General features: G+C 45.4%; 1 protein-coding gene and 1 long non-coding RNA gene across 2 annotated transcripts; both read left to right on the top strand.

The window, feature by feature from the left end:
- Positions 1–19,346: 19,346 nt before the first annotated feature.
- On the top strand, positions 19,347–48,002 carry LOC149445353 (uncharacterized). Its single transcript, XM_089653896.1, has 6 exons — positions 19,347–19,565; positions 24,732–27,961; positions 31,176–31,229; positions 38,002–38,283; positions 42,745–42,964; positions 46,712–48,002. The coding sequence occupies exons 1-6, from the start codon at positions 19,516–19,518 to the stop codon at positions 46,863–46,865; spliced, it is 3,990 nt and encodes a 1,329-aa protein (XP_089510022.1). The 5' UTR covers positions 19,347–19,515; the 3' UTR covers positions 46,866–48,002.
- Positions 48,003–50,765: 2,763 nt separating this feature from the next.
- On the top strand, positions 50,766–55,850 carry LOC149445352 (uncharacterized). Its single transcript, XR_016306411.1, has 2 exons — positions 50,766–53,084; positions 53,265–55,850. It is a non-coding gene; the product is annotated as an uncharacterized LOC149445352 (long non-coding RNA).
- The last annotated feature ends 16,239 nt before the right edge of the window (positions 55,851–72,089 follow it).

The raw sequence follows: 72,089 nt of genomic DNA, 5'->3' as shown, positions 1-72,089 counted from the left end.
ATAATGGGAGCCTTGCTGGTGATTCATATTTTTAGATACACATTTCGTCTGTGAGAATGTTTTTATCTTTCACTCCTTACAATAAACCTTGGATAATGCGCTGGGTGTGTGCGCCTCCTGTTCTTTCTTTATTTAATAAAGCCTACATACCTTGGCAGATAAGGGGTTAATGTTGGCGTTCAGTCCTAGAACTAAAACGATCTGATGGTGGATTGCGTTTAATGTAATTGGGGGGGGGGGGAGTCGTCAGATTTAAAGTCGAAGAAAAGACTAAAATATGAAAGGTTTAAAGCCCCCCCCCCCCCACTGCTGATACAGTGGGGCAAAAAAGTATTTAGTCAGCCACCAATTGTGCAAGTTCCCCCACTTACAAAGATGAGAGAGGCCTGTAACTGGCATCATAGGGAGACCTCAACTATGAGAGACAAAATGAGAAAACAAATCCAGACAATCACATTGGCTGATCTGGAAAGAATTTATTTGCAAATTATGGTGGAAAATAAGTATTTGGTCACCTACAAACAAGCAAGATTTCTGGCTCTCACAGCCCTGTACCTTCTTCTTGAAGAGGCTCCTCTGTTCTGCACTCATTACCTGTATCAATGGCACCTGTTTGAACTTGTTATCAGTATAAAAGACACCTGTCCACAACCTCAAACAGTCACACTCCAAACTCCACTATGGTGAAGACCAAAGAGCTGTCGAAGGACACCGGAAACAAAATTGTAGACCTGCACCAGGCTGGGAAGACTGAATCTGCAATAGGCAAGCAGCTTGGTGTGAACAAATCAACTGTGGGAGCAATAATTAGAAAATGGAAGACATACAAGACCACTGATAATCTCCCTCGATCTGGGGCTCCACGCAAGATCTCACCCCGTGGGGTCAAAATGATCACAAGAATGGTGAGCAAAAATCCCAGGACCACACGGGGGGGACCTAATGAATGACCTGCAGAGAGCTGGGACCAACGTAACAAAGGCTACCATCAGTAACACACTACGCCACCAGGGACTCAGATCCTGCAGTGCCAGACGTGTCCCCCTGCTTAAGCCAGTACAGGTCCGGGCCCGTCTGAAGTTTGCTAGAGAGCATTTGGATGATCCAGAAGAGGATTGGGAGAATGTCATATGGTCAGATGAAACCAAAATAGAACTGTTTGGTAGAAACACAACTCGTCGTGTTTGGAGGAGAGAGAATGCTGAGTTGCATCCAAAGAACACCATACCTACTGTGAAGCATGGGGGTGGCAACATCATGCTTTAGGGCTGTTTCTCCTCAAAGGGACCAGGACGACTGATCCGTGTACAGGACAGAATGAATGGGGCCATGTATCATGAGATTTTGAGTGCAAACCTCCTTCCATCAGCAAGGGCATTGAAGATGAAACGTGGCTGGGTCTTCCAACATGACAATGATCCCAAACATACCGCCCGGGCAACGAAGGAGTGGCTTCGTAAGAAGCATTTCAAGGTCCTGGAGTGGCCTAGCCAGTCTCCAGATCTCAACCCCATAGAAAACCTTTGGAGGGAGTTGAAAGTCCGTGTTGCCCAGCGACAGCCCCAAAACATCACTGCTCTAGAGGAGATCTGCATGGAGGATGGGCCAACATACCAGCAACAGCGTGTGCCAACCTTGTGAAGACTTCCAGGAAACGTCTGACCTCTGTCATTGCCAACAAAGGATATATAACAAAGTATTGACATGAACTTTTCATATTCACCAAATACTTATTTTCCACCATAATTTGCAAATAAATTCTTTCCAGATCAGCCAATGTGATTGTCTGGATTTGTTTTCTCATTTTGTCTCTCATAGTTGAGGTCTCCCTATGATGCCAATTACAGGCCTCTCTCATCTTTGTAAGTGGGAGAACTTGCACAATTGGTGGGGACTAAGTACTTTTCTGCCCCACTGTAGATCTGTTCTCTGTTTGTGTTACATCATTTAAGCGGCTACGTGATCTCACACAACTCTGCTGGGGGGAGGTGGGTTCCTCCTTCCCTCGGCCTTAGGGAGCCTCTCGGTGACACATACTGGAGGGTGTCACACAATCAAGTGACTGCTTCTAAGACAAAAGCAGGCATGTAAGTGGACACTTGGGATACTTATTCCAGACAGCATGCAGCAATTTATAAGCGGGCTTTAAACTTCGTTGACTTTTCCTTTTTCTTCGACTTTACTTCCCCTGTGTCCCCAGATGTGCATTCCAGTACTGCACAAGACACGGGCGGAGTGATCTCCTGCCGACAGTAGAGTGTCAGCAGGGCGGCCCAGGAGAGAAGAGCACCACGGGAGCAGGTACTGGGGTAAGTGATACCACTGACACCAATCCTGGGGGTCGTTTGCTGCACTGACACCAACCCTGGGGGTTTTTGCTGCACCTATACTAATTCTGAGGGTATGATGCTGTACTGACACAAATTCTGGGGGTATGATGCTGTACTGACACAAATTCTGGGAGTAGTATGCTGCCCTGACACCAATCTTGGCTGTATCATGCTGCCCTGACACCAATCCTGGGGGATTTTGCTGTACTGGCCCCAATCCTAGGGATATTATGCTGCACTGACAACAAACCTGAAGGGGGGATTTGCTGCAGCTATACCAAGCCCGGGGGTATGTTGCTGTACTGACACCAATCCTGGGGGTATGTTGCTGTACTGACACCAATCCTGGGGGTATGTTGCTGTACTGACACCAATCCTGGGGGTATGTTGCTGTACTGACACCAATCCTGGGGGTATGTTGCTGTACTGACACCAATCCTGTGGTATTATTCTGCACTGACACCAACCCTGGGAGGAGGGATTTGCTGCACCTATACCAATCCTGGGGTTTTTTGCTGTACTGACACAAATCCTGGGGGTATTATGCTGCCGTGACCCCAATCCTGGGGGTATTATGCTGCCGTGACCCCAATCCTGGGGGTATTATGCTGCCGTGACCCCAATCCTGGCAGTATTATGATGCCCTGACCCCAATCCTGGGGGTATTATGCTGCCCTAACCCAATCCTTGGGGTATTATGCTGCCCTGACCCCAATCCTGGGGGTATTATGCTGCCCTAACCCAATCCTGGGGGTATTATGCTGCCGTGACCCCAATCCTGGGGGTATTATGCTGCCATGACCCCAATCTTGGGGGTATTATGCTGCCGTGACCCCAATCCTGGGGGTATTATGCTGCCCTAACCTCAATCCTGGGGATATTATGCTGCCCTAACCCCAATCCTGGGGATATTATGCTGCCCTAACCTCAATCCTGGGGATATTATGCTGCCCTAACCCCAATCCTGGGGATATTATGCTGCCCTAACCCCATTCCTGGGGGTATTATGCTGCACTGACCCCTATTCCTGGGGGGTATGATGCTGCAGTGACCCCGATCCTGGGGGTATGTTGCTGTACTGACCCCAATCCTGGGGGTATTATGCTGCCCTGACACCAATCTGGGGGGTATTATGCTGCAGTGACTCCAATCCTGGGGATATGTTGCTGTACTGACCCCAATCCCGGGGGGGGGGGGGGGAGGGGGGGGCATTTGCTGCACCTATACCAATTCTGTGGTATTATGCTGCTCTGACACCAACCCTGGGAGGAGGAATTTGCTGCACCAATGCCAGTTCTTGGGGTATCATGCTGTACTGAACACCAAACCTGCTTTTTTTTTTTTTTTTTCTTTTTCACCAATGTCAAACTTGTGGGTTTCTTTTGTTGCATCCTGGGATATGAGGGTGACATCATCCCGCCACTGACCAATCAAATGGCTAAAAAACCTGACGCCTGGAAACGCCCATTTTAAAAAGGCACATATACATATATATATATACACCTTAGATTGTACGCCCCTTGAGGGTTAGGGATACGTTTTTGCATTTTTTTTGCAATATATTTTGACATATATTGAATACGGCCAAAATTGTAGCATTTCAAATATATTTTTCTTCCATGTGGGATGGCTTGGACAAGGTGGGTGATAGCAAATATATTATTGTGAAATAAATGATGATGTTACGTTTCATATCAGTCCTGAATTTCTGGTTGAACATCTATAAATATTTCTAACACTATCAACGTCTATTAATGTCCATATACACCTGGAAAATAATACGCCGAGACCTCCTGCACAGGGCTGCATTGACTTACACAGGATCCTACTGGCAGCTCAGCCCAGTCCTGAATTGCTGAAGTCCTGACTCCATACAGTAGAACAACAAACTACAAATACCAGCAAAACAAATAGCAACAAAATCCAAAACGAAAATATATAAAGAAACCAAAACTACATACAGCTGCCCCAAAAAAACACGACAAAAACAAGTCACATCTACAAATAACCAAATCTCCTACTTATTGTTATTCACTGTTTTTAGCTTCTTCTTTTTCTCGTCCATCTACTACTGTTGGGTAAAACCAAAAGAATTCAACTCATAAAAAAAAAGAAGTTCTTAGATGAACCTATTTCATTCCCAGATCATAGATCACTAAAAAGATACCTAAAAAGTATATACTGTACTCGCATTTTTCGCTACATAAGACGCACCTAGAGATTAGAGGAGGAAAACAAAACAAAATATTCTGAGCCAAAGGACTGCAGACACAGTACAGGAGATGACCAGAGACTGCAGACATAGTACAGAGCAGGGGCGGACTGACAACACATGGGGCCCCCGGGCAATATGGGATCATGGGGCCCCCGTGTCCTTGCCCAAACTCAAAAAAGCCTATGAAAAAGGTACCAGGGGCATCTCATGGGGCCCCCTACTGACCCCTGGCCCACGGGCAGTGCCCGAGTTTCCAAATGGTCAGTTTGCCCCTGGGTACAGAGGATGACCAGAGACTGCGGACACAGTACAGAGGATGACCAGAGACTGCAGACACAGTACAGGAGATGACCAGAGACTGCGGACACAGTACAGGAGATGACCAGAGACTGCGGACACAGTACAGGGGATGACTAGAGACTGCAGACACAGTACAGGAGATGACCAGAGACTGCGGACATAGTACAGGAGATGACCAGAGACTGGGGACATAGTGCAGGGGATGACCAGAGACTGCGGACACAGTACAGGGGATGACTAGAGACTGCAGACACAGTACAGGAGATGACCAGAGACTGCGGACATAGTACAGGAGATGACCAGAGACTGGGGACATAGTGCAGGGGATGACCAGAGACTGCGGACATAGTACAGGAGATGACCAGAGACTGGGGACATAGTACAGGAGATGACCAGAGACTGCGGACATAGTACAGAGCAGGGGCGGACTGACAACTCATGGGGCCCCCGGGCAATAGGGGATCATGGGGCCCCTGTGTCCTTGCCCAAACTCAAAAAAGCCTATGAAAAAAGGTACCAGGGGCATCTCATGGGGCCCCCTACTGACCCCTGGCCCCCTACAGTGCCCGAGTTTCCAAATAATCAGTCCGCCCCTGGTAGGAGAGGATTTGTGCAGGCGGGGATTTGGGGAGAGAGAGGATTTGTGCTTGGAGGGGGAAATTCAAGGGGATTTGTGCTGGAAGGGGGAGATTTGAAGTGGGGGGTAATTTGGGGAAAGTTCTAGGAAGAGTGAATTTTTTTGGGGTGGGGAGAAGATTTGTGCAGGGGGGGAATTTGGGGAGAGAGAGGATTTGAGCTGGGGGGGGTTCATCGGGGGGGGCAGATTTGTCCTAGGAGGAGGGGGAATTTATGCTTAGAGGGGAAGCATGCAGTGCTCATTTTTGTTATCACGAAAAAAAAAGGGGGGGGCACAGCTTGGTATGTTCGCCCAGGGCTCTAGATGACCTTGTCCCGGCACTGCTTGCATATACTGAATTTTAGTAGTGGCCCCTCAGCGGACATCGGGGGCCACGTGTGGGGATCCCCTACCCCCATATGTCATAAACTGATAACCACGACATTGAAAGTTCAGCTTTTCTTCTTCCCAGCCCACCATGCGGAGGCCGCGTGCCGCCAAAGGTCAGATGACAGGTCAGATTTGAACGGGAGAACATTTGTGGTCTGACAGATTTCCGGCCGTGTCGGTGCCGCGATTGAACAAAGCTCATCAGCAGCTGCCAGGCGCCAACTGTCACAATGTAGCAATCAGCAACAATGGAAGAGCCGACCATTCTATAATCCTAGCAACCTGAGCTATAGGAATCACCAACCTGGAATTTGTTTTCCTTCTGGGGGACAAAACGTTTCTTCGGCAGACAAATCCTCTGCAGTCAGATAATAAACAGGAAGTTCTGCAATACGAGATTTCATCAGACTTGCATCACTGGGAGTCATTTCTTTCAGTTTCTATCTTTCATTTCGAATGTAATTACAGCCAATAGATGCCGAGCGACACCACCGAATGACACTCACCTCCCTGCTGTGCTAGAGCAGGGCAGCTAACATGCAACCCACTGCCTGACACCCTCTAAAATGTTGTGCTAGCCTGAGAACACCACCAGAGCTCCACCATGCTGGCTCACCCTCCCGTGGTTCATACTCTAGGACAGTGGTCTTCAAACTGAGACCCCGAGGGTGTGGGCCTTTGCTTGCCTTTATCCGGGACTATTCCTCTTACTGACACCAACATTGGGCCACTGTTTCTGACACTAATGATGGGGCACTATTCTTCCCACTGATACCAATGATGGGGCACTATTCCTCCCACTGATACCAATGATGGGGCACTATTCCTCACACTGATACCAATGATGGGGCACTATTCCTCCCACTGACACCAATGATGGGGCACTATTCCTCCCACCGATACCAACGATGGGGCACTATTCCTCCCACTGACACCAATGATGGGGCACTATTCCTCCCACTGATACCAATGATGGGGCACTATTCCTCACACTGACACCAATGATGGGGCACTATTCCTCCCACTGATACCAATGATGGGGGCGCTATTCCTCCCACTGATACCAATGATGGGGCACTATTCCTTTCACTGACACCAATGATGGGGCACTATTCCTTTCACTGACACCAATGATGGGGCACTATTCCTCCCACTGACACAAATGATGGGGCACTATTTCTTTCAGTGACAACAACAATGGGACTATTCCCCCCATTGACGGGACACTATTCCGCCCACTGACACCAATGATGGGGCACTATTCCTTCCACTGACACCAATGATGGGGCACTATTCCTCCCACTGATACAAATGATGGGGCACTATTCCTCCCACTGACACCAATGATGGGGCACTATTCCTCCCACTGACACCAATGATGGGGCACTATTCCTCCCACTGACACCAATGATGGGGCACTATTCCTCCCACTGACACCAATGATGGGGCACTATTCCTCCCACTGACACCAATGATGGGGCACTATTCCTCCCACCGACACCAATGATGGGGCACTATTCCTCCCACTGACACCAATGATGGGGCACTATTCCTCCCACTGATACCAATGATGGGGCACTATTCCTCCCACTGATACCAATGATGGGACACTATTCCTCCCACTGATACCAATGATGGGACACTATTCCTCCCACTGACACCAATGATGGGGCACTATTCCTCCCACTGATACCAATGATGGGGCACTATTCCTCCCACTGACACCAATGATGGGGCACTATTCCTCCCACTGATACCAATGATGGGGCACTATTCCTTTCACTGACACAAATGATGGGGCACTATTCCTCCCACTGACACCAATGATGGGGCACTATTCCTCCCACTGATACCAATGATGGGGCACTATTCCTCCCACTGATACCAATGATGGGGGCGCTATTCCTCCCACTGATACCAATGATGGGGCAGTATTCCTTTCACTGACACCAATGATGGGGCACTATTCCTCCCACCGACACCAATGATGGGGCACTATTCCTCCCACTGACACCAATGATGGGGCACTATTCCTCCCACCGATACCAACGATGGGGCACTATTCCTCCCACTGACACCAATGATGGGGCACTATTCCTCCCACTGATACCAATGATGGGGCACTATTCCTCACACTGACACCAATGATGGGGCACTATTCCTCCCACTGATACCAATGATGGGGGCGCTATTCCTCCCACTGACACCAATGATGGGGCACTATTCCTTTCACTGACACCAATGATGGGGCACTATTCCTTTCACTGACACCAATGATGGGGCACTATTCCTCCCACTGACACAAATGATGGGGCACTATTTCTTTCAGTGACAACAACAATGGGACTATTCCCCCCATTGACGGGACACTATTCCGCCCACTGACACCAATGATGGGGCACTATTCCTTCCACTGACACCAATGATGGGGCACTATTCCTCCCACTGATACAAATGATGGGGCACTATTCCTCCCACTGACACCAATGATGGGGCACTATTCCTCCCACTGACACCAATGATGGGGCACTATTCCTCCACTGATACCAATGATGGGGCACTATTCCTCCTACTGACACCAATGATGGGGCACTATTCCTCCCACTGACACCAATGATGGGGCACTATTCCTCCCACTGACACCAATGATGGGGCACTATTCCTCCACTGATACCAATGATGGGGCACTATTCCTCCTACTGACACCAATGATGGGGCACTATTCCTCCCACTGACACCAATGATGGGGCACTATTCCTCCCACCGACACCAATGATGGGGCACTATTCCTCCTACTGACACCAATGATGGGGCACTATTCCTCCCACTGACACCAATGATGGGGCACTATTCCTCCCACTGACACCAATGATGGGGCACTATTCCTCCCACTGACGCCAATGATGGGGCACTATTCCTCCCACTGACACCAATGATGGGGCACTATTCCTCCCACTGACACCAATGATGGGGCACTATTCCTCCCACTGACACCAATCATGGGGCACTATTCCTCCCACTGACTCCTTTCATTAGGGCATGTTTTTTTTCCTGGTAGTTAACTTATTTAAGCTGAAAATCCAGTTTGGCTTTAAGGTTCTCTTTTTAAACCATCAGGTGGATCTTTAGCATTCTTTTTTATTTATCTCCAGATATTTGCCTCTTTGTTGTAAAAAAAATGGTTGTTTATAGAGATCAATAGCTGAAGCTTAAAAGTACACATACACAAGTCAATGGATGACTGCAGCAGCCCATTCCTTTCTAGCCCTGATGAAGGGGGAGGTTTTTCTGGCCTCCGAAACATGTTGTTTTTTTTTTTCAATTTTTTTTGTTGTTTTGTTTTTCTAGAGTAGATCAACAAATTAACCACTTGCCGCCCTGCCACTGTAGAAATACGGCGGCAGGGCAGCAAGGGCAGGCAAAACCACGTTTTAAAACGTGTGTTTTGTAAACAGATAGGGGGCGCGCGCAAGGCGCGCCGCTGCCCTATCTGTCCCGCCGATCACCGCCGCGGATGTCAGTCACCGGGTCCTTACCGGCTGTTTCCCGGCGATCGGCGGCAGACAGTGACAGACAGCACAGCTGCAGTAGCTGTGCTGTCTGTCACTTCCCTGACAGCTCAAGGACGAGCTGATTGAGAAAGAACAGTTTCTCTCTCCCGATCAGCTGTGTTCCCTGCAGTACACCCCCCCCCCAGTAAAACACTCCCCCTCACACAGATAACCCTTCCCTGCAAAATAAAGTTAACCCCTTCCTCCCCAGTGCCATTAGTACAGTGTCAGTGTTTTTTTTTTTTTGCACTGATCACTGTATTAGTGTTTTTGGGGATGTCAGTGACCCCAAGTCAGTACCCCCCAATGTCAGAATGTCCGCCGCAGTCCCGCCATAATTCGCTGGTCGCCGCCATTATTAGTATAAAAAAATTTGTAAACGCTATAACTTTCACGTAAACCAATTAATTTACACGTATTGGGTTTTTTTTTAGCAAAGACATGTCGCAGAATGCATTTTGGCAGAAATTTATGACTAAATTTGATTTTTGCATTTTTTTTTACTGGACATGTTTTATAGCAAAAAGTCCAAAATATTGTTTTTTTTTCCTCAAAATTGTCAGCCTTTTTTTTTATAGCGCAAAAAATAAAAACCGCACAGGCGATCAAATACCACCGAAAGAAAGCTCAATTTGTGGGGAAAAAAAGGATGTAAATTTCATTTATGTACCGTATTGCATGACCGTGCAATTGTCCGTTAAACTAGCCCAGCGCTGTATAGCAGAAAAATGGCGTAAATTGCAGTATCTATACCATAGTTTGTAGACGCTATAACTTCACACAAAGCAATCAATATACACTTATTGGGATTTTTTTGACCAAAAACATGGAGCAGAATACATTTTGGCTTAACCATTAGCCGCCCGGCCAATGGCTGTTTGGCGGCTTGAAAAGCGCTGCAGCTTTCCAGGTGCAAGCCATTTGGCGTGCTCCCGCACATGCGCGGTTTGCGCGATTGCAGAGCGACGCAGCAGTGCGATCTGTCACCGCCCGTGCACCTCGGACACGGCCGATGACAGATCCGAGTACCGGCTCCCGTTGCCGGTACCATGTGACCTGCTGTGACCAATCACAGCAGGTCACATGACAGTTGTATACAATGGATGGCTTCATTCATGATGCCATCCATTGTATACTAGTGCCTAGCTGTGAATGGTCACAGCTAATCACATGCACATGTCATGTGATTAGCTGTGACCAAATCACAGCTAAGCACAAAAAAAAAAAAAAGCTGAATGAATCGATTTCATTCAGGTAAATGCTTGCTAATAGCAAAGTAATTCTTTGCTATAAGCAAATTGTGTAAAAAAAAAAAAAATACTGATCACTTCCCCAAAGTAGTACAGTGTTACTATGGTAACATTGTACTATTTTGGTCATAGTAAAATATGAAAATAAATCTTAAAAAAAATAAAAAAAAATGTAATAAAAAATTAAATATAATAAAAAAATAAAAAAAAATAAAAAAAAAATATATATATTTTTTTTTTCATACTGTCACCAGTCAGTGTCCCTGTTCACCGCCATGCCAGTTATATGATGACGCTGTACTGCACTGGTGACAGTATGTAAAAAAAAAAAATAGTGAAAATAATTTTTTTAATTTTTTAATTTTCCGAAAAATTATGACAAAAAAATACAACTTCAAAAAACTCGCCATTCCTCTTATGAAGTACGTCGGACTGTCTACTCTGCAAAAAGGGGTCATTTGGGGGATATCTGTACTATTCTGACATTCTTGGACCTCAAGATATTAGATTGGCTGTCAGTACTTCAGGATTGATCAATATTCAGATCTATACCATAGTTTGTGAACTCTATAACTTTCCTACAGACTAAATAATACATCCTAATTTGGGTTATTTTCACCAAAGACATGTAGCAGAATACATCTCGGCCTAAATTTATGAAGAACAATTATTTATTTGTAAACTATAACAGAAACAAAGAAAAATGTGTTTTTTTTTCAAAATTTTTGGTCTTTTTTTGTTAATTTAGCAAAAAATAAAAACCCCGGCGGTGATTAAATACCACCAAAAGAAAGCTCTAGTTGTGTGAAGAAAATGATCAAATTTTAGTTTGGGTACAATGTTGTATGACCGCGCAATTGTCATTCAAAGTGTGAGAGCGCTGAAACCTGAAAACTGGCCTGGGCAGGAAGGGGGAAAATTGCCCGGTATTGAAACGGTTAAATTTATAACCAACTTTGAGTTTACTATATATTTTTTATAGCTGAAAGTAAAAAATATTGTTTTTCTTCAAAATTTTTGGCCTTTTTTTGTTTATAGCGTGAAAAATAAAAAGCGCACAGATGATCAAATACCACCGAAAGAAAGCTCTATTTGTGTGGAAAAAAGGACGTAAATTTTGTTTGGGTGCAGCATTGCATGACCGCGCAATTATCAGTTGAATTAGTGCAGCGCCGAGTAGCAAAAAGAGGCGTGGTCAGGAAGGGGGGTAAATCCTCAGGAGGGGGAGGGGTTAATGTGGACTCTTCCATCCTTTGGGCTGCTGCTCCTTCCAATAGGGCACGCTTTTTTTTTTCTGGCAACCTGCTGGGTACCCACTGGAGGGTAGCCCTGTCTGGTTTGATCAACCTAACCTGAGTCAGTGAGTTCTACAAATGATTTTGTCCTCTCACTACTTCGTATGACCTCACATCAACGTCTCAGCGCCTCTTGGACGCTTTTTTGTTATTGGACCAACAAAGACCATGTTCCCCACTGATTGGTGAGAACTCTGACACAACAGGGGTGTGTGCCAGACCTTAGCAGAGAGACCACTGCTTCCCCGCAAAGAGCAAGGGTGCTTGACTGCAGCATGTTGGCCAGGGACAGGAACAGGCATGTTGGCCAGGGACAGGGACAAGCATGTTGGCCAGGGACAGGGATAGGCATGTTGGCCAGGGACAGGGAAAGGGACAAGCATGTTGGCCAGGGACAGGGACAAGCATGTTGGCCAGGGACAGGGACAAGCATGTTGGCCAGGGACAGGGATAGGCATGTTGGCCAGGGACAGGGAAAGGGACAAGCATGTTGGCCAGGGACAGGGATAGGCATGTTGGCCAGGGACAGGGAAAGGGACAAGCATGTTGGCCAGGGACAGAGACTGGCATGTTAGCCAGGGACAGGGAAAGGGACAAGCAAGTTTGCCAGGGACAGGGATAGGCATGTTGGCCAGGGACAGAGACTGGCATGTTAGCCAGGGACAGGCATGTTAGCCAGGAACAGGGACAAGCATGTTGGCCAGGGACAGGCATGTTGGACAGGCTTGTTGGACAGGGACAGGCTTGTTGGACAGGGACAGGCTTCATGGATAGGGACAGGGACTCTTTGTAAGCCAGCAGTTGGATCTTGAGCATTTATTTTTATTTATCTTCAGGTAATTGCCCTTAAAAAATGGTTGTTTATAGAGATCAATAGCTGAAGCTTAAATATACCCATACACAAATCAACGGATTATTGCAGTGACCCGTCACTTACCAGGTGGCTCAGTCTCAGGTTTCAATGAGAGACAGCCTGCCAGAAAGGAGGTGATCCATGTGTTATCCCTTGAGCTCTGGAATCCATTGTCATGAATTAACCACTTGTCATTTTTTGCCATCATTGGTATCAGTGGGAGGAATAGTGCCCCATTATTGGTGTCAGTGGGAGGAATAGTGCCCCATCATTGGTGTCAGTGGGAGGAATAGTGCCCCATCATTGGTATCAGTTGGAGGAATAGTGCCCCTTCATTGGTGTCAGTGGGAGGAATAGTGCCCCATCGTTGGTGTCAGTGGGAGGAATAGTGCCCCATGATTGGTGTCAGTAGGAGGAATAGGGCCCCATCATTGGTGTCAGCAGTAGGAATAGTGCCCCATCATTGGTGTCAGTGGGAGGAATAGTGTCCCATCATTGGTGTCAGTGGGAGGAATAGTGCCCCATCATTCGTATCAGTGGGAGGAATAGTGCCCCATCATTGGTGTCAGTGGGAGGAATAGTGCCCCATTGTTGGTGTCAGTGGGAGGAATAGTGCCCCATCGTTGGTGTCAGTGGGAGGAATAGTGCCCCATCATTGGTGTCAGTGGGAGGAATAGTGTCCCAAGGGTCACATCTGGCCCTTAGTCCGCAGTTTGGAGACCCATTCCCTAAAGGCTCTGGTTGGCAGTGAAAAAAAAAGTAAAAATCCTCTGCCATCTGCTGCTTTACTACCCACTTAAAGCGATCCACCGCGGTCTGTCTGAAAGAGCCCAATGACCGCTGACACTGCATCTGGTGAGGACTCCAGGTCTGTCATTCTGGTCATCACTTTGCCACTGGGAGAGTCTCTGACCTTCAACAAGCAGCCAGCCAGTGAAGTCTGAAAAACTCTGACCTCCCATCCAGCATTCCCCAGGGCAGTGACTCTCCCTTTAGGATGACAGATCTTGACTTCCCACCTTTAGATATACATCAGCCCCAACAGCTCCTCACAAGTTACCCTTTCATTGCTCACCAACATCTACAAATGAATCTCTTTCACAATGTTTCATATGTTACTTACATTTGGAGCTCCTCTGATCCCGTGCTTCTCATCGCAGAAGGTGAAACTTCTTTTTTTGTTTCCTGTTTTCTGTGAAAAGAAACTGCTGACACTAAACAAATGAACAAACCAGAAGTTCCAGTTGCATTACTTATGTAAAGTTCAAAGCTGAAGCAACCAGTAGCTGGGCGCCTTTCCATCACCAGCCATGGCAGACTGACCTTCAAGGGTTGGGATTGGTGTTCAGGCCGAGACGCTGATTCGACTTCCAACCGTTGACTGCAGCAGGATACCAGCCATGCGACTGTGAACGCCCTGATGGATATTTACTGAACAGATTACACTGAGAGCCCTGGAAATAAACTGACGGGGCTGTTCAGTCAGTTCGGCATGTTTAAAGATGCCACGTATACATGTTAAAGCCAAACATCTGGCAGATGAAAAGGATAAAATGAATGCATTGCTACATGTATATTTTAGATCCAACGTTCAGCTCCAGAGATGTCTCAAGAAAAAAAAAAACAAGGAAAAGTAAACATAAATTTTTAAATCTACTTCCCTAGAGCCCAGGTCATTCCGCACCAGCCCCCAACCTGTGACTGGAGAGTGAAAGGAGAAGCAGCTCAGTGATGAGCTCATCTCACTCTCACCAGCCCCCAGCTATTTAGGCGCTGGGATCGGTGTTCAGGCATAGCTACTGATTTTGATGCCAACTGACAATAGTTTCAGAGTTACAACCTGTAGATTGTGAAAGCTCTATTGGAAATTTGGGGATATATAGTCAGTTTGGCATGTTGCCCTCCGCCCTATAGCAGAAATACTGCTACAGGGCGGCAGGGCTGCGCAAAATCATGTATATACACGTGATTTGCATTTCCAGGTAGGGGGCGCACACGCGCGCCTCCCTACCCGCGCTGCTATTGGTGGCTAGAGATGTCAATCACCGGGTCCTGGATGACCCTTCCCGGCCGTCACTCAGCAATCGTAGGGGAAATCTGACAGGGGAGAGACCTGTGTGTAAACAACACAGGTCTCTCTCATGTCAGCAAGGACATGCTGCTGTGTAATTCTTTGCACAGCATGACTCCCGCGCAAAACACAGCATGCAATTAACCCTTTGATTGCCCCTTCCTGCCCAGTGTCATTAGTACAGTGTCAGTGCTTTTCTATTAGCACTGATCACTGTATTAGTGTCACTGGGGATGTCAGTGGCAGTTAGTCAGTCCCCCCCCCCAAGTGTCAGATTGTGAAAGCTCTATTGGAAATTTGGGGATATATAGTCAGTTTGGCATGTTGACCTCTGCCCTATAGCAGAAATACTGCTACAGGGCGGCAGGGCTGCACAAAACCACGTATATATACGTGATTTGCATTTCCAGGTAGGGGGCGCACACGCTATTGGCGGCTAGGGATGTCAATGACCAGGTCCTGGCCGACCATTCCCGGTCAGCACTTGGCGATCGTAGGGGAAAGCTGAAATATATATACGTGATTTGCATTTCCAGGTAGGGGGCGCACACGCGCGCCTCCCTACCCGCGCTGCTATTGGCGGCTAGAGATGTCAGTCACCGGGTCCTGGCCGACCATTCCCGGCTGGCACTCGGCAATTGTAGGGGAAAGCTGACAGGGGAGAGACCTGTGTGTAAACAACACAGCAGCAAGGACATGCTGCTGTGTAATTCTCTGCACAGCACGTCTCCCACTTAAAACAGCACACAGTTAACCCTTTGATCGCCCCTTCCTGCCTAGGGTCATCAGTACAGTGTCAGTGCTTTTTATTAGCACTGATCACTGTATTGGTGTCACTGGGGATGTCAGTGGCAGTTAGTCAGTCCCCCCCCCCCCAGTGTCAGATTGTGAAAGCTCTATTGGAAAGTTGGGGATATATAGTCAGTTTGGCATGTTGCCCTCCACCCTATAGCAGAAATACTGCTACAGGGCGGCAGGGCTGCGCAAAACCACGTATATATACGTGATTTGCATTTCCAGGTAGGGGGCGCACATGCGCACCTCCCTACCTGCGCTGCTATTGGTGGCTAGAGATGTCAATCACCGGGTCCTGGATGACCCTTCCCGGCCGTCACTCAGCAATCGTAGGGGAAAGCTGACAGGGGAGAGACCTGTGTGTAAACAACACAGGTCTCTCTCATGTCAGCAAGGACATGCTGCTGTGTAATTCTTTGCACAGCATGACTCCCGCGCAAAACACAGCATACAATTAACCCTTTGATCGCACCTTCCTGCCCAGTGTCATTAGTACAGTGTCAGTGCTTTTCTATTAGCACTGATCACTGTATTAGTGTCACGGGGATGTCAGTGGCAGTTAGTCAGTCCTCCCCCCCCCCCCCCAAGTGTCAGATTGTGAAAGCCCTATTGGAAATTTGGGGATATATAGTCAGTTTGGCATGTTGCCCTCCGCCCTATAGCAGAAATACTGCTACAGGGCGGCAGGGCTGCGCAAAATCATGTATATATACGTGATTTGCATTTCCAGGTAGGGGGCGCACACGCGCGCCTCCCTACCCGCGCTGCTATTGGCGGCTAGAGATGTCAGTCATCGGGTCCTGGCCGACCATTCCCGGCTGGCACTCGGCGATCGTAGGGGAAAGCTGACAGGGGAGAGACCTGTGTGTAAACAACACAGCAGCAAGGACATGCTGCTGTGTAATTCTCTGCACAGCATGTCTCCCACGTAAAACATAGCACACAGTTAACCCTTTGATCACCTCTTCCTGCCTAGTGTCATCAGTACAGTGTCAGTGCTTTTTATTAGCACTGATCACTGTATTGGTGTCACTGGGGATGTCAGTGACACCAAGTCGGTCCCCCCCCCCCCAGTGTCAGAATGCCCGCTGCAGTCCTGTTATAAGTCGCTGATCACCGCCATTACTAGTATAAAAAAAAAATTCCAGTATCTATACCGCCATTTGTAGATGCTATAACTTTCACGCAAACCAATTAATTTACACGTATTGGGATTTTTTTTTTGGCAAAGACACAGAGCAGAATACATTTTGGCCAAAATTTATGAAGAAATTTGAATTTTTACATTTTTTTTATCGAAAATGTTTTATAGCAACAAGTCAAAAATATATATATATTTTTTCTTTTTCAAAACTGTCAGTCCATTTTTGTTTACAAATTTAAAAACTCAGAGGTGATCAAATACCTCATAAAGAAAGCCCTATTTGTGGGGAAAAAATGATATAAATTTTATTCATGTACAGTGTTGCATGACCGCGCAATTGTCAGTTAAAGCAACGCATCACAAAAAATGGCCTGGTCAGGAAGGGGGAATCCTCTGGCGGGCGAGGGGTTAAGGAAGTCGGACTCCAGGCAGATAACAAGACACAAATGAATGCATCATTAAACGTATGACTAACTCCGACTCTCGGCCTTCAGACTTGTCCTGAAATAAAGAAAAGTAAACATAGATTTTCAAAACACTTCCTTAGAGCCCAGGTCATCCCGGATGTGCCCCCATTCTGTGACTGGACAGTGAAAGGAGAAGCAGCGCAGTGATAAACTCGTCTCTCTGTCACCAGACACCAGCCAAGGCAGAGGAGCAGTGAGGCGTTGGGATCGGTGTTCGGGTGGAACTGCTGATTTTGCTGCCATTTTCCCCTGCATTGGTCCTGCGCATAAAAACACAAATGAATGTGCCATTAAATGTATTTTTAGCTCTGACTCTCAGCTCCAGAGTTGTCCTCCAAAATAAGGAAATGTAAATAGAAATCTTCAATCCACATCCTCAGAGCTCAGGCTCATCCCGGGCCAGCCCCCAAGCTGAGATTAGAAGCAGTCTCTTAAAGGGAGTGCTGCTAATCTCATTTTGTTACCTGTATAAAAGACACCTGTCCACAGGAGCAATCAAACCATCAGATTCCAAACTCTCCACCATGGCAAAGACCAAAGAGCTGCCCAAGGATGTCAGGGACAAGATGGTAGACCTACACAAGGCTGGACTGGGCTACCAAACTATGGCCAAGCAGCTTGGTGAGAAGGTGACAACAGTTGGTGCAATCATTCCCAAATGGAAGAAACACAAAACAAGTGTCAGTCTCCCTAGGTCTGGCGCACCATGCAAGATCTCACCTCGTGGGGTGTCAATGATCATGAGAACAGTGAGGAATCATCCCAGAACTACACGTGAGGATCTTGTCAATGATCTCCAGGCAGCTGGGACCACAGTCACCAAGAAAACAATTGGTAACACACTACGCCGACAAGGACTGAAATCCTGCAGTGCCCGCAAGGTCCCTCTGCTCAAGAAAGCACATGTCCAGGCCCGTCTGAAGTCTGCCACTGAACATCTGAATGATGCAGAGGAGGACTGGTGGAAAGTGTTGTGGTCAGATGAGACCAAAATCCAGCTCTTTGGCATCAACTCAACTCACCGTGTTTGGAGGAGAAGGAATGCTGCCTATGAACCCAAGAACACCATCCCAACTGTGAAACATGGTGGTGGAAACATTCTGCTTTGGGGGCATTTTTCTGCTAAGGGGACAGGACAACTGCACCGCATTAAAGGGACGGGGCAATGTACCCTCAAATCTTGGGTGAGAACCTTCTTTCCTCAGCCAGGGCATTGAAAATGGGTGGTGGATGGGTGTTCCAGCATGACAATGACCCAAAACACACGGCCAAGGCAACAAAGGAGCGGCTCGAGAAGAAGCACATTAAGGTCCTGGAGTGGCCTAGCCAGTCTCCAGACCTTAATCCGACTGAAAATCTGTGGAGGGAGCTGAAAGTTCGAGTTGCCAAACGTCAACCACCAAACCGTAATGACTTGGAGAGGATCTGCCAAGAGGAGTGGGCCAAAATCCCTCCTGAGATGTGTGCAAACCTGGTGGCCAACTCCAGGAAACGTCTGACTTCTGTGATTGCCAACAAGGGATTTGCCACCAAGTACCAAGTCATGTTTTGTGAAGGGGATCAAATCCTTATTTCCCTCATGAACATGCAGATCAGTCATCATTTGTTAGACGCATTTCTGCTGAATTCTTTGTTGCTATTCTGTCTCTCAGTGTTACAATACACCGAACATTCGATTTTTAGACCGATCATTTCTTTGTGAGGGGCAAACATTCAACATCAGCAGGGGAGCAAATACGCATTTCCATCACTGTATACAAGTTTTAGGTTTTATACATTTTATTTTTCCATAGTATGTAGTTCCTCTTAAAGTTTTTTTAAATGAAAGGTTGAACACACAGCTGTTCTAGATTCTGTCCGCTCCAGTTTCAATAAATTCTCCTTACAATGGGGTTTACATAATGTTTCGGTCTAAAATATGCATTTTAACAGGAGCAAACAATTTTTCATATACAGGGTTTAAATTAGAGGCGGCTATGAATTCCAGAGGAGGTCAGCAGTGACAGATGGTAAGTTTCAGTTTCCCGTAAACAACTCTCCCTTCTTGTCTACATAGATGTGTTCTTGGGATAGGTTCTGACACTTTGTACTTCTGACGTTGTTTGTTGGGCGTCAATCTTTGGACTTGAAACATTGTACTTTCTTTGGCAACACTTCTACTGCAACTTGAAAAAAAAAGTATTAGTTCCGCAGTGTATGTTCTAATACTTGGATTTCTTTTACAACAGACCCGAGAATATGATGCAAGAGGACACCATGGCGGCTCTACGGGATTTCAAGACTTCAGGGTAAGCTGGAGGACGTACAGCTCATGATTGTCCATATAGGTGTCCGTTTATGACACACAGAATAGCTGAGATTCAGAGGATCACAGCTATTCTATGGTCATTCACAGTTTATGACACCCAGGAGAACATGTCCAGCCCTTCACTGGAGATCTGTGTTCTCCCTCCAGATTCTCCAGCACAGAGCTGGAGAATCGGGGGAACCGACACAACACAACGCGTGGTAAAAAGTGCGCAAGGAAATGAATGTGCTGCCCTATGTGTGTTTTTGGAAAACGTGCAGAAAAGTGCGTTTGTAACATGTTTGAAATGAGTGGGGCCTAAAAATGCCCCCTCACCCCACACCTGTGTAAGAAAGATGTATATACTTGCCTATTTCAGCCGACTCCAGTCCGGTCCTCTCCCCTGTGTCAGTCAGCAGCAGCTGCAGGGGAGAGGAGGGACCACCACCAACGGCTGGTAGATGTCACCCATAGGCTCATCTGATGTCAGCAATGCGGCCTCATAGAGTAAATGCGGTGGTTCCCCACTTTGCTGTTGGGTTGAATATGGTCAACTGTATGGCATGAGAAGATCTGGTGGAAAGAATCAGCACTCAATGCTGTATGAATGATGTATCTTTAAAAATGTCTCTGTATTTGGTGTCAGAACAGGTGTCACTGGCAGGTGTAAAGGACATTATCCTTCTGTGTGGGTGGCTCTGTGAAGTAGTCAGCCTCCAGCTATGAGGGGTTGTTGAACCAATACAAATCTATGAGAATGCAGATCCCCCATGCTAACATGTGTGTATATATGTATAAGTGTGTATGCATGTAGGTATGTGTATGTATGTATGTACACTATATTGCCAAACATATTGGGCCGCCTTCCTTTCCACGCACATGACCTTTAAAGGCCCCCCAGTCTTAGTCCGTAGGGTTCAATATTGAGTTGGCCCCGCCCTTTCCACACACATGACCTTTAATGGCCCCCCAGTCTTAGTCTGTAGGGTTCAATATTGAGTTGGCCCCGCCCTTTACAGCTATAACAGCTTCAACTCTTCTGGGAAGGCCGTCCACAAGGTTTAGGAGGGTGTCTATGGGAAGGTTGGACCATTCTTCCAGAAGCACATTTGTCAGGTCAGGCACTGATGTCGGGGGAGGAGGCCTGGCTCGCAGTCTCCGCTCTAATTCATCCCAAAGGTGTTCTATGGGGTTGAGGTCAGGACTCTGTGCAGGACAGTCAAGTTCCTCCACCCCAAACTGGCTCCTCCATGTCTTTATGGACCTTGCTTTGTGCACTGGTGTGCAGTCATGTTGGAACAGGAAGGGGCCATCCCCAAACTCTTCCCACAAAGATGGGAGCATGAAATTGTCCAAAATGTCTTGGTGTGCTGACGCCTTAAGAATTCCCTTCACTGGAACTAGGGGGCCAAACCCAACCCCTGAAAAACATCCCCGCACCATAATCCCCCCTCCACCAAACTTTACACTTGGCACAATGTAGTCAGGCAAGTACCGTTCTCCTGGCAACCACCAAACCCAGACACGTCCATCAGATTGCCAGACAGAGGCGTGATTGGTCACTCCAGAGAACACGCCTCCACTGCTCTTGAGTCCAGTGGCGGCGGGCTTTACACCATGGCATCCGACGCTTTGCATTGCACTTGGTGATGGAAGGCTTGGATTCAGCTGCTCGGCCATGGAAACCCATTCCATGAAGCTCTCTATGCACTGTTGTTGGACTCATCTGAAGGCCACACCAAGTTTGGAGGTCTTTAGCTATTGACTCTGCAGACAGTTGGCGACTTCTGCGTACTGTGCGCTTCAGCATGCGCTGACCCCGCCCTGTCATGTGACGTGGCCTACCACTTGGTGGCTGAGTGGCTGTTGTTCCCAGTGGCTTCCACTTTGTTATAATCCCACTAACAGTTGAGCGTGGAATATTTAGTAGCCAGGAAATGTCACGGATGGACTTATTGCCCAGGTGACCACCTATCACGGGACCACGCTTGGAGTCACTGAGCTCCTGAGAGCGACCCATTCTTTCACCAATGTTTGTAGAAGCCGTCTGCATGCCTAGGGGCTTGATTGCATACACCTGTGTCCATGGAGGGGATTGGAACACCTGAATCACATGATTTGAAGGGCAGGACCAATACTTTTGGCAATATAGTGTATGTATGTATTTATGTATGTGTGCATGTATGTATGTATGAATCTGTATGTATTTATGTATGTGTAAATGTGTATGTACTATATGTATGCGTGGGGCTATATTTATGCATGTTTATGTGTTAGCGTGTGTATGTATCCATCTGTATGTACAGTATTTATGTATGTGTGTATATATGTATGTATATGTGTGTATACAATATATGTATGTGTATGTATGTCTGTACAGAACTGCTTTCCTAAGCTAGCAGGTCTGCTCTTTAGGGTTTGTTCACACTAGCAGCAAAGACTACTGCTCCTCTGAAAAGCCATCCATGCATAGATCACTGTTCAGAGGCATTTGACAAGTGGTTAGGAGGCAATGTGCTGACTCCTCACCACCTGTTTTAACCACTAAAGTGTTGCACCACCATGCAGCGTGGCCTTCTTCACTTGACTGGGTCATATTCCGCAGGCAGTAGTGTCCGCTGAATGCAACAGGGGTTCTAACCCTTGCCTCTTCCATCTCAAAATAAACAAAGTGTAGATCAGGGGTGGACTGACCATTTGGAAACTCGGGCACTGCCCGAGGGCCCAGGGTCAGTAGGGGTCCCCATGAGATGCCCCTGATACCTTTTTCAAAGGCTTTTTTGAGTTTGGGCAAGGACACAGGGGCCCCATGATCCCCTATTGCCCGGGGGCCCCATGAGTTGTCAGTCCGCCCCTGGTGTAGATACACTGTAAAAGGTGACGAATGAAGGGCGATATATATATTCTACAAGAGGACCCTTTGGGTGAGAAGGAAAGTTTTGGGGACATTGGTTGTAGGCTTGGTGTGCTTCTACCCGGCAGAGCTACCAGAGGTTCTCAGATCCACGTCTTTGTGTGTGTATTTTCTAGCAGGTAAAGTATATCTAAAATCCTAATTAAAAGGTATGCGCTAATAACAAACTTATACAAAGGTGTATATCATCATCCAAAAAACATTTAGTGTTTTAAATAAATAATTATAGTGTCCAAACATAAATTAGTGTCCAAAAAATATATATATATCTTCAGTGACTTGAACCAATTGTGAAAAATCCACCACCAAAGGAGATGAAATGAACTCACCAGAGCTAATGGCCGGTCAGATTATAAACCAGCAACAGCGCTTGTGCTCTGGGAGCGATGACCCCGATGTCCAAATAGATATGGTGATGTTTCAGATACTTCCGGATAATAATAATCACAGACAAACAACTTTGCAGCCCGAGCTCCTATGATGAACTTCTCCACTCTTTCTCATACCTCCATGAGAGCATGCAGTACACTCAGGGACAAAAAAGAGAACATAGCGGTGCAATACGTTTTTTTCATTTATCTCTTTAATAAAAGTTATAAGGAAACTCACAAACAAGGTGTCCAACAGACAGCAGCTTCAATCGCAAAAAAAGGTGAGATACAGTTAACGCTCACTGCGGATCTCTCCCATACAGCACAGAACAGCAAGGCTCTCTAACGTCCACATCAAGTAGGCTACACCCAACCGGTTTCGTCACACCGACGTCATCAAGGGGCGGTACAGATGGGAACGTCAGACAGCTCTTATAAATACCACCCTTCATCTACATAGTTTTAACACCCAGCCAATCACTGCGTTCCTAGTCTCCTTAATCACCCCGGCTAGAACAGGTGTTTCCCAATTTAATTATACATATACACTCTACTACATAAACAAAAAAGCTAAATATATATACCCTGCAGGTTTGAATCAGCGCAATACCGTTCTCCTTCAAAATCACCCACAAAAAAAAATATAAAAACATATATATATGCAGAAAAGCAATATATACCATCCTGTGCATGGCTCTTCAAACCACAGAAAAACCCTTAAAGGGCCATGCACAGAACTTAAAGCACAACTCTTCTCATACACAAAAAATCAAAAAACATTTATAAAAATAGAAACCAAATTAAAATAAACTATATATAACGATCACTACATGTAATCAATATTTTAAAATATTTATCTTAAAAATTAGTCAAAAAACAATTTAAATCAATATCTATGTTTAAACCTCTTGGTACTAAAGACTCCAATTCATATATCCAAAAAGTCTCCTTTTTTGATATTTCTTTAATCAGATCTGAACCCCTCCAATGACTTTTTACTCTCTCAATTCCATAAAATGTCGCTAAACTCGGATCACTATTGTGTCTTAATTTAAAAGTATATCTAAAGCCAAAACTAGAATGGTGACGATTAGAACCTCTGGTGCAGTCAGGGGCAGACTGACAATTTGGAAACTCGGGCACTGCCGAGGGCCCGGAGTCAGTAGGGGGCCCCATGAGATGCCCCTAGTACCTTTTTCATAGGTTTTTTTGAGTTTGGGCAAGGACACAGGAGCTCCATGATCCCCTATTGCCCGGGGCCCCATGAATTGCCAGTCCGCTCCTGGGTGCAGTTCTACAGGTCCTAGTTGTTGTCCGTGTCTCATTTAGGGGGGTGTACTCTCTCTCTCTCTCTCTCTCTATTTGTTCTGGTGACCATTGTCACTGGGCTTGGCAGTGATAGAAAATCCAACATTTTCAGCTGTAACTACTAGAGGGGACATTCTCCTCAGGACACCTTCTAGGAGCAGATTTCTCCTCACTTTGGAGATAATTTTCTCTCTTGCGGATGTATCTAAATGACAGGAAGTGAAGGGAAATCTCCCAAATGGGACACAGATGGAAAAAAAGGGATTTATCCATTCCTTACATTATCCAGAATGGAAAAATGCTTTGGATATACTTTTATGATGTTACCATTGTAGCGCTGAAGGAGACTGATACCAGTCAGTGAGACCATCCTCTGCAGTAAATGGTGCGTTTGCCAAAAAGTCACCGTTGACCAATTTTTAGCATTTAGTTGCTATCTCCTCAAAAGTTATGAAAATATGTTTTGTCAGAAATAAATATTGTGTGTAATTCAGACAGCAACATAATGTATTCTTTAATCTAAGCAATTGTGTCAACTGTTCATAGTTACATTGTGTATTTGATATTATTGCAGGGACGACCTATTGCCGTTCAGCAGTCAGGAGTCACCAAATATATCCCTGAACAAAACTGAGGATGATAAAAACATCATGAAGTTTTGTAAAACTGAGGGTAGGCCCATAGAGGATGAAACAATGAGGCAAAGTCTCTCTTCTAAACCCCAGGAGGAGACGTGCGACAGGCCAAGAGCCTCCAAAACCAATGGAGAACTAAATACGCTCTACACTGACCATGAAGGCAGGCAGTACCTTACTTCCATGAGCAATGGGTCAAATGACAACTCAACCGTTACGTTTGCATCCTATCCCAACAATGGCAATGCAAGCAGCCAAGATAACACCATATCTACAGTGGATACAGAAATGAACAGCGATAAAAACTATGGATATGGAGTGGATGTCTCAAGCCAGATGCTAGAAAACTCTACCTTCAAGGTTGGCAAGATGGACAATGGTTCCTCGTTTGACATTGGATCTCAGAACAATGAACTTTATGAAGATTCTTTTAAAATGCAAAACCCCGTTGAAGACTCTCAAGGTTATAATACTGAAATTGCAAAAGATATAAAAGATATAAACAATGTTCCCTCATTCCCCGAATCAGATAGCAATTCAGTGAGCTTTGCAATGGAGGGTAATGCCAATGTAAGCAATAGACTAGATGACAGTGTATTTTCTCCTGAGGGCACTAAACCAGATTTCTCGTTGGACACAACATCTAAGAACAGTTCCCCTTTTTGCAGCCAGCCTCACACCAATGTTCCTAAACGCACTGATTTGTATGAGGATACCATTGAAAGACAAAACCCTGTTGAAGGCATTCAAACTAATGGAGCTGAAATCGCAGAAGATGTATACACTGCTTCCCGAGTCCCTGAATCAGATGTCGATTCTGTGAACTTGGCACTGAACGATAATGGCACTTTTGGAATGGATAAAACCAAGGGCAAAAAATATTCCCAAGAGTCCCTAGATGAAAACAACTGGTCAACAAATTCCAAAACTAATAAAGAACAAAATGCCAACTGTGTCGGCCATAAGGTTGAAATCATTGACAATAAATACATTGCTTCCTCAAGCAATGAAGATGACAACACAACTAATTCTGGGTTTGACCATTATGATACTGTAAATGGTAGGTCAGGTAACTGTGCCAGTGCAGGCAGTAGATGTAACCATGTGTCTGCAGATGATGCAGAACTGGACAAAACAACCTATGAGGATGATATAGATGTGTGTCCACGCCAAGCTGAAAACAACATTCCAACAGCTTCCAAACCTGAAGAACAAAATGCACTTTGCACTAACCATGACACCCTAGTTACTGAAGAGGAACATGGTGCTTCCTCAAGCCAAGAATCCAATGGCAATTCAATCAACTGCACTGGACTGGATGATGATTACACTGGAGGTGGCAGGTTAGACAACAGTTCCAATGCAAGCAGCCTAGATAACATTGGTTCTGCAGAAGGCAAAGAAGAGGAAAGTGATGGCAACTGTGGACATGGAATGGATACCTCCTCAAGCCAGATGCTAAAAACTCGTACCTCCATGAAAGACAATATAGACACCAGTTCCTCGTTAAACACCAGATCTAAGCAAAGTTCTCGCTTTAGCAGGCAGCCTTTCCCCATTGTTACTGTAGACAGTGGACTGCATGAAGATTCCTTAGATAGACAAAAACCTGATGTTAGAGGTCCAGAATTCCAAGCCAAAGACAAGACCTTAACGTTACTCACCTCTGAAAAGGATAACGGTAAGAATGAAAACCTTTCCTGTGAATCTCAAGGCGAAATGGAGCCAATAGCTGTGAAAATTAAACAAGAACAAAAGGAATTGGCTGAAACCAAGGACGAAACTTTTATCTGTGGGTCTCGGGACAAACAGTGGTCAAGAGTTTCTGAAACTGAAGAAGAACAAAATGGAACAGTTAAAAACAAAGTTGAAAACATTTCCTGTGACTCTCAAGACAAACAGGGACCTGATATTACTGATATGGAATACATCGCTTCCTCAAACCATGCATCAGGTGACAATTCAGCTCATTTTAGTGATGAAGTACTTAATAGGGTAGACAAGAGCACCAATGAAGGCAGTAGAGATAGCACCAGTTCTCCAGAGGACACTGAACTGGACATAAAGAAAAACTATGGACATGAAATAAATATTCCAAACCCGGTTGTAATAAACCCTACTTCCATGAATTACAAGATGCAATCCAATTGTTCATTGAGCATTGGACATAATAGGAGTTCTTCTTTCAGAAACCAGTTTGATGACACTGACATTGAAGACAAAGATACAATTGAAGAAACTGGAAAAACTGTTGTTAGAGCATCAGAAAGTCTGGTAGACAAGACCTTCAACAACCTTGAACTGCCTCACAGAAAATCCTTAGACAAGGTGCGGAAACATAAAATTTCTAAAGTCAACAATAAAAACACTGAGATCATCTCAGGCAATGAAGTGGATTCCAATGCCTCCGTAGGTCAAACCCTGGACAGCTCTCCTTCTGAAGACAACCAGTTGGATTTCAATAGCTCTCCAAGCAGTGGCACTGTGCAGCAGTTTGATGACACTGACATTGAAGACCGTGAACTTTACAAAGATACAATAATAGAAACTGGAAAACCTGTTGTTAGAGCATCAGAAAGTCTGGTAGCCAAGACCTTCAACAATCTTGAACTGCCTCACAGAAAATCCTTAGACAAGGTGCGGAAACATACAATTTCTAAAGTCAACAATAAAAACACTGACATCATCTCAGGCAATGAAGTGGATTCCAATGCCTCCGAAGGTCAAACCCTGGACATCTCTCCTTCTGAAGACAACCAGTTGGATTTCAATAGCTCTCCAAGCAGTGGCACTGTGCATATGGCGTCAGCAAGAGCGCCTAAATCCAGTAAAAAACAAAAGAAGAGCAACAAGCCCCAAAATACTGATGATGCTACAAGACAAAGTAAACTAAAACCTGAAATGGAACCCATAAGACAGAAGTCACGAAAACCTGGAAAAACCTCAAAACCAAACATTCAACACAAATCAGCAAGAGTGCTTCAGCCTAAACGTGGAGAAAAGGCTTTCGATGAGACAAATCAAGAAAACAGAACCTTGAACACACACAAAGATAATGCCAGCACCTTTACAGCAAACAGTTTTAAAAAGAGAACAAGAATGACAAGGATGAGCCGGTCTATAGAGAACGTCAGACCCGTGGGATCAGAAAAGCGCAAAGGCATTGGGGGTAAGTCTAATAATTCCTGTTCAATGTTTTGTTTTTTTTTTATTTTTTGAAAGTATTGTAAATCGGCAGCAAAATCAGTGTCTGGCATGTTAGGCAACAGTGTCTTCTTATGTCAAACGCAAGCCTTTTTTTTTCTAAGTTGCCAGATGTCTAAATAGGAAGTCATTAAGGACCACCATTTCCTGACTGTGTTCCTGCATGGCATTGAATAGCTAAATTACTGTTACTTTTATCTTTTTTAGTCAACAGCTTACCGCAGCCCTTCCTCACCAACAAGAGGAAGGCATGGCTCCCCTTAATAATTGAAATACTTCCTTCTAGAGAAGTGGTCTCCAAACTGTGGCCCTGGGGCCGGATGTGGTCCTTTGCCTGCTTATATCTGGCCCTTGGGCCCTTATTTCCCCCAATTCCAGCAACAGTGGGGCATAGTTCCTCTCACTGACACTGACAATGGGGCCCTATTCTTCCCACTCACACCAATGATGGGGCACTATTCCTCCCACTAACATCAATGTTGAGGTACTATTCCTCCTATTGACACCAATGATGGGGCACTATTCCTCCTATTGACACCAATGATGGGGCACTATTCCTCCCACTGACACCAATGATGGGGCACTATTCCTCCTATTGACACCAATGATGGGGCACTATTCCTCCCACTGACACCAATGATGGAGCACTATTCCTCCCCCTGACACCAATGTTGGGGTATTATTCTTCCTACTGACACCAATGATGAGGCACTATTCCTCCCACTGACACCAATAATGGGGCACTATTCCTCCCATTGACACCAATGATGGGGCACTATTCCTCCCACTGACACCAATGATGGGGCACTATTCCTCCCACTGACACCAATGATGGGGTACTATTCCTCCCACTGACATCATTGATGAGGCACTATGCCTCCCACTCACACCAATAATGGGGCACTATTCCTCCCATTGACACCAATGATGGGGCACTATTCCTCCCACTGACACCAATGATGGGGCACTATTCCTCCCACTGACACCAATGATGGGGCACTATTCCTCCCACTCACACCAATGATGGGGAACTATTCCTCCCACTGATACCAATGATGGGGCACTATTCCTCCCACTCACACCAATGATGGGGTACTATTCCTCCTACTGACACCAATGATGGGGTACTATTCCTCCCACTGACACCAATGATGGGGTACTATTCCTCCCACTGACACCAATGATGGGACACTATTCCTCCCACTGACACCAATGATGGGGTACTATTCCTCCCACTGACACCAATGATGGGGCACTATTCCTCCCACTGATACCAATGATGGGGTACTATTTTCCCACTCACACCAATGATGGGGCACTATTCCTCCCACTGATACCAATGATGGGGCACTATTCCTCCCACTGATACCAATGATGGGGCACTATTCCTCCCACTGACACCAATGATGGGGCACTATTCCTCCTACTCACACCAATAATGGGGCACTATTCCTCCCACTGATATCAATGATAGGGTAGTATTCCTCCTACTCACACCAATGATGGGGCACTATTCCTCCCACTCACACCAGTGATGGGGCACTATTCCTCCTACTGATACCAGTGATGGGGCACTATTCCTCCCACTGATACCAATGATGGGGTATTATTCCTCCCACTGACACCAATGATGGGGCACTATTCCTCCCACTCACACCAATGTTAGGGCACTATTCCTCCTACTGACACCAATGATGGGCCACTATTCCTCCCACTGACACCAATGATGGGGCACTATTCCTCCCACTGACACCAATGATGGGGCACTAATCCTCCTACTGATACCAATGATGGGACACTATTCCTCCCACTGACACCAATGATGGGGCACTATTCCTCTCACTGACACCAATGATGGGGCACTATTCCTCCCACTGACACCAATGATGGGGCACTATTCCTCCCACTGACACCAATGATGGGACACTATTCCTCCCACTGACACCAATGATGGGGCACTATTCCTCCCACTGACACCAATGATGGGGCACTATTCCTCTCACTGACACCAATTATGGGGCACTATTCCTCCCACTGACACCAATGATGGGGCACTATTCCTCTCACTGACACCAATGATGGGACACTATTCCTCCCACTGACACCAATGATGGGGCACTATTCCTCTCACTGACACCAATGATGGGGTACTATTCCTTCTGCTAACACCAATGATGGATGGGACACTGTTTTGCCCACTGATACCAATAATTATACCCCCCTAATACCATATTCTGCTCCTGCTGGTGTCACAGTCCGGCCCTCCTAAAGTTTGAAGGACAGTGAACTGGCCCTTTGTTTAGAAAGTTTGGAGACCCCTGTTCTACAGGGTACACTACTACAGCAGACATGCAGGGTCCAGCATCACACATACAGTAGATTAGTGCATACGTAAAGACACCCATGAAAATTGTGGAAAAAAAAAAATCCAATATTTTTGACTTTTTGCTATAAAACATATCCAATAAAAAAAATGTAAAAAAATCAAATTTCGTCATAAATTTAGGCCAAAAAGTATCAGAATGCCCACCTCAGTCCTGCTATAAGTCGCTGATTGCGGCCATTACTAGTATAAAAATTTTTAAATAAATATTCCAGTATCTATACCGCCATTTGTAAACACTAAAGCTTTCACGTAAACCGATTCATTTCCACGGATTGGGATTTTTTTTAGGAAAGACACGGAGCAGAATACATTTTAGCCTAAATTTATGACGAAATCTGATTTTTACATTTTTTTACTGGACATGTTTAATAGCCAAAAGTCAAAAATATTGTTTTTTTTTTTTAAATTGTCAATCTTAGCGCAAAAATAAATAAAGTGCAGCGATAAGAGGCAGTATTTTTTGAGGTGCTGGTGATGGTGGATCCCCAAGAAGTTTTTTTTGTATTTTTTTTGGAAACATAATTTTTTCTGAAATTATTTGAACTTATATTTGTGGCTAAAGACTTTGTTTAATTTAAATATTTTTTTTTGTGCACATTATTGGACACTATACTTTTTTTAATGTATTTTTTTTTGTTTAGTAGTAGTTTTGAATGTGTAGCTCTGCACTTTTTTGTTTTATAAGCTCCATGTATGTATGCTGGCTGCTTCTTTTTTACGCTTTGTGATATTTAATTATATACAGCGTGGAAATTGTTAATCTTTTTTTATATTGATTCTTTTTCTTTGACAGTGAATTGGTTGGTCTATTTATGGCTGTTTCATCATTTTGTGCCACTGGTGCATGGTGAGTAATCTGAGCTCAAGCAGAGGCTGCTGTTACAAACCACATGGCCCCTTACAGCCAACCTGACAGGGCCCCCCAAACCACGGGGCCTCATTCAGCTAACCTAACCGGCCCCCCCATTCCCACAAAAAAACACAGTTTACTAGTCTTTAGTTATAAATGAACACAGTGAGTGATCGGTACCAAACCACGGGGCCTCATTCAGCCAACCTAACCGGGCCCCACCATCCCCACAAAAAAACTCAGTTTACTAGACGTCAGTTATAAATGAACACAGTGAGCGATCGGTACCAAACCACGGGGCCTCATTCAGCCAACCTAACCGGGCCCCACCACCCCCACAAAAAAACACAGTTTACTAGACGTCAGTTATAAATGAACACAGTGAGTGATCGGTACCAAACCACGGGGCCTCATTCAGCAAACCTAACCGGGCCCCACCATCCCCACAAAAAACACAGTTTACTAGACGTCAGTTATAAATGAACACAGTGAGTGATCGGTACCAAACCATGGGGCCTCGTTCAGCCAACCTAACCGGGCCCCACCATCCCCACAAAAAAACACAGTTTATTAGACGTCAGGTATAAATGAACACAGTGAGTGATCGGTACCAAACCACAGGGCCTCATTTAGCGAACCTAACCGGGCCCCCCATCCCCACACAAAACAGTTTACTAGATGTCAGTTATAAATGAACACAGTGAGTGATCGGTAACAAACCACGGGGCCTCATTCAGCCATCCTAACCGGGCCCCACCATCCTCACAAAAAACACAGTTTACTAGTCTTCAGTTATGAATGAACACAGTGAGTAATCGGTACAGATCACTCATTGTGCTCATTCAGGAAAGGAAGGGGCTGGTAAACTATTGGAACTGATCCCCTGTATGGCTCTCTCTGCAGCAGCTGAAAACTGACGGGAGGGAGAGGAGAAGAAGTCAGCTTTCAGCTGCTGCAGAGAAAGCCATACAGGGGATTGGTTCCAGTAGTTTACCAGCCCCTTCCTTTCCTGAATGAACACAATGAGTGATCAATACCGATTACTCACTCTGTTCATTCATAACTGAAGCCTAGTAAACTGTGTTTTTTGTGGAGATGGCGGGGCCCGGTTAGGTTGGCTGAATGAGGCCCTGTTGTTTGGTACCGATCACTCACTGTGTTCATTCATAACTGAAGACTAGTAAACTGTGTTTTTTGTGGAGATGGCGGGGCCCGGTTAGGTTGGCTGAATGAGGCCCTGTGGTTTGGTACCGATCACTCACTGTGTTCATTCATAACTGAAGACTAGTAAACTGTGTTTTTTGTGGGGATGGCGGGGCCCGGTTAGGTTGGCTGAATGAGGCCCTGTGGTTTGGTACTGATCACTCACTGTGTTTGTTTATAACTGAAGATTAGTAAACTGTGTTTTCTGTGGGGATGGTGGGGCCCGGTTAGAATGGCTGAATGAGGCCCTGTGGTTTGGTACCGATCACTCACTGTGTTCATTTATAACTGAAGACTAGTAAACTGTGTTTTTTGTGGGGATGGTGGGGCCCGATTAGGTTGGCTGAATGAGGCCCCGTGGTTTGGTACCGATCACTCACTGTGTTCATTCACAACTGAAGCCTAGGGGATCGGTTCCAGTAATTGACACCCCCTCTCGCATGCTGCTCACCCTTCCAGCCCATGTCTGATTCACCCTGGGCCCCCCTGCTGGCCTGGGCCTCATACAGGAGGACTGGTGGTACCCCCCCTTATCCACGGCCCTGAGCACAAGCAACATTGTACAGATTATATTTTGCTGGAAGAAATCCCAGGCAAACAATTTGTAACATTTATATTAAACAGGATAAAATCTTAATATATTCTACTTCTTCAGTCTGATTCTCGCTGTCTTGTGCCAACACCCCTCCCATTAATTCGCTGTCTGACAGAACATACCTGCAAGCTCTTCATTTCATAAGTAATGTAAATAATGGGATGTGAAACGCCCGCCCCCAGCAAAGAGCCTGTCCCGGCTAATTACCAAGTCTACACAAATAAATTGCTGACAAGTCACAATCTACCCAGGGGCAGACTGACCATTTGAAAACTCGGGCACTGCCCGAGGGCCCGGGGTCAGTAGGGGGCCCCATGAGATGCCCCTGGTACCTTTTTCATAGGCTTTTTTTGAGTTTGGGCAAGGACACAGGGGCCCCATGATCCCCTATTGCCCGGGGGCCCCATGAGTTGTCAGTCCGCCCCTGCAATCTACAGTACCGTTTTATAGAAAAGAGCCACCTGTATCGTTAAAAAGCTGTCTAGTGACATTGCCTAGGCTAAGGTGAAGTCATCAGTCTGCTGCAGGCAGCTGGAAGCATTTCCTCAGTCTCCTTTCCACTAGTGATCGCTCAGACAGCACATTGTACCTTTTGAAGCAAGTCACAAGCTTTGGAGCCTGCAGCAGGCACTGATCTGCGTCAGCCATTCATGAACACAGCCAAGAAGTGCACAGGCACCAGGATTTACATGAGTAGCACTACCCCCTTAGGAGTCACTGAAGATTTGGGTCCCCCCAGGGGCAGACTGACAACTCATGGGGCCCCCGGGCAATAAGGGATCATGGGGCCCCTGTGTCCTTGCCCAAACTCACAAAAAGCCTTTGAAAAAGGTACCAGGGGCATCTCATGGGGCCCCCTACTGACCCCGGGCCCTCGGGCAGTGCCCGAGTTTCCAAATGGTCAGTCCACCCCTGGGTCCCCCTATACTTCTGCACATTCAGGCAACACACATTTTCCACAGACTTACATTCCAGAGAGAGCAAACAGTCCTTGAACTCTATTTATGTAGTTTTATTAAGCGGTATTGAACTTGGATGGGGTTGAGGGATGCATGGGATGCCCAAGGAACAGTAAACTGAGGACAACTTCCTGGCAACTATGTACAGGTCTTTACACAGCAAATTCCTCCAGGAGAGCTCTCCAGCCTCTCCTGGTGTACCACCCCAGACCCCAGATAAATCCTCTTCTTCACCCAGATGTCTGGAGGAATCCCTGGGCAGGGAATTCAGTACCTGACACTTTCAGATGAACAGTCCCAGGTTAGGAGCTAATCAGGTTCCCCACCAGAGTGCTCTTTTTCCCTTAGCTGGTCCAGAGGGGTGAAGGTCTACTCACTCAATCGCTTTCCCGTGAGCTGGTTTAGGTAGGTGGCTGTTTTCAGACCTTCTGCTGGGCTGGCTCCACAGGTAGGCCTCCCTCCAGGGACTGGTGAGGCTGAGCGGTCCTCCTGTCCTGTAGGTAGGCTCCTTCCCACTCGGCCCTCTCCCAGGCTCCTGCATCCCAGCCTCTCACTTCATCTTTCACCCGAACTCTCCCTGCTGCTGAGCAGGCTCAGTCATACTTAAGGGCTCTCCTGACCCCATGCCAAGCCTCCTGCCTGGGGATTGGTCAGTATCCCCTAAGTATGTACAGTTGCAAGAAAAAATATGTGAACCCTTGGGATTACGTGGAGTTTTGCATGAATTGGGCATAAAATGTGCTCTAAACGTCATCTAAGTCACAACAATAGAAGAACACAGTCTGCTGAACATAATACTACACAAACATTAGATGTTGCCATGCTTTAATTGCACATAACATGTAAACATTCACAGTGCAGGGAGGAAAAAGTATGTGAGGCCCTAGCTTAATGACTTCTCCCTGAGCTAATTGGAGCCAGGAGTGAGCCAACCTTGACTCCAATCAGTGTGATGATATTGGATGTGTTGCTGACACCTGTTTTGGGTTTACTGGTTTCAAGAAGCACTGTCTGATGTGAACCATGCCTCGCAGAAAAGAGCTCTCAGAAGACCTACGATCAAGAATTGTTGACTTGCATGAACCTGGAAAGGGTTACAAAAGTATCTCCAAAAGCCTTGATGTTCATGTGTCCACGGTAAGACAGACTGTCTACAAATGGAGAAAGTTTAGCACTGTTGCTACTCTCCCTAGGCGTGGTCGTCCTGTAAAAATGACTGCAAGAGCACAGCGCAGAATGCTGCATGAGGTAAAGAAGAATCCCAGAGTGTCAGCTAAAGACCTACAGAAATCTCTGGCACATGCTAACATTTTTGTTGACACATCTACAATAAGGAAAACATTAAACAAGAATGGAGTACATGGGAGGACACCACGGAGGAAGCCATTGCTGTCCAAAAAGAATATTGCAGCACGTTTGAAGTTTGTAAAAGAGCACCTGGATGTTCCACAGCACTACTGGCAAAATATACTGTGGACAGATGAAACCAAGATTGAGTTGTTTGGGAAGAACACACAACACTATCTGTGGAGAAAAAAAGGCACAGCACACCAACATCAAAACTTCATCCCCACTGTGAAACATGGTGGAGGGAGCATCATGGTTTGGGGCTGCTTTGCTGCCTCAGGGCCTGGACGGATTGTTGTCATTGATGGGAAAATGAATTCCAGAGTTTATCAAGACATTTTTCAGGAAAACGTACGACCATCTGTCCGCCAACTGAAGCTCCGCAGAGGATGGGTGATGCAACAGGACAATGACCCAAAGCATACAAGTAATTCAACAAAACAATGGCTGCAACAGCACAGAATACGCCTTCTGGAGTGGCCCAGTCAGAGTCCTGACCTCAACACGACTGAAATGCTGTGGCATGACCTTAAGAGAGCGATTCACACCAGACATCCCAAGAATATTGCTACACTGAAACAGTTTTGTGAAGAGGAGTGGTCCAAAATTACTCCAGATCATTGTGCAGGTCTGATCTGCAACTACAGGAAAGGTTTGGTTGAGGTTATTGCTGCCAAAGGAGGGTCAACCAGTTATTAAGTCCAAAGGTTCACATACTTTTTCCTCCCTGCACTGTGAATGTTTACATGTTATGTGCAATTAAACCATGGCAACATCTAATGTTTGTGTAGTATTATGTTCATCAGACTGTGTTCTTCTATTGTTGTGACTTAGATGACGTTCAGAGCACATTTTATGCCCAATTCATGCAAAACTCCACGTAATCCCAAGGGGTTCACATACTTTTTCTTGCAACTGTAGATCAGCCCCTCCTCACTCCTACCCACTGCTTTATAGAAACTTCTCTAGTCTCTAGAGCAGCCTTTCTCAACCACGGTGCCCAGGCACCCTGGGGTGCCTTCAGGCTTCTTCAGGGGTGCCTTGGCAAAATGCCCAAAAATTTTATACAAGCCAACAGGTGGATCAATACTGCCTTTTAGTATGCAAAGCCACAGGTTTTCATTGTGCTCTTTTATGACCTTCTAGGTGCCAGCATCCTAACGACCAATGGCATCATCCGTTGATAAGGAGGATGTCAGTTGCAGGCACATCACCCTTGTTTGGCCCTCCCCCGCCCCTCTCTGTCAGTGCTGGGGTCACAGTAGCAGAGTGAGGGAGAGAAAATGAGAGAGACGCACTGGAATACTAGTCGGTAGTGTTGGGCTGAATGTTCGAGTCGAACCTACATTTGACTTGTACATTGACCATTCGACCCGCCATGCCCCAGAATGCACTGCCCCCTGACATTGTGATTGGTCAAAGCAATGCATCTGACCACAGGTCAGGTGCAATGCTTTGGCCAATCACGGCACAGGATTATGTCACATGTGGGCGGGGTAATCCCCGCCCCCTTGTGATGTTATGACACTATGTCAGACGGCGGGAGTCGGGATCGTGAGCGAAGCGCAATTTTTTTCCATTTTTCGGGTAGCGGTGGGCATCATGATTGACGTTGGATCTACTTCGGGGGACATTTTTTCAATTTTTACTTTTAATAAAGGACTTGTCAAAGACTGTCTCCGATCTTTTTTACACTACACTTTTTTTGTGAATGGGTAGTGGTTCCATGTACCCCATACTTATTCCCATGGGGGGGGTCGGGATCTGGGGGCCCCTTGGTAAAGGGTCCATGGCAAGGTTGTCAAACTCTATTTTATTGTGGGCCATATCAGCATTATGGTTGCCCTCAAAGGGCTAGTTGTATCTGCAAGACTAGATGTCCACAGCAACCTCCCCCTCCTTACATCAGATGCCAAAAGCACACCCCACCATCTGAAGTTAAGGGTCCCCAACCCTACCTTGCACCCTTTTACCTTGTGCTTCTGCTGGGAAGAAGCTGGGGAGTAAAGCTGGGAAGCAGATTGTGCAGGTTCTGGAGTACCAGGCAGGGGCGGACTGACCATTTGGAAACTCAGGCACTGCCCGAGGGCCCGGGGTCAGTAGTTGCCCCTGGTACCTTTTTCATAGGCTTTTTTGAGTTTGGGCAAGGACACAGGGGCCCCATGATCCCCTACTGCCAGGGGGCCCCATGAGTTGGCATTCCGCCCCTGGTACCAGGAGTCCAGAATCTGCTGAATGCTGAGACCAAGGGAGGCAGAGACGAGGTGGTGCTGCTGTTGCATAGAGAGGAGCAGGATCTGTAGGAGGAGTTGTGTCCTCCTCTCTGCTGCCAGCTACTGAGACAGGCGGACATAGAGGCGAGCCTCTCCATGGCTGCTCAGAAAAGCACCGGATCTGGCGGAAGAGTTCTGTCCTCCTCTCTTCAGCCGACTGTTGAGGCAAGGTGGGGGCAGAGACGGGTGAGGTGCCGCAGCTGCAGAAGAGGTGAGAGGGCCACCTGAAATGACCTGAAGGGCCGGATTCAGCATGACACATGCAGTCCACGGGTTAGGGGGCGTAATACTTTCCTCGCCTCAGGCACTGGCAACCCAAGCTACACCAAAAAAAAGGTAAATTATATTAAAAAAAAAACTCAACATAACTTTTTGTATTTTCTCTTCAACAGCCACCCCGGTCCCGGCATCGACTAAATGGCATCAGCACTGGTTCTGCACGAAAGGCTATGAGCTCACTAATCAAACTTTGGTCATCAAGAGTGACATAACAGATACAGGATGTAACTTTGAGGCTCCAGACGTGCCCTATTATGCCAACATTTGTAGTTTTAATATCTTCCTCAACAATGCAACCTGCCTGGAAATGTTCACAGTGGATGGGCAAACCCCGGAAAGGATTCTGGAATATGGCAAAGACCTCAATGGAGAACACATTGTATCAGTTCGTGGAGGTATGGGATCTGTTATGTACCATAGGAAAATGAATGTCAGCATGCCGTACGGCCACATGAGGGCTGACTATATGCCACAGCTGTGTATTGTGGATGTTGTAGGCAAAAAAAAAAAATAGCAGCCTTTAGAGTTCACCTTTCTAAGAAATTAGCCTATGAAGTCAATGGGCCCCAGTGGGTATGAAAAAAATTAGGGATGCACCGAAATTTTGGTCACCGAAACAGAAAGGCCGAAAATAGCCGATAGGAAAAATGTAGCCGATACAGGAGGCTGTGTGTACTGCAGATGTGAGGGGGGCAGGGGGCGGTGGAGAAAGGCAGGAGAGGAGCAGGGTATACAGTGACTGGCTGCCACCATATGTTGGTGCCGGTTTTTTATTGTAATTACCTGCTTTTTTTTTTTCTTCACTATAGCTCAAAGAGTCAGCTGTCACTTTCCCCCAGCTAATAGAAACAATGTTTCCTTTTAGTTTATTTTGCGGAGATAAAAGAAACAATGTTTCTTTTTAGTTTCTTAAAAGAAACAAAGTTTCCTTTAGCTCCGGGGAAAGTGACAGCTAATTCTGTGAGCTATAGTGAAGAAAAAAAAAAGCAGGTAATTACAAAAAAAAAGCAGGTCCCCTATGTGATAGCAAAAAAATTCATGTTTAAAAAACAGAAAGAAAAATATATATGAAAGTAGAAAAAAATACACTAAAAAAATTGGAGCCTCCCCACCCCCACATATGCAGACATTTGCCAATAGGAAAAATTTAGCCGATACAGGAGGCTGTGTGTACTGCAGATGTGAGGAAGGGGTGGCGGCAGAGAAAGGCAGGAGAGGTGCAGTGTATACAGTGACTGGCCATCACCATATGTCAGCGTCAGTTTTTAAATGTAATTACCTGCTTTGTTTTTTCTTCACTATAGCTCAAAGAATCAGCTGTCACTTTCCCCCAGTTTCCTTTTAGTTTATTTTGCCGACTTAAAAGAAACAATGTTTCCTTTCAGTTTATTTTGCCAAATTAAAAGAAATAATGTTTCCTTTCAGTTTATTTTGCCGAGTTAAAAGAAACAATGTTTCCTTTCAGTTTATTTTGCCGAGTTAAAAGAAACAATGTTTCCTTTTAGTTTATTTCCCGAGATAAAAGAAACAATGTTTCCTTTAAGTTTCTTAAAAGAAACAAAGTTTCCTTTAGCTCCGGGGAAAGTGACAGCTAATTCTGTGAGCTATAGTGAAGAAAAAAAAAACGCCCGCAATTGCATTTAAAAAATCAGCACTGGCATAAAGTGACAGCCAGTGAGGGAGCCTCTTTGTATACACTGATAATTCACTGTATACACTGCTCCTCTCCCCACCCCCTCCCCCCTACAAAGAGGACCTGTCACTCATATGCTATCACATAGGGGATTATTGGTCCTCTATGTGATAGCAATAAATTCATAAATTAAAAAAATAAATAAAAATATGCATGTTAGTAGAAAAAAATACAAAGAAAAATTGGAGCCTCCCCACCCCCACATACGCAGACATTTCGGTTTCGGTTCGGTTTTCGGCCACATGCATTCTGAATTTTCGGTATTGGTTTCGACACCAGAATTTTCATTTCAGTGCACCTCTACAAAAAATGGAGCTTTGTAAAATGTTCATTAATTTTATTGTCCTACATCCAGGTTGTGCCAGGAAAAGGTCATCCAGTACCCAGGGCAAAGATTCCAAATTGCACCCTCCCCCCCCTTCATTATTAGTGACAGCAGCATCAATACCCCTATCAGCCCAGTGCCGGAAGCTGACAGGAAAGAGCAGGGAGGAGGTGCAGGTTGTGTTCTCTCTCCCCCATCTTCTTCCTGCCATTGCAACGATCCTGTATTCCTCTATGCACACAGATACCAGGCTTCTTAATACAGAACTACTCTGGCAGGAAGAGGAAGGGGGTTTAAAAACAACCCGCACCTCCTCCCTGCTCTCTCCCAGCTGCTTCTAGCACTGGGCTTACAGGAGTAGTGATGCCGCTATCACTAATCTTGTCAGCCTTGTTTCAAAATGAGCTCACTACATGGCGCCCCCATTCCTACTGTAAACCACTACACCCAGGGCAACCATCCCTCCTGCCTACCCTTGTCCCAGACCTGCATCCATGGCCGGGACAAGGTGTTGAGGAGAGGGGCGGCTGCCCAGGTGGAGTGGGGATTTTGGTGGGTTCTGCTAGAAAGGGTGATTTAGAGGGAGGAGTTGTACTAGGAGAGTGGATTTATGTTAGGAAGGGGGATTTTATTGGGGGGGATTTGTGCTAGGAGGGGAAATTTGGGCATAGGATAAGTACTATGATAGGGAATTTGGGGGGGGGGGGATTTGTGCTGGGAGAGGGGGATTTGGAGGGGGGAGGGATTTATGCTCAAAGGGGAAATTTGAGGGGTAGAGAAATTGTGCTAGGAGGGGGGAGTTGGGGAGGAAGAGGGTTTTAGCTTGGAGGAAGGATTTGTACTAGAGGAGGGGGAAATGTCTTGGTGGGAGAATATTGGCTTGCAAAGGGAATGTATGTTTAGGGGGTAACTGTGAAGATTAATGCTCAAATATTTTTTTTTGGGGGGGGGGAGGATCATTGTTGGCACATTTGCAAATGCTCATACATTTTGGGGCAGTGGGGTGGCGCTGTTTGGCATCTTTGCCCTGAGCACTAGATGACCTTTTCCAGGCACTGCCTACATCTAGTCCAGGGGTTTCCAAATTTTCTAAAAAAAAAAGGGGTGGTTTACTGTCCTTCAGACTTTAGGAGGGCCGGCCTGTGACCATTGGGAGCAGAAAAGGTCCCAACATCAGATGAAAAAACCAATGCCCCAACATTGGTGTCATTGAGAGGAACTGTGCCTCATCATTGGTGTCAATGGGCCCCATCATTGGGTGTCATTGGGAGAAACTGTGCTCCATCGTTGATGTCATTTGGAGGAACTGTGCCTCATCATTGGTGTCAATGGGCCCCATTATTTGGTGTCATTGGGAGAAACTGTGCTCCATCGTTGATGTCATTTGGAGGAACAGTGCCTCATCATTGGTGTCTATGGGCCCCATCATTGAGTGTCATTGGGAGAAACTGTGCTCCATCGTTGATGTCATTTGGAGGAACTGTGCCTCATCATTGGTGTCAATGGGCCCCATCATTGGGTGTCATTGGGAGAAACTGTGCTCCATCGTTGATGTCATTTGGAGGAACTGTGCCTCATCATTGGTGTCAATGGGCCTCATCATTGGGTGTCATTGGGAGAAACTGTGCTCCATCGTTGATGTCATTTGGAGGAACAATGCCTCATCATTGGTGTCAATGGGCCTCATCATTGGGTGTCATTGGGAGAAACTGTGCTCCATCGTTGATGTCATTTGGAGGAACTGTGCCTCATCATTGGTGTCAATGGGCCCCATCATTGGGTGTCATTGGGAGAAACTGTGCTCCATCGTTGATGTCATTTGAAGGAACAGTGCCTCATCATTGGTGTCATTGGGAGAAATTGTGCCCCTTCATTTGTGTCAGTGGGAGGGAATTTGTTGGGGTAAGTGGATGAAATAGTGCCCCAACCCATGGAATAAAAATATATTTGAAATATGTTTTAAAAATATTCTTCCCAAATATATTGAAATGCTACAATTTTGGCCATATTCAATATATTTCAAAAAATATATATATATACACTGCATGTTGAAATGCGTTTTTATTACAAAATATATGAAAAATATTTTAAAAAATACATTTCAAATATACCGTGTGTCTTTAAAGATACAAATCTACATTTTTGGAATGCATTTACAAATATATGTAAAAATATATGTTAAAAATACTCTGAAGAATATATTTAAAAAAATTAAATTTGTAAAAATATTATTCATATATTTTGTAATATATAAAAAAGCATTTCAACATACAGTGTGTATAATATATATATATGTATATATATATATATATATATATATATATACACTGTATATATTCTGGTTGGAAAGGGGTAAATTGACTTGCCGTTTGCCCAGGAAGACCATGGGAAGTCTTTATAGGGCAGGGGTGTCAAACTGGCGGCCCTCCAGCTGTTGCGAAACTACAATTCCCATCATGCCTCTGGGAGTCATGCTTGTAACTGTCAATCTTGCAATGCCTCATGGGACTTGTAGTCTGGCAACAGCTGGAGGGCCGCCAATGTGACACCCGTGCAGTAGATTGGTAGCTGTGTGATAGTGCTTGACAAATGTGAGTAGAGACCAATGCAAATCTAAAGGAATAAAGTTTGTTTTCCTCACCAGAGTTTAGTTTGCAGCCAAGGCAAGGGGGCATACCTACAGGAGTCGCAGGGGTCGCAATTGTGAGCCAGCCCTATGCTCCAGGGGGCCCGTGCGGCCCCCCTGTATACCTGGATAGGAGGAGTGATGAGATGAAATACAAATATATGGGAGTTGTTTGACCTACCAAACAATTTGTACGTCTGCTTTCTTGTTAGAGCTGTTGACTGATGAGCAAGTCATGGCCAAAGTAAAAAAGTATGAAGCTGGCGATGGTCCTCAAGCTAGACATTACATACAATCAACCACGACCCCCGCATCGCCTTCTACAAATGGAACAACCAGCGAGCCGGTGGACAGGCCCATTTGGACAAGAATCATTGGCCCATTGATTGTCACTGCATTTCTGATCTTGGTTCTGGGTGTAGTGCTTTACAGGTAGGTCAAAGATAAACCGGATCCACAGCAGAAATATGTATGCGTGTGGAAATATTTTCTTTATGTATATAGAAGAAATTGTTTGATTTTTTTTTTTTACAGCTAATCAAAGGCATAGTCCATCTTTTGCAAAAATTTAGTAAATCCACCAATACGGATAGAATAAAAAATGTGCATTTACTAAATTTTGCATTGAAGCCTGCAACCGCATTCAGGGCAATTGGGTGCAATAGCCAGGCCCTTGCCGTGATAAAGTGATTTTTTTCTCAGAGAATAGGTGCAGATACTTCCCACATCTGAGTCACCCCTTGTACCCACCTCTATGCACCATCCTTTGTCTCCGCCCCCTACCCACCTCTGAGCACCGTCCCTTGTCTCCGCCCCCTACCCACCTCTGAGCACCGTCCCTTGTCTCCGCCCCTACCCACCTCCCAGTACCGCCACTTTTACAGAACCACGTATCATTTTGTGGTGCTAAATACATTTTTATGGAATTTGTTAATGATAACAAGAAAAGCAATAAAATAGATTCCCTTAACAAGAGACCCCATTAACAATAGATCCTCCTAGCAACAAAAGTTCCCCCCAGCAACAATAGAACCACCCCAGAAACAGTAGACCCCCACCAGCAACAATAGACCCCTCCCTCAACAGTAGCTCCCGTCTCAGCAACAACTGACTCCCCCATGAGCAATAGATACCCAGGAGTACATTTAGAATTGGTGCTTCCCTGGACAACACAAAAAATCTGCCACCCCCTCGGCCCCCACCAGCGACCGTCCGACACACCATGGCCCCTACGACCCCCCCCCCCCCCCCGGAGGGAGACTCACTATCACAGCTGCTCCCTTTCCAAAGTCTCAAAGCCATTTCCACAACTCAACTCAGTCCACTCTGCCACCCAGGAGGACCAGCATCCCTTCTTCCGGTTGGCGATGCTCTGCCGCCCAGCTCCGGTGCTAAGGAAAACCAGCACGCCTTCTTCCGGGGGTGGCGCTGCCCCCCCTGCAAAATACCGCCCCAAGGCAAACACCGTGTTTGCCTCGCAGCAAATATGCTCCTGTAGATAACCCCAGCAACAATAGACCCCACATAAACAATAGATCCCCCCAACAATAGACCCCCACCAGCAACAATAGATCTCACAGCAGCAATCAACAATAGACCTATCCCTGAACAGTAGCTCCCCTTCCAGCAACAACTGACCTCCACATCAGCAATAATAGATCCCACAGAAACAATAGATCACACAACAGTAATAGATCCCCCAACCAGCAACAATAGATCCCCCAGCACCCATCAACAATAGACCTATCCCTGAACAGTATCTCCCCTTCCAGCAACAACTTACCTCCCCATCAGCAATAATAGATCCCACAACAATAGATCCTCAAACAACAGACCCCATGCAACAATAGATCCACCCCAGCAAAATAGACACTTTGATCACCACCATACCCCATACCAGTGTCCTGATCACCGCCATACATTATACCAGCGTCCTGATCACCGCCATACCCCATACCAGCGTCCTGATCACCGCCATACCCCATACCAGCGTCCTGATCACAGCCACACCCTATACCAGCATCCTAAACACCGCCATACCCCATACCAGCATCCTGATCACCTCCATACTCTATACCAGTGTCCTGATCACCACCATACCCCATACCAGCATCCTGATCACCGCCATACTCTATACCAGCGTCCTGATCACCGCCATACCCCATACCAGCATCCTGATCACCTCCATACCCCATACCAGAATCCTGATCACCTCCATACCCCATACCAGCATCTTGATCACCGCCATACCCCATACCAGCATCCTGATCACCACCATACCCCATACCAGAATCCTGATCACCTCCATACCCCATACCAGCATCCTGATCACCACCATACCCCATACCAGCATCCTAATCACTACCATACCCCATACCAGCATCCTGATCACCCCCATACCCCATACCAGCGTCCTGATCACTGCCATACCCCATACCAGCGTCCTGATCACCGCCATACCCCATACCAGAATCCTGATCACAGCCACACCCTATACCAGCATCCTAAACACCGCCATACCCCATACCAGCGTCCTGATCACCACCATACCGCATACCAGCGTCCTGATCACCGCCATATTCCATACCAGCGTCCTGATCACCGCCATATTCCATTCCAGCGTCCTGATCACCGCCATACTCTATACCAGCATCCTGATCACCACCATACCAGCGTCCTGATCACCGCCATATTCCATACCAGCGTCCTGATCACCTCCATACCCCATACCAGCGTCCTGATCACCGCCATACCCTATACCAGCGTCCTGATCACCGCCATACCCCATACCAGCATCCTGATCACCACCATACCCCATACCAGCATCCTAATCACTACCATACCCCATACCAGCATCCTGATCACCTCCATACTCCATACCAGCATCCTGATCACCGCCATACCCCATACCAGCATCCTGATCACCGCCATACCCCATACCAGCATCCTGATCACCACCATACCCCATACCAGCATCCTGATCCCCTCCATACCCCATACCAGCATCCTGATCCCCTCCATACCCCATACCAGCATCCTGATCACCTCCATACCCCATACCAGCATCCTGATCACCTCCATACCCCATACCAGCATCCTGATCACAGCCATACCTCATACCAGCGTCCTGATTGCTGCCATACCCCATACCAGCATCCTGATCACCACCATACCCCATACCAGCGTCCTGATCACCGCCATACCCCATACCAGCATCTTGATCACCGCCACACTCCATACCAGCATCCTGATCACAGCCCCATACCAGCATCCTGATCACCTCCATACCCCATACCAGCGTCCTGATCACCACCATACCCCATACCAGCATCCTGATCACAGCCATACCTCATACCAGCGTCCTGATCACAGCCACACCCCATACCAGCATCCTGATCACCGCCATACCCTATACCAGCATCCTGATCACCTCCATACCCCATACCAGCATCCTGATCACCGCCACACTCTATACCAGTGTCTTAATCACCACCATACCTCATACCAGCATCCCGATCACCACCATACTCTGTACCAGTGTTCTGATAATCACTATACCAGTGCCCTGATCACCACCACACCCCATACCAGTGTCCTGATCATCACCATACTCTATACCAGCATCCTGATCAACCCAGTGGTGATCAAATACCACCAAAAAGAAAACTCTGAAAAAAAATGATAAAAATTTCATATGGGTACAGTGTTGCATGACTACTCAATTGTCACTCAAAATGTGATAGTACTTAAAGCTGAAAACTGGCTTGGACTGGAAGGGGGGTGAAAGTGTCCAGACTTGAAGTGGTTAAAAGAAAATCCCAAATTTTGGGTTATCCCCAGAACAGGGATAGATGGGAAATCTTCCAATGGGGACGCTAGACCTGATGACAGCCAGGGATTTCCTCCCTTTGGAGGGATTTCAGCTCACTTCCTATTTGGACCATGGGGACAGGAAGTAAGAGTAAATCTCCCCAATGGGACAAAAATAACATTAAAAAAAACCTGGCAGGGGTTATAACCCTCTCTTACTCTATCCAAAATGAAAAAGAAAAGTATTGCCTTTTAGTTCTACTGTAATTCATATTTTTGTGGTTTTAAAAGAGCATATATTGTAATTTTGATTAGAACGAAGATTGTCTTTTAATATAAATAGTTCTAGCATTATTTTCTATTTTTCAGATGTAAGAACAAATCAAGCAGTCAGTCCCCAACATCCAATGACATTGACATTGAAGGAGACGTCAATAAAGATGGAGAAGATACTAACAAAGGTCTTCTATCCAATGGAACATCCAAACACGAGAACAAGATGGCCGAGACAGAGCTTTCTTAATACAGACGCAGAGAACAATCTTCTCAGACTCTTCATATCTTCTTATCCTATCACTGCAAAAGCCAAGCCAAACAAAAGACCTCAATCTCCTAAAACCATACATTTGAGAAGTCATGGATGACAAATCTAAGCCCATTCCGTTCCTTTGGGTCTGACAACCATTTTTTGAAGCCATTTCTAAATCTGAAGATCAAGAAGATCAAAAAGGTCATCAAACAACAACATAAAGAGAAGAGGGGGAAACAATATATACTTAGTACATGAGCATTGAAATGTAATTTATTGTATTACAATGGTCTTTGCCCAGCTGATGTAGAGGTACGAGGCACCTAATGGGTGGGCTCTATGCAAGACGGAAGACTAATTGGCTTCTCAAGAGGTGATCAGTTGCTGGCAGGTGTGGTCTTAGACCATCCACCACATGAGACTGTAGCCTGATATGGCTTTCCTAATGTGGAACTTCAGCAGCTACAAATATTGTATAACTATTGTATAAAATACTGTAGCTGCTGACTTTGGAAAATTGTGTACTTACCAATTCCTGGAGACCAGTGGTGTGTTCCAGTTCTTCTTACTGTTGTGGGTCCCTGGTGGCACCATCTTGGATACAGGCTTCCTGAGGAACTCTAGCTGGCTCCCTATTGCGAATGTGTAAGCCCACGTTGTCCTCTGTGGATGGTCCTCCAGCCACCAGGTACCAGGAGGCTGCAGGAGGGGAGGGTGTGGGGCAAAGGATGTCATCCTCACCTAGGTGAGGATTGTGAAAGTTGAAGTGGGTACTGATAAAAATTGATAATCATTCCTTCACCCCCCCAAAAAAAAAAATCTGTAAGTTCCGCTTTGAGGCTTTGTTAGTGCCTGTCTATGGATGACCTTGGATCTTTTCTAAAAGCTACTTCTTGATATTGAGCAGAACTGTATTAATAATTAGGAAGAGAAACTTAACATAATTTTTCAACAGACACATAAAAAAAAAATCAAATACTATTTTGCAGGCATGGCCAAGCAAAAAGTAAACTGTGCTTGTCCCATGCAGTTCTCTTCCAGTGCTCTGTGTTGACAGAGCTGAGTAACAGTCACACCCCTCCACACAAGTGTCCATACAGAGGCTTGTATTGCATAGAAACAGAGGGGGCATGTCCAGGGGTGGACTGACCATTTGGAAACTTGGGCACTGCCCGAGGGCCCGGGGTCAGTAGGGGGCCCCATGTACCCCATACTCATTCCCATAGGGGGGGGGGATCGGGAACTTGGGGCCCCCTTATTAAAGGGTCCATGGCAAGGGTTTCAAACTCTATTTTATTGTGAGCCATATCAGCATTATGATTGCCCTCAAAGGGCCAGGTGTATCTGCAAGACTAGATGTCCACAGCAAACTCCCCCTCCTTACATCAGATGCCAAAAGCACACCCCACCATCTGAAGTTAAGGGTCCCCAACCCTACCTTGAACCCTTTTACCTTGTGCTTCTGCTGGGAAGAAGCTGGGGAGTAAAGCTGGGAAGCAGAAAGTGCAGGTTCTGGAGGAGTACCAGGCAGGGGCGGACTGACCATTTGGAAACTCGGGCACTGCCCGAGGGCCCGGGGTCAGTAGGGGGCCCTATGAGATGCCCCTGGTACCTTTTTCATAGGCTTTTTTGAGTTTGGGCAAGGACACAGGGGCCCCATGATCCCCTATTGCCCGGGGGCCCCATGAGTTGTCAGTCCACCCCTGGGCGTGTCTGACCCAGTCTGCTACTGAGAGCTGATCACTGAGTGCACTAGGTCTAACTCTGTTGCCTATTTTTAGGAGGGGTAGGCAACCATAAAGAGGTGGAGATCTATCTGAACAACATGGGAGGCATCAAAGATCACCGGGCCCAGTTTTACCTCCTCACACCTGATTTAAACCTCCATGTGTTACAATCATGTGCATCACACGACCATCATGGGTTTAAATCAGGTAGTGAGGAGGGAACATATCGCCTCCTCACCACCTGTCAAACATATTCGGATTGCTTTGCATAGGCTTTGCAGTTCTGCTTGTGAATGAGCTCTTAGTTGCATCCGGCAGTGGCACTCTTAGGGCTCGTTCACATGTAAAGTGGAGGGGTCATAAAACCCTGCAGTTGAGTCAGGGTTTTACCTCCCTCCAATCCCTACCACCCTTTAGCTGCTGAGGCAGCAGCCGAAGGTGTACACATTTGGAAGTAATTACACCCCCTGTTGCTTTTGGTGGGTGCTACCACCTGGCGATCAGACCTTTTCAAGTAAATGGGGCCACTCTGCAAGTGCCCCATAACTGTTCAAGGGGTTAAAGTATGTGGTGAGAAAGCAACACACCGCTGCCTGTTTAACCCCTTGTTTTCTGTACTGCACTGTGTATGTGGGTTGGAGTGCAATCCACAGCAACACTCATACTGAGTTAGCATGCACTGTGGTAGTGCATGCAATAACACTTTTTGTGGTGTGAACAAGTCCTTTAAAAGGAACTGAATTGTGGAAGCCAATGCCCTAAAAAGGCAGGCAGAGGTACAAGGACCAGCAACCAGTATTGCCTTTGGTCTCTCTGCAGCTTGATTTTTCCGTGGCTGACTTACCATGCCTTGTTCTGTGATGGTGGCCATCTTGGTAGAGGCAGGGCTTTGCTTCCTCATGTCAGATCCTCCAGCAAGGAGAACGTCGAGCAGCACAGTAGTGATATCATCAAATGTCACTGCATTTCCCCTAAGATTAGCCCTTAGAGGCATTAGAGACTTAGATCTCCTACTGTAGATGTACAGCTACGAAATAGGAGTGCCTAGGCACACCTACACTAGTGGCCAAAATTGTGGATACACCTTCTGATTTTGTCAGTTTTGGTTGATATCTTTACTTACTCCCTTGTTTTTGAACTGCCAACAAAGAAAGAAAAGAGTCGAATGGGCCAAGAAACATCAAAATTGGACAACAGAAGATTGGAAAAAAATTATCTGGAATGATGAAACACAAATTTCTATTTTCGGAAGCGATGGTGTTCGATACGTGCGAAGAAGGTCAGGCGAAGAACGCCTTCCCGAGTGCATGACAGCAACAATGAAACACCCTCAAAGTGTCATGATATGGAGCTGCATGTCTTGGTATGGTGTTGGACGAAGGCAGGTTATTGATGGCATTGTTAATGCAGAGTGATGCATCAAAGAGGTCCTGGAACCAAAGTTGAACCCATCAATAAGCGACTTATCGGACAAAGGCACAGAATTTACTCTTCAACAGGATGGAGCTCCATGCCATACAGCTCGTAAATGCCTTAAATGGTTCCATGACAAGAAAATTCCTCTGCTTCCCTGGCCTGGAAATAGCTCTGACTTGAATCCCATCAAAAATCTGTGGTCAAGATTGAAAAGCATGGTCTCGAGCAAGTATCCAAGGCTAGCCTCAATGTGTCCTCACTTGTTGCTTGGATTCTTGCTCGAGACCATGTAATAATCAATTCCTGGCATCATATGGTACATTTTCAGCCAAAATTGAACTTATTTAAAGATTTTTTTTTGTTAAGGCATTAATTTACTATATTTAATGTTACTTGTGCTATGAGATTTTTATAAAAAGTACTTTAAACTGCAAAAGTTTGTAAAAATGTAAGGTGTATCCACAATTTTGGCCACTAGTGTACATACCTGGAAGTACACTGCATTTGGTTTGAGGGAATTCCAGATAAAAGGCAGATTTTTCATGGTACTGCTTAAACACAAGACCATAGAGAAAGCTTGTTTGCGCTGCTCCAAGTTGGATGTGGAAGAAAGTCACCTGCAAGGGAAAAGAGGGGAGCGGCGTCCCAAGATGGTTCTGGTAACTCCAATGGGATGAGATAACAGACGCAGCTCAAAACGAACCCTGGGAGTTAGACATGTAGGACATGTAGGATGGCCTCAGTCACCACTCCAGCCACGTCCTCTGATACGTATGCGAAATGCTTTACAAGGCATGGCTGGAGTGGTGGCTGGGACCATCCTACATGTCCTACATGTCTGACTCCCAGGGTTGGTTTTGAGCGGAGTCCGTTCTCTCATCCCACTGCTTAAACACAATTCCCATTTTTAGATAGTCCCTATAACATGGAAAACCTTCCCCTTTTTCGCACAATTCCACTTTAACCCTAGATTCACACCTACGTGGCCATGTAGGTCGCGTTTTGCTTGGGCACGAGAGCCCATTCATTTTAACCACTTCCCGACCGGCCGTTGCATATAAACGGCCGGACGGTGGCAGTGCAGGGTCGGGTGGCCGTTCATAAACGGCCTCCCTGCGCCCTGTTTGTGCGCGCTCTCTCGGAGCGCGCAGCACTGCGATCCGGTGCCCGCTGTATCCTCCGGACACAGTGAAACACCGATAGTCGGGCGGGACCGCTGTACGAGGTCCCGATCATGTGATCACTGATTGGCCAATCAGTGATCACATGCAAAGTAGTAAGCAACATGTCACTTCTGACATCATTGCTTACTACGTGTGAAATCTGTGAATGATCACATAGGTCACATGGTACAGGGCTATTCACAACAGCCTTGTACCATGTGACAAGCTGTGACCAATCACAGCTCACTCATTACTTCTCAATGAGTGCAAGAATGCAGACAGAGAGAAAGAGAAATGATTGCTTTTACATCCTATATGGGTGTAAAAGCAATCAGTGTAAAAAAAAAAAAAAATCTTCATCACCCCCCACAAGTAGTACAGTGTCACCATGGTGACACTGTACTGCTAGGGTGACAGTATGTATAAAAAAATAAAAATAAAATAAAAAATAATAATATAAAAAAATAAATTAAAAATGTAAAAAAAAATGTTTAAAAATTATAATTTTTGGTTATAAACTAATTTGCATTGTTTTTTTTCTAAAAAGATAACGGAATACATTTTGGCAAAGATTTATGATGAAATATTATTTATTTGCAAAATTTTATAAAAAAAAACACTTTTTTTCAATATTTTTAGACTTTTTCATTTACATAGAAAAAAAAATAAAAATCCCAGCGGTGAATAAATACCACCAAAATAAATCTTTATCTGTCTCAAAAAAATGGTAAACAATTCATATGGGTACAGTGTTGCATGACCGCGCAATTGTCATTCAAAGTGTGATAGCGCTGAAAGCTGAAAATTGCCCTGGTCAGGAAGGGGGTAAAAGTGTCCGGTCTGGAAGGGGGGAAAAGTGTCCGGACTGGAAGGGGGTGAAAGTGTCCAGACTGGAAGGGGGGAAAGTGTCCGGTCTGGAAGGGGGGGAAAGTGTCCGGACTGGAAGTGGTTAATGGACTCCCGTTCCCGTGACACGCAGGGAAAGAAGTCCTTGCACTACTTTGGAAAACGCAGCCGAGGTTCCCAGTACGGTTGCGTTCCCCAGTGTGGGCGGTGTGCCATTAGAACTAAAGGAACCCGCCCGCAGGTCCCCAATTCTCTGTGCGTGTGGCGCGGTTGCACTGATTTTCGTGTGGATCTGCAGCGGCAGCACCCGCATAGATGTAAACCGGTCATAAGTGAACCAATGGGTTTGCCCTGCATGGGTAAAGCCCATACTCCCTTGGGGCCAGGGGTGCAAATGTAGCCCATCACTGACATCAGCTTGAGATCTTTCTTCAATCATTCAGAATGAATTGCATGTGCATTTGACCTACAGTTGACTCTTTCGGACCTGCGTGAAGCTGATTTTGCATTCCGATAGACTTGTATAGGTAGAAAAGCAGTTCTGGTGCAAAAAAAAGCCCATGGATGCAGACCCTTATAGCATTGTGCCATAGCATGATTCCCATACGTTTCCGTTTGTCAGTTGGATGAGCTGCCCGATGTGCGACACACAGAAACACATGCGAATCGAGCTTTTAAAATCATGTTCCTGCTTCGCACAATGTGAGCGGGGCCTTATGAGGCCTGAGGAACCCCAACTTGCGTGGAGCGCCTGGGGAAGTTGTATTGTGGTGTCACGCCCATTTCTCTTCGCAAGTGACAAAAATGATCAGACCTCATTTTTATGTCTGTGTTAGGCAGCCATGTCAGGTGAATCATTTGAGAAAAAAAAGAAAAAGCCTAAAACGTATTTAACAAAAGTCAGAGGCATCATAAAATCACAATAACAAAATTACAATGTAGGAGCAATGCAAGATGTCTTAAACTCCATTGGCCAAAATCCTCAATTGTCTCCTAATGCAGCCCTGTCCTAAATAGCCGGATCATAAATAGTCTGGCAGAAAAGTAATACACATCATGGGGTTTATTTACTAAAGCTGGAGAGTCCAAAATCAGACTCCCTTCTGCATAGAAACCAATCAGCTTCCAGGTTTCATTGCCAAAGCTTCATTGAACAAGCTGAGGTTAGAAGCTGATTGGTTTCTATGCAGAAGGGAGTCTGATTTTGGACTCTCCAGCTTTAGTAAATAAACCCCCATGAGTCTGTTTTTGTTAACTATCCATACTCCATAAGTCCTGCAGTGGTGGAGTTACCTTCATAACTTTTTAGTTACACTGATGTGTGAGAAGATGCTAGTCAGTTAAAGTAGAGCTCCAGGCTCCCCCCAAAAAATTAAAAGTCAGCAGCTACAGTGAATGGGCTGCACTATTAATATTATTATTATTATACAGGATTTATGGCGCCAACAGTTTGCTCAGCACTTTACAATATAACGGGAGACAATACAGCAACAATACAGTTCAATACAAGAGGGATAGGAGGGCCCTGATCCTTGGAGCTTACAATCTAAGAGGGAGGGGCTAGTGGTACAAAAGGTAGTAACTGTGGGGGATGGACTGGTTGTAAGAGTAGAAGATTCCATTATTAGCTGAGGGCAGGATAGGCTTCCCTGAAGAGAGAGGTTTTCAGAGATTGCCTAAAAGTAAGCAGAGTAGGCGATAGTCTGATAAATTGGGGTAGAGAGTTCCAGAGGATGGGGGAAGCTCTGGAGAAGTCCTGGAGACGAGCATGGGAGGAGGAGACAAGGGAGCTAGAGAGTAGGAGGTCTTGTGAGGAGCGGAGAGTACGGTTTGGATGATATTTAGAGATAAGATCGGTGATGTAATTTGGGGCAGAGTTATAAATGGCTTTATATGTTATTGTTTTGAATTTTATCCGTTGGGCAACGGGAAGCCAGTGGAGGGATTGGCAGAGAGGGGTGGAGGACACTGAGTGGAGGCCAGTGGAGGGATTGGCAGAGAGGGATGGAGGACACTGAGTGGAGGCCAGTGGAGGGATTGGTAGAGAGGGATGGAGGACACTGTATGGAGGCCAGTGGAGGGATTGGCAGAGAGGGGTGGCAGATACAGAACGGTTAGTAAGGTGGATGAGTCTGGCAGTAGCATTCATGATAGACTGAAGAGGGGATAGCCTGCGATGAGATAGGCCAATGAGGAGGGAGTTACAATAGTCAAGGCCAGATATAACAAGGGAGTGTTGCTTAGTGGTGCAAAAATCACACAAATTTGCGAGCGGGAATGAGTTCCCACTACGCAAAGTGTGAATGGGGCCCTCCTTTACACAAGGTCCAGCAGGCTAATAGAACACATTAGACCTCCTGAGTGCAACATATTATCCTCATATTTAGTCTCTAACAAATCATAATTTCATTCTGTTCAATAATATGTTGTTGGTAAGACTTTTAATCACTTGCCCTCCAGAGGATGTACCTCCCGTCTTGACCAGCCCATTTTCAGCAATACGGTGCTGCGTTACTTTAACTAACAGTTGTGCGGTCATGCAACTCTGTATCCAAATGAAATTTACGTCCTTTTTTTCCCACTAATTGAGCTTTCTTTTGGTGGTATTTGAATGCCTGTGCGATTTTTACTTTTTGCGCTATAAACATAGACCGACAATGTTGAGAAAAAAAACAATATTTTTGACTTTTTGCTATTAAACATGTACAGTAAAACATTTTTAAAAATGTCAAATTTCATCATAAATTTAGGCCAAAATGTATTCTGCTCCGTGTCTTTGCTAAAAAAAAAATCCCAATACGTGTAAATTAATTGGTTTATGTGAAAGTTATACCATTTGCAAATGGCGGTATAGATACTGGATTTTTTTAATACTAGTAATGGCGGCAATTAGCAACTTATAGCGAGACTACGGTGGGCATTCTGTCATTGGGGAGGGAAATGACTTGATGTCACTGACATCCCCAGTGACACCAATGCAGTGATCAGTGCTAATAAAAATCACTGACACTGTACTAATGGCACTGTACTAACAGTGATCAAAGGGTTAACTGTGTGCTGTTTTACTGTGTGCTGTGTGTTGTTCACTGTGTCAGCACATTGCTTTGTATGGCTCTGCTACGCAGAGCCATACAAAGCAGTGTGCAGGAGCTGACAGGGGAGAGATCTGTATGGTTTACATACAGGTCTCTCCCCCCCCATCAGTGATACTCGGCGATTGCCGGGTGTCGGCGGGGAATCGCCAGCTGGAACCCAGTGATCGACAGCTGAGGCCGCCAATGGTGCCTACCCAGCCACCTACCCGGAAATGCAAAATATATATATATATACATACACGTGACTTTGCGCAGCCCTGCTGCCCTGTAGCAGTATTTCTGCTATAGGACGGAGGGACAGCAGTTAAACCTTTTCAGATTATTATTTGTATTATTAATAATATTATTAGCATTATACGTATGTCTGTGGAAACATTATAAAATACTTTGGCACACCTATCAACACATCCATCACCCGCGTGCTGGGATGTCATCAGATCTGTGACACCCTCTCTTGGACAAAAAAATGCTGTTAAATTTTGGCAACCATAGCTCTCGTTTCCCATTGAAACTATGAAGCAACGCTTAGAATCCTTTCTGGGAGTTGGTGGCTCAGATCAGATGAGACTTACTCTGCAAACAAATTGCGCAGAAACAAAGATTAGGTGAACCTTCCTAAATATTATCCAATCCCTTTGGTTTTATTGTTGTTTTTTGCCTTGTTTGTAATATATTTCCTCTTCATGTGTTTCTCTCTTCTTTTCAATAAAACAATATTTTAAAATCACTAAATTCAATCTCTGAATTCTCTAATTAAAAATCAAAACTTTTGCCTCTATAGGGAGCTATCATATTATAAACTCTGTTACATTCCTGCCTGGGTGTGGCAGCAAGTGATAGAGACATTCATCTTAAGGGTCAGAATTGCAACAACATATGGTGTTAATGGTTCCTTTCCAGGGGCAGACTGTAGGGGGCCCCATGAGATTCCCCTGGTACCTTTCATAGGCTTTTTTGGGTGTGGTTTGAATGTGGGTAAGGACACAGGTGCCCCATGATCCCCTATTGCCCGGGGGCCCCATTAGTTGTCAGTCCACCCCTGTTCCTTTCCCTTCACCACTTGGCCTTTCGGAAGGTTTTACCCCCTTCATGACCAGGGCGTTTTTTTGCTATTCAGCAATGTGCTACTTTAAAGCGGTAGTAAATGTACAAACAAAAAAAAAATCCTGCAAAGTAAAGGCATAATGTGCTAGTATGCATTGTATACTAGCACATTATGAAAGACTTACCTGAGAACGAAGCCCTCCAGTGGCATGCTGTCATCACTGCAGAGGCTTCCATCTTTACCCGGTCTTCCTTCTGGGTTCCCAGCCTGCGGCCACTTGCATGGCCAATGATGTCACTTATTTTTTTGGAATTTTGGATTTCCATAAAGCTCCTGGGAGAAAGAAACCAAAGGCTGCCTCTGCCTTATATCTGCTTATATTGGTCCCCGACAGGGGCGGACTGACAACTCATGGGGCCCCCGGGCAATAGGGGGTCATGGCGCCCCTGTGTCCACACCCACACCCAAAAACGCTTATGAAAAAGCCAATGAAAAGGTACCAGGGGCATCTCATGGGGCCCCCTACTGACCCCGGGCCCTTGGGCAGTGCCCGAGTGCTCGCATGGTCAGTCTGCTCCTGGTCCCCGAGCACCCTTAGCTTGACTTGCATTTTTTTTTCCAATGAATACAAGGCATTCACTGGTTGGATGAGGCCAGGTGGTGATGTCAAAATCTCCACCTCATCCAGTCAGAGAACACCTATCAGTAAATAAAAGGAAATGCAGTGATTAATTGTCCCACTATCCTATTTGAACCCTATCGGTTAAACTCCGGCGCTCCCTGTTACTCTACCAGGGCCCCGAGTCAGAGCTGTAAGGGAGTCCTTCCTCTGCACTTCAGGTTCTACCACCAGGTACATTACAGCAGCCAAGCACCCAGTCAATGCTTCGACTAATCAGGAAGCCCACCGCAGGCAGCCTGGCAACAAACCTACCCCTGAATACACCAAGTCCATTACACATGCTGTCTATCAGGCGTATGCTTTCACTTGTATAATCTGTCCATCATAAAGACAAAACTCATCCAATATTCCAACAGTGGAATTCATTTATCGTCATCGATTTCTCAAGGGAGATTGTTGATAAATATTTCTGTCCGAAATACAGGAGCTTCTCCAACCCAGTCCGCATGAGGGCCACCATATTTCCTCTGACCGGTAACCTGTACAAGATTAATATCTTTCCATGCACTCCAAAAGGGAAGATTTATTGTCTTTATGCAGAGAATTAATCCAAGCCTCACTCTTAGCATTCATCACATTGTTGTCCATCATTAGAGAATGATCTGCTCTCTCCATGGGCCATAATCAGTGGGCAGAAGGCTAGACCCTTCATCTATGGGACAAAGGCAGTGTTTCTCAACTCCAGTCCTCATGGACCCCCAACAGGTCATGTTTTCAGGATTTCCATTATTTTGCACAGGTGATTTGATCAGTTTCACTGCCTTAGTAATTACCACAGCTGTTTCATCTGAGGGAAATCCTGAAAACATGACCTGTTGGGGGTCCATGAGGACTGGAGTTGAGAAACACTGGACTAAGGTAACCACTGTGGAATATCCCTCTTTCTGGAACATTATTGCAGCCTCCTTAGCATTCCTCGCACCATATAATTATGCCGATTACATTTATGTTACTTAACCCCCCTGGCGGTATTCCCGAGTGTAGCTCGGGGTAAAGTTTCTGTACCAAAAGCGGTAACCCCGAGCTACACTCGGGAATACCATGCGGCGCTGCATAGGGAGTCCCTGCAGCGCTTACCTTGTCCTTCGCTCCCACGATGTGTCCCCTGCAGCGTCCCCGGCCATCTCCTCCGGCCGATGCTGGCATCCGGCTCCTGTGTTCCGGTCCCTGTGACGTCGGGACGTACGGGCGCCGCCGTTGGCGGGAAATTTGAAAATTTAAAAAAAATGTCATTTTTTTCAAAACGATTTTACATAGTAAAACATTGCTGTTTCAACCCATATCACATACATTTTGTCCCGAGTGCTTTGTCCTGTCCCCTGTCTGCATTTTTACTGTTCTTTCTGCCTGGAAACTGAGAAACGTCCATGGCGTCCAAAAAGTGTCCCTTTCGGTCAAAAGCGGTTTTAGATCAGCTAGGGAACAGCGATAGTAAATCAGAACCACTTGCAGAATTGAGTGATAATGATTCGTGGGGGAAATTCCTCATCAGACACTGAAAACGATTCTGCGACTGAACTCAGCGATGTGCGAACTTGGCGCTCTATTTCACATTTCAGTGTTTTTGGTTTGATTATATTATTGAATTAAATTTATTATTATTATATTATTATTTTTTATGATTATTTATTAAATTATAAATTATGATTTTGTGTTTCAAATTTTATCCTCCCCGGGATGTTTACTAGACTCTTGTTCGGACAGATTTCAGTGAGTTATTCCTTAATATTACAGGCCTACAATAAAAAACTACATATTTCCATGCAAAAAAATGTACCGCTTTCAGCACCAAAAATCTGAAATAATCAGACCGCCAGGGAGGTTAATGCCCATGGTCTCAACAGTCCATGCAAGAGCAAAGATCTGGAAAGAAGAATGAAACAACCGAATGCATGTGCTCCTGCGCTGGACTGTGGACTCCACAATGTTAGTGTCCCCACCTGAGTAAGAAAGGAATGCAAGTCTTGCTGCCCTCAATGGACCAGGGAAATCCAAAGAGAACTGTATATAAGAAACAAAAAGGCTCTGAGGAAGAGGTACAACCTTGAAACACGTCAGCCACCAGCAGGGGCGGACTGACAACTCATGGGGCCCCTGGGCAATAGGGGATCATGGGGCCCCCTGTGTCCTTGCCCACACTCAAAAAAGCCTATGAAAAAGGTACCAGGGGCATCTCATGGGGCCCCCTACTGACCCCGGGCCCTCAGGCAGTGCCTGAGTGCTCGAATGGTCAGTCTGCCCATGGCCACCAGCTATCCAGAGGTTCACAGTTCCCCAGCAGACCACCCATAGGGGTTCCTGAACCACTCTGCATCCTTTACGACATGCTTCTCATTTTGATCTGATTTTACATTTCTCTTGTATTTTACAATTTATAAATACAGTTGCAAGAAAAAGTATGTGAACCCCTTGGGATTACGTGGGGTTTTGCATGAATTTTACAGGTGGAGGCAACTGACATTTTTTTCCCTACTCATCTTTTCTGACTGTTTTTCACTAGTTTTGCATTTGGTTAGAGTTCAGTGTCACTACTGGTAGTATGAGGCCATACCTGGACCCTACAGAGGTTGCACAGGCAGTCCAACTTCTCCAGGAGGGCACATCAATATGTGCCATTGCCAGGTTTGCCGTGTCTCAAGAGCATGGAGGAGATTCCAAGAGACAGGCAGTTACTCTAGGAGAGCTGTACAGGGCCATAGAAGGTCCTTAACCCATCAGCAGGACCGGTATCTGCTCCTTTGTGCAAGGAGGAACAGGATGAGCCCTGTCAGAGCCCTACAAAATTATCTCCAGCAGGCCACTGGTGTGAATGTCTCTGACCAAACAATCAGAAACAGACTTCATGAGGGTGGCCTGAGGGCCCGACATCCTCTAGTGGGCCCTGTGCTCACTGCCCAGCACCGTAGTCCACCACTGGCACCCTGTACTTCTCACAGATCAGAACAGGTTCACCCTGAGCACATGTGACAGACGTGAAAGGGTCTGGAGAAGCCGTGGAGAACGTTCTGCTGCCTGTAACATGGTTCAACATGACCGTTCTGGTGGTGGGTCAGTGATGGTTTGGGGAGGCATATCCATGGAGGGGCGCACAGATCTCTACAGGCTAGACAATGACACCCTGACTGCCATTAGGTATCGGGATGAAATCCTTGGACCCATTGCCAGACCCTACACTGGTGCAGTGGGTCCCGGGTTCCTCCTGGTGCACGACAATGTCCGGTCTCATGTGTAGAGTATGCAGGCAGTTCCTGGAGGATGAAGGAATTGATACCATTGAATGGTCCCCACGCTTGCCTGACCTAAATCCAATAGAACCCCTCTGGGATGTCATGTTTCAGTCCATCCAACGCCGCCAGGTTGCATCTCAGACTGTCCAGGAGCTCAGTGATGCCCTGGTTCAGATCTGGGAGGAAATCCCCCAGGACACCATCCGTGGTCTCATTAGGAGCCTCCCCCGACATTGTCAGGCATGCATACAAGCATGTGGGGGCCACACAGACTACTGAGGACCATTCTGAGTTGCTGCAATGACATTTCACCAAATGGACTCGCCTGCTGTATTATTTCTTCACTTTGATTTTCGGGGTGTCTTTGAATTCAGTCCTCTGTAGGTCGATCGTTTCCATCAAACGATGGGGCGTCCTTAGGTTCCTCACACAACACCCGTCCATGTCAGTATAGAGATCCAGCAGGAGATTTCTCCCCATTGAGGTCTGATGGGTTTTCAAAGTGTTCCTTTCATTTTTTTGAGAAGTGTATAAGCTTTCCCCTCAGGGAAAATGTTAACCTGTTCCTGCCAACATGACACATATATGCTATCTCTTGGTGGGTGGGCTATAATGGACCTCTGAAACAGCAGCGGACTGACAACTCATGGAGCCCCCCAGGCAATAGGAAATCATGGGGCCCCTGTGTCCTTGCTCACACTCAAACAACACCCAAAAAAGCCCATGAGAGGTACAAGGAGCATCTCATGGGGCCCCTTACTGACCCCGGGCCCTCGGGCAGTGCCCAGGTGCCCAAATGGTCAGTCTGCCCCTGCTCTGAAAACACTTTTCTGTGGTGAGTGTGCCCTGTATGTTCCCAGCACAGACACCGGTGGGGACTGGAAAGCTCCTGGGGCATACTTGAGATCAGGAGCTTTCCGATCATGTGACTGATGTGACAGGTGATCACCGTGGTCACATGACCCAGCATTTAAAAACTCATAAAGGGCCAGGAAGGGGTTAACATTAAAGTTAATTACCATTTTAAGCCGGCTGTACACCAGTAGAGTTTTTGTTCCGTTCCGAAAAAAGTTTATTTATGGAACATTCATTTCTATTTCCATTTTCTAATAGTGGAGCCAAATCGACAATCATTTTTGACCTTCGAAGGAAAAGAAAAGGATGGAATTTTTTTTTTCTCGAATGAACAAAATTCTAGCTGTGAATGTGGCATTTGCTTGGAAATCGATTTATTGCAATGCGCCTGGGCGTCCTGAAATTGAAAAGGTGGAATTTTAAACCATTGGAATGAAATTTATTGAGTCCGTAGGCGTGCTATCAAATGCTGTGACGAACAATTTTTCAGAACGTCTGTCCCAATGTTCAAATGAAATTCTACAGCTGTATGTATATGTATGTATATATATGTGTGTATCTATATTTATATATATGTATGTATATATATATATGTGTATCTATATTTATATATATGTATGTATATATATATATGTGTATCTATATTTATATATATGTATGTATATATATATATGTGTATCTATATTTATATATATGTATGTATATATATGTGTGTATCTATATTTATATATATGTATGTATATATATATGTATCTATATTTATATATATGTATGTATATATATATGTGTATCTATATTTATATATATGTATGTATATATATATATGTGTATCTATATTTATATATATGTATGTATATATATGTGTGTATCTATATTTATATATATGTATGTATATATATATATATGTATGTATCTATATTTATATATATGTATTTATATATATATGTGTGTATCTATATTTATATATATGTATGTATATATATATATGTGTATCTATATTTATATATATGTATATATATATGTGTGTATCTATATTTATATATATGTATGTATATATATATGTATCTATATTTATATATATGTATGTATATATATATGTGTATCTATATTTATATATATGTATGTATATATATATATGTGTATCTATATTTATATATATGTATGTATATATATGTGTGTATCTATATTTATATATATGTATGTATATATATGTGTGTATCTATATTTATATATATGTATGTATATATATATATATGTATCTATATTTATATATATGTATGTATATATATATGTATGTATCTATATTTATATATATGTATTTATATATATATGTGTGTTTGTATATATATAATTTATATATACATATATAAATATAATTTATATATATATAATTTATTTATATATATAAATATATATTTTATATATATATATATATATATATATATATATATATATATATATATAAACATACTGTCTATATATATATAATGTTTTTATATATACTGTGCATATTTATATACATCTTTATTATCATTATTATACAGTATTTATATAGCGCCAAAGGGTTTGCTCAGCGCTGTACAGGGGGACAGAACATGAGACAAGAAAGAAACAATACATACATATTATATTTATATATATATATATATATATATATATATATATATATATATAAACTTTTTTATGTATACTGTGTATATTTATATACATATTAGATATATAAGTAACACTATTACACTACTTTACTATTATCAATTAAGAAAGTGAAAGTGAATAGAACATTCTTCCAGGTCGCCATTACAGGCCCAGCTTTTCCTCCTCAATCCCCCTCTCTCAGTCGTTGTACAGGGCGGAACTGGCCATCCTCAGCGATATCAGCATTCACTTTCCGATTATCAGAACCAAACCAATCTGTGAACAGAACTTTCAGAAACTTCAGAGGATCGGGACATACTCGGATCTGTAGGAAATCCCCCAGTATAGAAGGTAATCCCCTGATTTAGAAGGTGATCCCCCCCCCAACACTGACTGGCGGCCCGGACACCTGGGGGCTGCGCTGGGAGGTGTGCGGCCCGCGGGCCAGTCAGTACCGACACGCCTCTGCTTTTCAGTGCACCCGACCTGCGCTACTACATGGGGGGGGGGGGGGGGTTCTGTTATCTGCATGATGTTTATTTAGTTTTTAGGTTTTTTCTGTGATTATGTGATTATTTTCTAAGTCCAATGTGATCCATTTATAGTATTTTATGTTATGGGGAAGCTTTGTCCCACCGAGACTTTTCCTGCACATGTGGCTCTAGTCTAGGCTATGGGTTCCAGCATACTTCTTCTGTTTATTATATAGTAGCATTTTTATTCGATTTAAAGCGATATTAAGCTCTAAAGCAAACATGTATTATATTGCTACTTACTTGTGATGGCTGCATCCGTTTTCTTTTTTTAGGCTTTTTTTTTTTTTTTCCAACAGCTGGTCTGGCCAGCAAATCTGTTGTTTTTCAACAGAAGAAGCTTTCTTGCAGATGTAACAGTTAGAGGGGGTGAGACAAACGATTTACCGCTAACAGGGCTGCTTAAAACCATTCGTGTTTTTATATATTTAGTAAAATCTTTATCCTAGAAGAAAAAAAAAGTTGTTGCTGTAACTACTTAAAACGCAGGTCTGGATCTAGCTGGGTCAATGCTGGCAGGGCAGAAGAGAGGGGTCACTGCTGGCAGGGTAATGGATGGGGGTCACTGCTGGCAGGGTAATAGATGGGGGTCACTGCTGGCAGGGTAATAGATGGGGGTCACTGCTGGCAGGGTAATGGATGGGGGTCACTGCTGGCAGGGTAATGGATGGGGGTCACTGCTGGCAGGGTAATGGATGGGGGTCACTGCTGGCAAGGCAGAAGACAGGGGTCACTGCTGGAAGGGCAGAGGACAGGGGTCACTGCTGGAAGGGCAGAGGACAGGGGTCACTGCTGGCAGGGCTGAGGACGGGGGTCACTGCTGGCAGGGCTGAGGAGGTGGGTCACTGCTGGCAGGGCAGAGGACGGGGGTCACTGCTGACAGGGCAGAGGACAGGGGTCACTGCTGGCAGGGCAGAAGACAGGGGCACTGGTGTCAATGGGAGGAATAGTGCCCCCATCCTTGGTGTCATTAGTGCCTCATTGTTGGTATCAGTGGGAGGAATAGTGCCCCATCCTTGGTGTCAGTGGGAGGAATAGTGCCCCCATCCTTGGTGTCATCAGGGAGAATAGTGCTTCATTGTTGGTGTCAGTGGGAGGAATAGTGCCCCATCATTGGTGTCAGTGGGAACAATAGTACCCCTATCATTGGTGTCATTAGGGAGAATAGTGTCCCATCATTGGTGTCATTAGGGAGAATAGTGCCCCATCATTGGTATCAGTGGGAGGAATAGTGCCCCATCCTTGGTGTCAGTGGGAGGAATAGTGCCCCCATCCTTGGTGTCATCAGGGAGAATAGTGCTTCATTGTTGGTGTCAGTGGGAGGAATAGTGCCCCATCATTGGTGTCAGTGGGAACAATAGTGCCCCTATCATTGGTGTCATTAGGGAGAATAGTGCCCCATCATTGGTGTCAGTGGGAGGAATAGTGTCCCATCATTGGTGTCAGTGGGAAGAATAATGCCCCATCATTGGTATAAGTGAGAGGAATAGTTCCCCATCATTGGTGTCAGTGGGAGGAATAGTGCCCCATCATTGGTGTCAGTGGGAGGAATCGTGCCCAATCATTGGTGTCAGTGGGAGGAATAGTGCTCCATCATTGGTATCAGTGGGAGGAATAGTGCCCCATCATTGGTGTCAGTGGGAGGAATAGTGTCCCATCATTGGTGTCAGTGGGAGGAATAGTGCCCCATCATTGGTATCAGTGGGAGGAATAGTACCCCATCATTGGTATCAGTGGGAGGAATAGTGCCCCATCATTGGTATCAGTGGGAGGAATAGTGCCCCATCATTGGTGTCAGTGGGAGGAATAGTGCCCCATCACTGGTGTCAGTGGGAGGAAAAGTGCCCCATCATTGGTGTCAGTGGGAGGAATAGTGCCCCATCATTGGTATCAGTGGGAGGAATAGTGCCCCATCACTGGTGTCAGTGGGAGGAAAAGTGCCCCATCATTGGTGTCAGTGGGAGGAATAGTGCCCCATCATTGGTGTCAGTGGGAGGAAAAGTGCCCCATCATTGGTATCAGTGGGAGGAATAGTGCCCCATCATTGGTATCAGTGGGAGGAATAGTGCCCCATCATTGGTGTCAGTGGGAGGAATAGTGCCCCATCATTGTTGTCAGTGGGAGGAAAAGTGCCCCATCATTGGTGTCAGTGGAAGGTATAGTGCCCCATCATTGGTGTCAGTGGGAGGAAAAGTGCCCCATCATTGGTGTCAGTGGAAGGTATAGTGCCCCATCATTGGTGTCAGTGGGAGGAAAAGTGCCTCCATCGTACAAATTGCTCTCAATTAGTGGTGTCCAATCAACATTTTCTGAGGAGAAAATTCAAAAGATCACGGTGGATTTTTTTTTTTGTCAAACAAATTAATTTTGAACAATGTTTGTGGTTTTTGTTCAGTAAAGTCCATTTGTTCTAAAATGAAGTGATAAAAGCAAAGAAAACAGTGAAGTACTTTCATACAAACGTTTGTTCAGAAATCTGCTGGTGCATGGCCAGCTTTAGTCTTCTAATGACAAGCTGGGCCCCAGAGTCCCAGTGGGGGGGGGGGGGGGGGGGGGTATGTATGGGGTGAAAAGTTTCCTTCTAGTTTCCCTGTTTGTGTTTTCTAGCTGAAAAAAAGAAACCAAAGGCTTGTTTACACTAGCAGTTGGAGGGCGGTAAAAACACACAATAAAAATACAATACAGAAGTGAGCGCTGTCTAGTCAGCAGCTGAAACACTCAAGACAACCAATATGAAACCTTCTCAGAAACGTACAAATTAGTACAGCGCTAAAAGAGATATTAAAATGATCCGTCCCAAATTAGGTAATCAATAAAATTGAATCACATAAAATTGCTCAGGGTATATAAATAATGGTGACGGTCTGCGCAGATAAAGGTGCGATATCACAGTAAAATCCAGTGGCGATGCTCCAAATGGTGTGGTAAAATTCCGCACTCACCAGATGCGTAATTAAAATACTCATTAAGTGTACTCATTAACCCGGGCTAAATAGGACCAAAATCGCACCATTTTGAAAACGCATTGGGTGTGATCCAGCGCTTAAAGGGTGTGTGGGATAACACTTTACCGGGACATTTTTGTTACATACAGTATTTTATTTAGAAACATTCATTCTTTTCACACATTACTTTGTATACAGAGATAGGGATTTATTTTGCACTTTGTTTTTGTTACATTGTTGCTGATGATTGTTTGCTGCTACATTGTATACTTCAGTTTACAAATCACTTTGTGTTTATTTTAAACTTTAGCCTACACTTTTTTTTTTTTTTTAGTTTGTGGAAGGAGTGAGGAAGGGGGTGAAGCCTCTGTTAAGCCCTTTTCACACTGACAGTCGGGTCCACCTGTTCCTTTATCAGGCGCAGGGGCGGACTGACAACTCATGGGGCCCCCGGGCAATAGGGGATCATGGGGCCCCTGTGTCCTTGCCCAAACTCAAAAAAGCCTATAAAAAGGTACCAGGGGCATCTCATGGGGCCCCCTACTGACCCCGGGCCCTTGGGCAGTGCCAGAGTTCCCCAATGGTCAGTCCGCTCCTGATCAGGCGGACCCAATCGGATCATCCAAAGACCTCTATTGACCGGCGGGTGTCAGCGGAGAAGTGTCGCCGGCATCTGATCCGATCCTGTACGCCTCAAACAGATGGATGGGGATCCGTTCCCCATTAGTCTGGTGGATCGAATTGGATCGGATGGCAGTCGGATGGAAACACACAGCGGTCTGTTTCTATCTGACCTCCCCATAGAAGACAGCGGGGCCTTAGGCTTCCTTTACACTTGTGTGTGAAAAGCTGTTAAAATGATCCGCTGAGACATGTTTTTATCACCCCCACCAGTGGTGTATTTAGAATTCGTGCTGCCCTAGGCAACACAAAAATTGTGCCGACCCCCCCCCCCCACACACACACACACACACACATGGAGAGACCCTGACACCGACCAACACCCCCCTCGCCCACAAAGAGCCTGACATTGACCAACAACACCCCAGCACCCCACCCAAGAAAGTCTTCTACTACCACCACCCCCCACCCCACCTGAGAGAGCCTTCTACTACCACACCCCCCCATACATTAGCCACCCCCCACCCCAGTGTCAGAGAAGACACTCAACTTCACAGCTCTAGACATCCCTGGGAACAAGAGTCAAGCTCTGCATACACCATCAAGCAGCCCACAGACTCTCTTGGATTCCACCTGGTCCCCATGCTGCATGTGTCCCTTCTTCCAGGAGGAGGCGCTGCCCCCCTGAAAAATGCCGCCCTACGCAAATGCCTTGTTTGCCTTGTAAATACGCCCCTGCCCCCCCCCCCCCATCACTACACTTTATGCTGCAGAGGCAGCAGAGGGGGGAGTACATATGCTACGGATGCATTGCGTGGCAAAAAATGAACCCCACGACTGAATGAGCCCCCCCCACAAATGCCCTGCAACTGTATGTGATGCACGCAGTTCCAGCACACTAGTGCGTGGTTCAAGGGGTTAAAGCAGATGGCGAGGAGGCGACATAATGCTCCCTCACAGGGGCGGACTGACAACTCATAGGGCCCCCAGGCAATAGAGGATCATGGGGCCCCTGTGTCCTTGCCCACACTCAAAGCACACCCAAAAAAAGTATAAAAGGTACCAAGGGCAGGGGCAGACTGACAACTCATGGGGCCCCCGGGCAATAGGGGATCATGGGGTCCCTGTGTCCTTGCCCAAACTCAGGAAAAGCCTATGAAAAAGGTACCAGGGGCATCTCATGGGGCCTTCTACTGACCCAGGGCCCTCGGGCAGTGCCTGAGATTCCAAATGGTCAGTCCACCCCTTACAAGGGGCATTTCATGGGGCCCCCTACTGACCCCGGGCCCTCGGGCAGTGCCCGAGTGCTCGAATGGTCATTTTACCCCTGCTCCCTCACCACCTTGTCAATCACAGATTGTTCTTCAGAAAGCAATACTAGTGTAATCCGGCCGTTTTTTACTTCTGTGTATGTCCTTCCCACCAAGGAGATTTTGGCCCTGTTCACTCTAGAATGCTGTGCGGGAAACCCACCTTCCGTGACAGTTTCCCGCACCGTATTCCAATCGCACTGCCCTTGCGATCTGCAGCAGATGTCAGTGCAAGGTTTACAACACCCCAAATGCAGGTCACAAATACAGTGCGTTTGCTCACACTGGACCACCCCAGATCGCATGGTACAAAACGTATCACGGGATCCGGTTGCAGTGCGTACTTTTGGTGCAGTGCGTTTTCAACCCATTGAAAATGAATGATCTGAAATCACACTGAACAGAACTGCATGGGAATCACATGGATTTTTTTTTCTGTGAATGGGCCCTGTGGAGTGGAGGTCAGTGGAGGGATTGGCAGAGAGGGTTGGCAGATACAGAACGGCGCTGTGTCACTTTAACTGACAACTGCGCGGTCATGCAACGCTGCACCCAAATTAAATTTGCATCCTTTTTTCCCCACAAATTGAGCTTTTTTTATGGTATTTGATCGCCTGTGCATTTTTTTTTGCGCTATAAAAAAAAGTCCGACAACTTTGAGAAAAAAACTATATTTTTGACTTTTTGCTATAAAACATGTCCAGTAAAAAAAATTTAAAAAAATCAAATTTCATCATAAATTTAGGGCAAAATGTATTCTGCTCCGTGTCTTTGCTAAAAAAAAATCCCAATATGTGCAAATTAATTGATTTACGTGAAAGTTATAGCATCTACAAATGGCGGTATATAGCATATACTGGGATTCATTTTTTTATTTTTACTAGTAATGGCGGCGATCAGCGACTTTTATCGGGACTGTGGTGGACATTCTGACACTGATGGGGAACTGATTTGGTGTCACTGACATCCCCAGTGACACCAATATAGTGATCAGTGCTAATTAAAAGCAATAACACTGTACTAATGGCACTGGGCAGGAAGGGGTTAACATGAGGGGTGATCAAAGGGTTAACTGTGTGCTGTGTCTGTGTGCTTCACTGTAAGCCAGGGGCGAACTGACCATTTGGAAACTCGGGCACTGCCCGAGGGCCCAGGGTCAGTAGGGGGCCCCATGAGATGCCCCTGGTACCTTTTTCATAGGCTTTTTTGAGTTTGGGCAAGGACACAGGGGCCCCATGATCCCCTATTGCCCAGGGGCCCCATGAGTTGTCAGTCTGCCCCTGCTGTAAGCACACTGCTTTGGATGGCTGTGCTGTTCACAGCCATCCAAAGCAGTGCGCACGAGCAGCAGTGCATACAGTTCTCCTCCCTGTCGGAGATCCTCGGCAATCACCAGGGGCCAGCGAGTAATCACCGGCCGGGACCTGGTGATTGACAGCGCTCCCCTACCAGGAAATGCAAAATCACTTTTATATATACAGGCATACCTCGGTTTATGAATTTAATGCGTTCTGTGGGACTTTTTGTATTTTGCCAAAAACCCGCGGTTTCCCATAGGAATGTATTGAAAACCAAATGATCTGTTCCGGAGGTCAGAAAAAATTATAAAAAATTATTTTATCTGTTCAAAACTCTTTATAAAGTGCACTTTAAAGGCATAAATACTGTACAGGGACATGATTAAAAAACAATTTGTAAATGCAATGAAAACCAATTAATCCATTCGTATTGCAATAAAAAATTGTAAACCGAGGCATTATTTTCAATGGATTTTCATTCGTAAACCGAAAACAAGGCGTTCGTAAACCGAGGTACGCCTGTATACTGTATATACATATATATATATATATATATATATATATATATATATCACATGATTTTGCCCAGTATTTCTGCTATAGGGCAGTCGGGAAGCGGTTAACCACTTGCCGCCCAGCCACTGTATATATACGGCGGCAGGGCGGCACTCGCAGGCAAAGCCACGTTTTAAAACGTGTGTTTTGTAAACAAATAGGGGGCACGCGGGAGGCGCGCCGCCACCCTATGTGTCCTGCCGATCACCGCCGCAGATGTCAGTCGCTGGGTCACAGCCACTCCTTAGCGGCTGTTTCCCGGCGATCGGCGGCAAACAGTGACAGAGAGCACAGCTGCAGTAGCTGTGCTGTCTGTCACTTCCCTGTCAGCTTGAGGATGAGCTGATCGAGAAAGAACAGTTTCTCTTTCTGGATCAGCCTTGTCCCGCCCAGTACACACCCCGCCCCCTAGTAAAACACTCCCCTCACTCCTATAACCCTTCCCTGCAAAATAAAGTTAACCCCTTCCTCCCCAGTGCCATTAGTACAGTGTCAGTGGTTTTTTTTTTGCACTGATCACTGTATTAGTGTTTTTGGGGATGTCAGTGACCCCAAGTCAGTACCCCCCAATGTCAGAATGTCCGCCGCAGTCCCACCATAAGTCGCTGGTCACTGCCATAAGTCCCTGATCGCCGCCATAATTCGCTGATCGCCGCCATTATTAGTATAAAAAAAACCCTAAAAATCCCAGTATCTTTCCCGCCATTTGTAAACGCTATAACTTTCATGTAAAGCAATTAATTTACACGTATTGGGTTTTTTTTTTTAGCAAAGACATGTCGCAGAATACATTTTGGCAGAAATTTATGACTAAATTTGATTTTTGCATTTTTTTTTACTGGACATGTTTTATAGCAAAAAGTCCAAAATATTGTTTTTTTTTCCTCAAAATTGTCAGCCTTTTTTTTATAGTGCAAAAAATAAAAACCGCACAGGCGATCAAATACCACTGAAAGAAAGCTCAATTTGTGGGGAAAAAAGGATGTAAATATCATTTATGTACCGTATTGCATGACCGCGCAATTGTCCGTTAAACTAGTGCAGCGCTGTATAGCAGAAAAGTGGCGTAAATTGCAGTATTTATACCATAGTTTGTAGACGCTATAACTTCACACAAAGCAATCAATATACACTCATTGGGATTTTTTTTTACCAAAAACATGGAGCAGAATACATTTTGGCCTAAATTTATAACCAACTTTGAGTTTACTATATATTTTTTATAGCTGAAAGTAAAAAATATTGTTTTTCTTCAAAATTTTTGGCCTTTTTTTGTTTATAGCGTGAAAAATAAAAAGCTCACAGGTGATCAAATACCACCGAAAGAAAGCTCTATTTGTGTGAAAAAAAGGACGTAAATTTCGTTTGGGTGCAGCGTTGCATGACCGCGCAATTATCAGTTGAATTAGTGCAGCGCCGAGTAGCAAAAAGAGGCCTGGTCATTAAGGGGGGGAAATCCTCTGGAGGACAAGTGGTTAATAGCGTTTTCGAATTCGGTCATTTTAGGAATGCACTGATTTTTGGCAGCAAGTTGTTGGTGTGTGAGCAGATTTCCAGTTCATTGGGTTTCAAATTTATAGAAACAAACAGAGACTTTTGTGTCATCTTTCAGCCATAGCTGAGTGAACTTAGGACTTTGGTGGTGACATCTGATATCATATATTCCTGTTCACAACATTCGTATGAAATCTTGACACAATTATCATTTGAAAAAGGATGTGGTTTTTTTTTTTTTTCAGATAGTGGTGTGATGTGGATTGATTTAGAAGCCGCAAATTACAAATATTGTAAACATGAAATCCAGTTATGATGACCACCAAAGCAGCATTATTATCTTTAAAGAAAAAAGAATTACCTCTGTGCAGTACTAAGTAGGAGGCTGGAGCTTCTCTGTCCAACAGATTCCACATTCCACAGACATCAACCTCACAAGCAGGGGCGGACTGACAACTCATGGGGCCCCCGGGCAATAAGGGGTCATGGGGCCCCTGTGTCCTTGCCCACACTCAAACCACAACCGAGAAAGCCTATGAAAGGTACCAGGGGCATCTCATGGGGCCCCCCACTGACCCTTTGTCTTTGCTAAAAAAAATCCCAATACGTGTAAATTAATAGGTTTATGTGAAAGTTATAGCGTCTACAAATGGCGGTATACAGTATATACTGGGATTTATTTTTTTATTTTTACTAGTAATGGCGGCGATCAGCGACTTATAGCGAGACTGTGGCAGGCATTCTGACACTGGGGGGGAACTGACTTGGTGT

Source organism: Staurois parvus, unplaced genomic scaffold (assembly GCF_062004578.1).
Source record: "Staurois parvus isolate SC_StPar_1 unplaced genomic scaffold, SC_StPar_1.0 ptg000726l, whole genome shotgun sequence".
Classification (NCBI taxonomy): domain Eukaryota; kingdom Metazoa; phylum Chordata; class Amphibia; order Anura; family Ranidae; genus Staurois; species Staurois parvus.
Note: the sequence above shows the minus strand (reverse complement) of the source record. Positions and strands in the feature narration are given on the sequence as shown.

What these genes read in the sequence shown, in the direction of transcription:
- LOC149445353 (XM_089653896.1), top strand. Translation starts at nt 19,516, where the DNA reads ATGATGCAAGAGGACACCATGGCGGCTCTACGGGATTTCAAGACTTCA. An exon ending in AAAGCGCAAAGGCATTGGGG is followed by an intron (nt 27,962 to 31,175) that starts GTAAGTCTAATA and finishes TTTCTTTGACAG; the next exon opens with TGAATTGGTTGGTCTATTTA. An exon ending in CTGGGTGTAGTGCTTTACAG is followed by an intron (nt 42,965 to 46,711) that starts GTAGGTCAAAGA and finishes TCTATTTTTCAG; the next exon opens with ATGTAAGAACAAATCAAGCA.